Raw genomic sequence first — 72,089 nt, 5'->3', positions numbered from 1 at the left:
CAAAACCGTAAATCTGAAAAATAACAAAAAAACAAAAACCAAAAATCAGATTTGGGTGGGTGTTTGTCGTGGTTGTGTCGAGGAGTGGTGGTGGCGGTTTCTTATGGTGGGTGTTTGTCGTGGTTGTGTCGAGGAGGAAGGAGGATGGACTGGAGGGGGCGGCAAGGAGGAGAGGAGTAGGGAGGCGGCAGAGGAAGTGCGGTAGTGGAGGAGTAGTGGGCGCGGGAGCTGGAGGGGGCGGCAGAGAAAGGAAGAGGAAAAGGGGAGGAAGGAAGGACGGCGGGAGGAGGAGGAAGGAAGGACGGCGGGAGGGAGGAGGGTGGCCGGTGGGGAGGTGTTGCTGCTGATGTCGGCTTTGTCGATGTTTTTTGATTTTTGGTTTTTGGTTTTTTTTAGTTTGTTTTTATTTGGGTTTTTTTTTGTTTTGAGAGGATGAGAGGAAAATGAGAGAGAAAGAGGGATGAGAGAAATGTGAGAGAATGAATAATGAGGGAGTGAGTTGGGAGAATTAGAATGAGGAAGGAGTTATACAAATTAGGAAGGAGTTGTACAGGATTAGTGAGGGAGATTAGTGAGGGAGATTTGTGGCCCTCCATCAAGATGGAATCTCATCCCTCCATCCCTTCCATCCTAAGGTCCTTATAAGGACTTAGGGACTCATAAGATGTAATGGCCTTATGAGAACCCTTATCTCTCTCTCTCTCTCTCTCTCTCTCTATATATATATATATATATATATATATATATATATATATATATATATATATATATATATATTTATTTTGAACAAGTTTCATAAGACAATCAAATTCATCAAAGGTCTCATCTTTTGAATGAAGGAAGATAGGCCATACATACCTTGAGTAGTCATCTACGAGGACAAAGACATACCTGGATCCTCCTCGACTTCTTACCTTCATATGACCACAAAGATCCATGTGTACCAATTCCATATTATGATTTGTACTTACTACTCTTTTCGGTTTGAAAGATGATCTCACTTGTTTGCACCTGGCACACGTGTCACACATCTTTTCTTGGTCGAGCTTGATCTTAGGTAACCCTTCAACCAAATCCCACTTCTTGAGTTTGTTCAAGGTTAGTGAGCTAATGTGGCCGAACCGTTTGTGCCACAAACAGGGATCATCAAGAGTAACTTTCATACACGTAAAAGAGTTAGTAAGCACATCATTTAAATCTACCATATACACATTCCTTTTCCTATGGCCTTCAAGAATAACATTGCTTGTTCCTTCAATTAAACTGCGACATCCATCAGTATGAAAAACAACTTTATTACCTTTGTCGCATAGTTGAGATATGCTAAGCAAATTATGCTTGAGACCATCCACTAGATAGACATCACTGATTGCGTGTGATTTAGAAATTCCAACTTTGCCAACGCCAATCACTTTTCCCTTCTTATTGTCTCCGAGCGTCACCTTTCCTCCGTTGAAAGGTTTGAGTGAAAGAAACAAATTTCTATCTCCTGTCATGTGTCTTGAGCATCCACTGTCAAGATACCATTGATTGTTTTCTTTCACTACTACCTGCAGAAAGGATTAGATATAGTTTTTAGGTACCCAAGCTAAGTGGGTCCCTTATGATTAGTTACTCTATATGCTAAATCCTTTCGTACCCAAACTTGTCTAATGGTCGTTTTTTTTCTAAATCTTGGGTTATTTTGTCTAGGAGGAATTATAGGTTTAGGGATTTTTCTTGATCTAGGGGTTTCTTTAGGTCTAGGAATTTCTCTAGGTCTACCATGACTGTTGTCCTTGTGAATAGGTTTGCTTGGTTTAGGTCGACAAGGAGTTTGTGAAGTGCTAGGTTTCTTGGTGTAGTCAAAGGCCATGTCGTAGAACCAACGGAAGTTATTATTCCTTTCTTCGTTAGGTTCATCTATGGGAAATTCATCATCCTCGACAGTTGTGTCAACAGTTTTAGCATGGTCGATATTTTTTCGTATATCATGTGCCTTTTTGACACAATTGTCTTGGATGTGACCCGTATGACCACAGTAATTGCAAATCAGATATTCAGGAAGATCAGCATATTTATTTCCTTTTTCTAAAATCAAAATCCGAAGGTGTTGATTTGCATTTAGAGTGATCTCTATGGCTGTAGCACTCATGTCCTAACCCCATCTTCATATTGTTGTCAGATTGTTCGGTTAGGAATTTTAAGACTTTTGTGCTACCTTCCCACTTATCATGGACTTTCCTTACATGAATAAGTAAGTCCTTTACGTTCTTAATTTCCTCGAGACATTTCGTGTGATCTAGGTCATTTTCCTTTCTATAATTGTTACGAAAGTCTTGGAACCCTTTGTTAAGAATAAGCACAAAATCTGAATGTTGTTTCTTAACATTGATTATCTCAGTTTTGGATTCTTTCAATTGCTTTGTAAGAGAATCAATTTCTTTCTTTTGTTCTAAAATCACTGCTTCATCAGATGTGATTTTAGTTACAAGAAGTTCCTTGGCTTTTCTAAATTCTAAAGTTATAGCTTCATTAGCTATAACTTTGTCTTGTAGATGCTTAATGTTGAGTTTCAGATATGAGGTTATAGCTTCATTAGCTATAACTTTAGACTCAAGATCCTTTTTCTCAGCGTTTACAGTTTCTAAAGTTGTAGCAACATTAGCTGTAACTTTAGATTTCAGCTTTTTAGCTTTTGCCTTTAGAATTTGATTCTCTTCTGCAATATCAAGAATCTGTTCTTTCAGATCCTTTAGTTCCATATCCTGTTCATGACATTTATCAAGGGAATGTTCGAAGTATTCAATCAAGGTATTTCTAGATAGTTTCTTAACTCCTTTCTTAAGTTCAAGATAACTTACCTCATCATCGTCATCTTCATCTGATTCTCCTAGAAAGCAATAATTTGAGCGAGAGTCCAAGCTATCATTATTATTATTAGAAAATAGGTCAAGACTGACGCTACTTAAACAAATATGAGCAACTTCTTCATCTTCTGACTCCTGATCATCTTCTGTGTCAATATCTCCCCAACATGGCGCCAACATGACTTGCTTAAATTATTTCTTGGTCTTTTCTCTTTGAGCCTTGTCCTTAATTTTCTTCCAAGTGGGACAATCCTTAATCATGTGATCAGATTCTCCACACTTGAAGCAACCTCTATTAGTAAATGACGATTTTGATTATGTTACTTTCTTGTTAAAGGACTTGTTGTTGTTGTTGGAAGTAGACTTTGTTTGCTTGTTTCGAAAGATCCTATTTTTAATACGATGAGCAAACAATACGGTCTCATCCTCTATGTCCGAGCTGACATCCTCGCTTTTCAAGGCCATGTTTTTACCTCTGCTTGGTTCAGCGTCATCTTTATTTAGATTAATTTCATGTGCCATGAGAGCACCAATGAGCTCTTGGTAGGATAAGTTTTCAAGATCTCGCGATTCCTCCATTGCTGTGACTTTGGCACGCCACTTTTTAGTTAGGCTCCTAAGAACCTTTCTTGCAATGTCCTCGGTACTGAACTTTCTTTCAAGTTTTTCAATTCGTTTATTATACTTGAAAATCGTGCAGACATGCTATCCAACGACTCATTAGGCTCCATAATGAATAGCTCATATTTCTGCATTACCAGATCTATACGGTGCTTCCTAACAATGGAAGTACCTTCATAAGCTAGTTCAAGCCCATCCCATATCTCTTTGGCCGTTGAACACGAAGAGAACCGATCGAACTCTGTAGAGGTCATGCCGTTTTGCAATGGACTTATTGCTTTAGAGTTCTTTTCGGCTTTCTTGTAGTCGGCCTCGACATAGTCGTCTTCCTTCTTCTCATAGGTAGTGCCTTCAGCGGATGCAACTAGGATTTTGTGCGGCCCGTTTTGGATAATCCTCCAACACTCCCAATCATGACCTTTCACATAGTGAGTCATCATGTTTTTCCATAACCCATAATTCTTCCCATCAAAGACGGGACACTTGAGGTATTTGGAATCCATTTATCACGTGATAGGCAGCGGAAAATAAGACGATAAAAAATAAAGATAGACAGATCAACCTCTTTGCGGTTAGGCAATCAAGAGCACGAGGCTCTGATACCAATTGAAGAGTCTATCGATCCAAAATACTCAAGGACGGGGGGGGGGGGGGGGGTGAATTGAGGATTTAAAACTTTTACTACTTTTTCGATTGTATGAATATAATTAATTATTTAAAGTTTATTGATTAAACTTTAACTAATTAACTAACGAATGAGTAAGAACGAAATAAACAAAAGAACGAAAGAGAGAGACACCCGGTTTTTGAAGTGGTTCAGTTTCACAAATCGAAACCTACGTCCACTATTCTCGATTAATAAATTTAGAACCTTTCTACAGATTACAAATTTACTAACCCAACTCGTACAACTAACTCTAGTTGTAACTCAATGAGTACCGTTAAATACTCGTGTGACTAACTTACGCTAATAAGAAAGCACTAATGATTCTACTAAAAGTTCACGTTAATGAACGAGTAAGAAATCAATTAAAGCACTATTATCTTATAACGATAACAATAAGAACGAATGCACAAGTTTATAAATAACACGACTTTTTTCGAAAAATATCAAAACGGTTTTTGCTCTAAAAAAACGGTTTTTGCTTTTTGAAAATATATGAAAGTTATGCTCAAAGGTCTTGCTTTTGAATGTAGCAAAGAGTAAAGTATTTATAGCAAATGAGGAAGCATGGCACTCGGTTTTCTCAAAACCCCAGAGGCCGAAATAATAAGATATGGAAATAGAATCATATCTTATTATTTTTATCCATAAAATCTTAGGAAAAGATATAATTTGTTAATAGATTATCTTATCATATATTCACCTAATATTCTTTCCGTAATTCCCTAGATATGCCGAAACAATAAGGCAAAAATCATAACAACTTTCCTTATTTTATTTAAGCAATCTCTTAGAAAAGATATAAAATAAATATAAGATAATCTAATCAAATATATATTTAATATATTTTCCTTAAACCCTAGATAGCCGAAATATAAGATATGTAAACAAATCATATCTTATTATTTCTTTCCTTAAAATCTTTAGGAAATAATAGAGAATAACCAAAAGATAATTTATAAATTATTCTCCTATTATCTTTTCCTTAAATCTTAAGATATGATAAGATTTTTCCATAACAAAAATATCTTATCATAAATAACCATATCAAGCTAAATATAAAAGATATGTTAAGATAATTCTAGAGAATAAAATCTTAACAATAATCAACTTATATCACTAGGTTTACACGAGAGTCCACACTGCTCATATGCCTTATTTTTCGTGAAAACCCTAGCTTGACATTAGGTTAGAATTTAGGGTTTAAGAGTATGCCTTGGTAAAACCCTAATTAGTAATATGGCTCAACTCATAAGTTGATCCAACATGATTACTAATTATAAGTTCAAAGCAAAACCACACTCTAATGAATTATGAGCTTCCTTATTAAATAAATACTTTTGCTAGAACATTTAAAAGAAACAAAAACATTTTTCAAAAATAATTTGAAAACATTTTAGTCATGTATTGTATAAACTTGACATCTCAATGTTATAGTAGAAGAGCTATAACATTGAGCTCTTATATAAATAATGTTATAACTGTGAAGCTATAACTTTAGTAACATAAGAAATCAATTCTCATGTTACCATTACGAGATAATCACCTACGCTATTCTAATCTTCTTAGGAGATCTTCGAGTGTAGGCTACTTCATCATTCAAGCTTGATCAATCTTTAAATGAGCTTCATCTTCTCATGAATGCTTGAACAATTCTTCAATATCTTGTAATATCTTGATCCGTGAATGAGGGCATGATCATGATATATTCTTGTATACTTCCGTCACAATTCTTTAATGCTTGCGATTAGTAAGTCCAATCTAAAAGACTAAACAAACAATTATGCGCAACGAGTATATAAAATATAAAGCACTCTTGACATCATCAAAACATAAACATATATTCTATATGGTTCAACAACAGCAGTACTACCAGCTTTCTGAATGCAATGATATCTAGCAGACAACATTCCTTTGAGGCTCTCTGCATACCATTCTCTACTCTGAATGTCCCAAATGCTCCTCCCCTTAAGAATATAATGTCATGTCCATTTTATGCCTCCTGAACCATGATGCAACTGCCAGATCCATTTTAGGAGCATGGCTCTGTTCCAGGATAGGGTCTCCTTGATTCCAAACCCTCCCTCTCCCCAAGGTCTGAAAACACTCTTCCAACTCTTAAGTTCCATATTGATGTTCAAGAAGAAGTTTTTGCAAAGTCTATTAACTAGATTTACCACACCCTTGGGAAGTAGAAGGCTAGCACACCAAAAATTCTCAAGACCAAACACTACAGAATTAATAAGCTGTATTTTCCCTGCATAAGAGAGCATTTTTGAGGCCCAGTTCTGAGAAGCATTCTGAACTTCACCTATCAAAGGGGTTGACCCCCAAGATAATGGAGAAGCTACCCGTGGGAATCCTTACAGATGTTAAGGAAGCTTATGAGAGAGCTGGGAGAGTTGAGAGGTTGGTGGAGATGACCCGAGAGAGAGGTGCTGAGAAAAGAAAGGCTGAGAGTGAGGGTGGTGGCCAATCTAACTACAAGAAGGGCAACCACACTCAGGCTAGAGCATATTCGTCCGGCTCGGGGTTTAGTGATGGGGCTTCCTATGGGCGTGGCCGTTGGAATAGTAGCAGTAGCTGGGGGATGACATGTTTTAACTGTGGCGGTGTAGGCCACAAGAGACATGAGTGTACCAGTGCGGTGCCGGGAGGTTTTCAGAGACCGGCTCAGGGGAGCTTTTCTCAGGGTCCGGCACAGAGTTATGCGAGCAACAAACTGGCTGGGTCATGGAACAACCGGGGATACCAGAATAACAATGGTGGAGGTAACCACAATGGCGGTAATTCTTATCATAAGCCAGCTATGAACACCAACAACAATCAGGGGTCGGGTGCTAAGCCGACTACCTCAGGTAGTACTGTCCAGGGAGGTGGGCAGAAGACCAGTGGCAAGCTGTTTATGATGGAGAAAAAAGCAGCTGAGGACGACGCTCATGTTATCACTGGTACTTTTCTTGTTAATGGTGTTTATACCTTTGTTTTATTTGATTCGGGGGCGTCACAGTCGTTTGTATCTTCGAGTCATGCTAAAAGGTTGGGTCTGAGAGAGTATGAGTCTGTAAGAGAGGAAGTTTTCATACCTTCGGGTGAGTCTGTATCATGTGGGAGGCTGTATAGAGATGTATCCATGATAGTTGGTCAAGTTGAGCTACCTGTAGACTTGCTAGAGTTTCCGTTAGAGGGCTTTGAGATGATAGTCGGGATGGATTGGTTAGGGAAGTACAAGGCTAAGATAGACTGTCATCAAAAGAAAGTGTCTTTGAGAGGTTCTAAGGGCATTAGTGTGTCTTATCTTGGGTTTGTTGTCAAACCCAAAGTTAAGTTGATTGCAGCCGTGACCTTGAAGTCCTATCCGAGGAAGGGGTGCCCGATGATCTTGTGCCATGTGAGATATGACAGGATGGAGAGTCCGATAGTTGAGCAGATACCAGTTGTGGGGGAGTTTCCAGATGTCTTTCCAGAGGAGATTCCGGGGTTGCCACCAAAGAGGGAGATAGATTTCAGTGTTGAGCTGAAACCGGGGACGGGGCCAATCTCTAAGGCACCGTACCGGATGGGTCCTAAGGAGTTGGAGGAGCTCAAAAAGCAGTTAGATGATCTGATTGAGAGGGGATACATTAGACCTAGTGTATCACCGTGGGGAGCGTCAGTTCTGTTTGTGAAAAAGAAGGACGGGAGCTTGAGGTTGTGCATAGATTACCGGGAGCTGAACAGAGTGACGGTGAAGAAAAAGTATCCTTTGCCAAGGATAGATGACCTGTTTGATTAGTTGAGTGGTGCAGCAGTCTTTTCTAAGATTAATTTGAGGTCGGGGTACCATCAGGTGAAGATTAGAGAGGAGGACATACCAAAGACAGCTTTCACGTCAAGGTATGGCCATTATGAGTATGTGGTGATGCCGTTTGGGTTATCTAATGCACCAGCTGTGTTTATGGACTTGATGAACAGAGTTTTCAGTCAGTTTTTGGACAAGTTTGTGGTAGTTTTCATAGATGACATCTTAGTCTTTTCTAAGACTAAGGAGGAACATGGGGAGCATCTCAGGATTGTGTTGCAGACCTTGAGGGAGCATGAGTTGTATGCCAAGTTGTCCAAGTGTGAGTTCTGGTTAGAGAAAGTAGCCTTTGTGGGGAATGTGATTTCTAAAGAAGGGGTAGCTATGGATCCTGCAAAGATTGAGGCAGTTACCAAGTAGGAAGCACCAAAGAATGTAGCTGAGATCAGGAGCTTCTTGGGTTTAGCTGGGTATTACAGACGGTTCATGAAAGATTTCTCCAAGATTGCTAGACCAATGACGGCTTTGATGAGGAAAGAGAACAGGTTTCGTTGGGATGAGAGTTGTGAGACGGCGTTCCAAACATTAAAGGAGCGTTTGACCACAGCTCTAATCTTAGCATTGCCTGAAGGGAGTGAGAACTTTGAAGTGCATACGGATGCTTCAAAGAATGGTTTGGGATGTGTGTTGATGCAGAATGGTAAAGTGATTGCCTATGCTTCTAGGCAATTGAAGCCTTATGAGGAGAATTACCCTACACGTGATCTGGAGTTGGGTGCAGTTATGTTTGCTCTTAAGATTTGGAGACATTACCTATATGGGGCGACCTTTAAGGTATTTTCAGATCACAAGAGTCTCAAGTACATCTTCACTCAAAAGGAGTTGAACATGAGACAAAGGAGGTGGATGGAGTTGATTGGCGATTATGACATGGATATTATCTACCATGAAGGGAAGGCCAATGTAGTTGTAGATGCTTTGAGCAGGAAGAGTGTACATTCTTTGTGCACAGCTATATCATTGATGAGATTGAGATATGAGGTTGGGAGGTTTGGGATACATATGATCCAGAGAGGGGATGTCATGGGAGATCTGACAGTGCAGCCTGATCTTTATGATGATATTCGCGGTAAACAGGAGTTGGATCCCAAGATGGTGGAGTGGAGAGTTGGAGTAGAGAAAGGGACAGTGTCTAGATTCTCTATTCATACAGTTGGTAGTTTGATGTTTGACGGGAGGTGGTGTGTCCCTAATGATGAGGAGCTGAAAAAGACAATCATGACAGAGGCACATTGTACACCATATTCGGTACATCCGGGTGGTGACAAGCTGTACAAGGATTTAAAGAAGACTTTCTGGTGGCCTGGGATGAAGAAAGAAACAGTTGAGTTTGTGGCCCGTTGTTTGACATGTCAAAGAGTTAAAGGGGAGCAGCGACGACCACAAGGTAAGATTCAGTCTTTAGAGGTACCTGAGTGGAAGTGGGAGTCCATTTCTATGGATTTTATCGTGAGTTTGCCAAAGAGTCAGCAGGGGAACAACATGATATGGGTTATAGTGGATCGACTGACCAGGTCAGCTTATTTTGTGCCAATGAAAGATACATGGACTAAGGCACAATTAGCTATGGCTTATCGGAAGAATGTGCTAAGATTGCATGGGGTGCCTAAAGACATAGTATCTGACAGAGATTCGAGGTTTATCTCAAGGTTTTGGAAAGAGTTGCAGGAATCTTTGGGAACGACATTGAAGATGAGTACAACATTTCATCCTGCGACAGACGGTCAGACTGAGAGGACAATCAAGACTCTTGAGGATATGTTACGAGCTTGTGTGATGGATTTTGGTGGTAGCTGGGAACAGAGGTTAGATTTGATTGACTTTTCTTACAACAACAGCTATCTCACCAGTATTGGCATGGCGCCATTTGAGGCTTTATATGGGAGGAGATGTAGGAGTCTGATCTGTTGGGATGACAGTGCCGAGGCCGTGGTTTTAGGACCAGAGATGGTACATGAGATGGTTGAGCAGATTAAGATGATCAGGGAAAGGATGAGAGCGGCTCAGGATAGACAAAAGAGTTATGCAGATCTACATCGCCGGGATATAGCGTTTCAGGTTGGGGACAAGGTTCTTCTGAAAGTGTCTCCTATGCGTGGGGTCATGAGATTTGGGAAGAAAGGTAAGCTGAGTCAGAAGTTCATAGGACCATATGAGATCTTAGACCGGGTTGGAGAGGTTGCTTATCATTTGGCTTTACCGTCTGCTTTGGATAGGGTACACAATGTGTTTCATGTATCTCAGCTGCGAAAGTATGTGAGTGATCCGTCACATGTGTGAGAGGCAGAGAACATAGAGCTAGATGAGTCATTGTCTTATCTTGAGGTGCCTAAGCAGATTCTGGACCGGAAGGTGAGGAAGACTAGAAATGGTGAGACAGTCTTGCTTAAGATCCTTTGGTCTAATCATGAGGTTGAGGAAGCTACATGGGAGGCAGAGGAGGCCATGAGAGAGCGTTATCCGTTCCTTTTTTTATCAGGTATGTATGGTTACGGGGACGTAACCTTGTTTCTTTTAGGGGGGTAGGAGATGATCGCGAAGAGTTTTTGCATCTTTCTTATGTTGTTTTTGGTATAGAAGTAGTGGTTTGAGTCGGATTGAGTTTAGTTGGTAGTATGTGTCGGAGTTTTTATGTTGTGTTTTGTTTTGGTTTTTGTGTCGGGAGTGTGGTAGTATGTTTTTATTTTGTTGTGGTTTGAACTTCGGGGACGAAGTTCTTTTTAAGGAGGGAAGACTCTAATACTACGGTTTTATGAGTCTTTGGGTACTCTATCGAGTGGGCCTTACTCTGTCGAGTAAGGGTGTTTTGAGTTACGAAACAGTATTCTGCCTGTAGGGTACTCGATCGAGTAGCCTTGGTACTCGATCGAGTAAGTGGCACTCGATTGAGTACGTTAGTTACTCGATCGAGTAAGTCGGTTAACAAGTATTATTTTGACGGGTTTTGTTAATAATGCGGATTAGTATTTATATTACGTCGTCTTCTTCCCTAAACACTTTTATAAACCTAATTCACTCAAAGGAGATTTCAAACTACGTAGTTCTCTTCTTCCGCATTATTGGCAAATCCCGGAGCTTGAGAGGTCGGATTTCATTGTTCTTTGTGTCTTTGTGATCCTTGCGTCAAGGGTAAGTCCTACATACCAATTTTATAGCCTTTGGTTAAGATTGTTTAAACCTTAATTTATGGGATTGGGGGTTTTATGATTTGATTATGTTAGTAGTAATTATATGATGATATGTATAGGAGGAGGGTTCGTAGAGGAGAGATTTTGAGACAGCTGCTAAGATCGTCTGCTGTGTGTTTGTATTCCAGGTAGCGTTTCCCTACTCAGTATTAGTCACATGATGTGGATTGGTGATTTGATTATGATTGTTGACAAGTATAATGTTGGTATTGTGACGGTTGTTGGATTTTATCATTATTGATTGTTGTTGATTGTAACTGTCTGTGATCTTCGGGGTGCGTCCCTGGCTGAGTGGAGTCACTTGCAGGAGTGGCTTCACGCCCATGATTCGCCTTCTGTAGAACCCGCCACAGAAGGGATGTGCACATTAATGGACTTGGGTTTATCGCTCGATGGAGATGAGCGGGGCTTAGGTGGGAACGGCTGCGGTCCCCCACTGGCGGCGAAGAGTAATCTGTTGCGATGGGTGCTCTGGCAGGGCTACACACTTTAGTGTGTAGTCAGTTATGAGGAGTTGATTATGGAGTTTGGGTTGATGTGACAGTTGAGCTGTTTTGTTACTTGTCTTATTGTGATTGTATTGTGTGATTAATACTGACCCCGTCTTTGTTTTGTAAAACTGTGGTGATCCATTCGGGGATGGTGAGCAGTTGTTGAGTAGGTTTGATTAGAGGCATATGGGCTAGCTGGGATGTGTCACCACAAGCTGATTAGAGTCTTCCGCTGTCTTTCTTTAGTAGTTTTGAGACATTTGGTTTAAGAGAACATGTATCGTATTTTTATCAGTTTGGATTTGGAATTTGTTATCACTTAAACTTTATTACTATTTAAATTACGTTTCGTTATTGTCATTTGATTATCATTGCCTCGGCAAACCGAGATGGTGACGTTCTTATACCTGAGTGGTCCTGGTAAGGCACTTGGAGTATGGGGGTGTCACACTCCTGGGTGATTATGCCCTGATCCAGAGGTTGAACTTGAATAGCCCCACCCAGTAGACCAGTGTAGTAATCTTCAAAGGCTTTAGCTACATTTGCCAAGCCTTGTTGAACCTGGCCATTCATGTCTTCTATCTCCCCTATGATTTGTTGAGCTTTTCTTTCAGTGATTTTAGCATGGAAGTATTTTGAGCTACAATCATAAAGCTCAATGTGTTGAATTTTAGCTTTCTGTTGAAGGGAGAGGAACTCAGTAGATTTAAGCTCCCTATAGTTATGAAGTAGTAATTTTTCCTTTTTTATTAGGGCATAGGAAAGAGGAAACCTCTGGAGATCCTCTTGGCAGGTTGTAAGCTCCTCCCAAGCTTTCTGGATTCTTGCTGGTAGCCTACTGAAATTACTCTTATGGAACCCAGTCAGCTGGTGCTTAACAACTTTGCGTTTGGCAAAGAGTTTGAACATATCAGTACCATTAGAGTGTTTGCCCCAACTAACTGCCACTGTATCTGGGTAATCAGGGTGATGAGGTCAGCAGTTTAAAAAACTGAAGCTTTTGACCACCTTAACAACTTCAAATACCTCAACAAGGATAAGAGAATGATCTGAAACCCCTGGAGCTCTATAGCTAACAGAAGTGTTAGTAAAGCATTCCATCCATTTTTGGTTAATAAAAGCTCTATCTAGCTTGGACCAAACTCTTGTGGTAGAATCTTGCTTATTAGACCAAGTAAATTCACACCTCACTCCAACAGCATCCTCCAATCCAGACTGCTGAATACAGGTATTAAATTCCATAATATCATTGAGATCAGGAGGGTGATTACTAATTCTTTCAGTAAGATTGCGTACAACATTAAAATCCCCTAAAGCCATCCATGCCTCAGATGCAGTATTAGAGTTTCTCAGAAAATTCCAAAGATTTTGCCTGAGAAAGCCAGTATTAAATCCATAGACCAGGGCGACAAGGAGCTTGTGCCTGGTAGCATGGTGATGGACTTGACAGTGAATAAATTGAGCCTCAATAACCAAAGGAACCAGAGTGATGATTATGGGGTTCCAGATGCACCAAATTCTTCCATTATAGTGACTACTGTAATTAGTGAGAACTTTGTAAGGGGAAAAGTGACTACTAATATGAAGGGCATGGTTTTCCTTAACCCTGGTTTACAACACACCTATGACATCAATATGATTACTCTTAAGAAAAGCCAATGTCTCATCAATTTTGATAGGGTCATTTAACCCTCTGATATTCCAAGTGGAGATCCTCATTGGAGATGAATATTAGGTGGATCTGTATCCCCTAGTATTTCTCCTTCCTCTAGTTCTATCTCAACCAATTCAGTATGACTTAAGAATTTCATACTGATTTTTTTTATAGGAGTGCAGAGTTGCTCTATAGGCTCCTTATGAACAATTATTTCCACCTCAGGAGGTCCTGAATGCATTACAGGATTGCCATCATGCTCCTTCCCCTTTCTACCAGTCCTTGGAGAGCCTAACTTAGAGTTTCCTGAGCCCTTAGGGTCTGATGAAGAGGGAGCATAAGCTTGATGACATCCTGAAGTACCACCTATCTCTTGACTTCCCTGATGCAGATTAGATCCTGACACCGGAGGTATCCTCCTGAGTATTGTAACAGACCCATGCTGTGGACTCTGAACAAGACCTAGTACCCGGGGTCCTGAGTTCATTACAACATTCAAAGGAGAACCCTCTTGAGTAACAGCAGGAGGCTGTCCATTACTTGAACCAATCAGACCCACTAGATCCTTAGAATGATGCTCTTTTGATGTTGAGGTACCACCTATCCTAACACATCGTAAGTCAGTCAGAGGCACCACAGTGGATCTTTGAACCACCTCTGTAACACCCCCAAACTTCAAGTGCCTTACCAGGACCACTTAAGGCATGAAAGTGCTACCATCTCGGTTACCCGAGGCAATGATACTCAAATAGACAATAGCGAAACGTATTTAAATGATAATAAAGTTTAAGTGATACAAGCCAAACCCAAAAAACTGTTAAAAGGAAAGTACAAGGTTCTCAAAACTGTCAACTACTAAACAACTACAAAAAGTTCGAGACAGCGGAAGACTTCTAAAACTACAACGTGATGACTCATCCCAGCTATCCCATGCTCATCGTCTCATACCTACTCAATAACTGCTCACCACCCCCAAATGGATCACCACAGTTTTTAAAACATTTAAACGGGGTCAGTACTGATTACACAAAAACAATCGCCACAATGAAACAGGAACACAAACAGCTCAAACAGCTCAAACCAATCTCCAGTCTCTATCTCCAATCTCCACACAACTGACTACACACTAAAGTGTGTAGCCCTGCCAGAGTACCCATCACAACAAGTACTCCACCCCGCCAGTGGGGGACCGCAGCCGTACCCACCAAATCCCCGCTCATCAACCACTGAGCGATAAACCCAAGTTTCCTTAATGTGCACATCCCCTCCTGTGGCGGGTTCCACAGAGGGCGAACCAAGGGCGTGAAGCCACTCCCGCAAGTGACTCCACTCAGCCAGGGACGCGCCCCGAATATCACAGACAGTTATACAACAACAATCAACAATATAAACCAACAACCGTCACAATCACCAGCAATATAATTAATCAACAATCACAGTACTACCACCACACACATCATGTAATTAATACCGAGTAGGGAAACCCTACCTGGAAAGCAATCACCAAGATCGTCACAATCAGCTAACCACAATCGTTCTTCAACAAAATCATCTCCTATAAACACACAAACATACAATCACAATCTAACATCAACCATACTCCCCAAAACCCCCAAATTACCCAATTAGGGTTTAACCAACTTTAACAAAACATTATAAAATTTATATGAAAAGCTTACCCTCGACACAAGGATCACAACGGCGTAAAGAACAAGATGATCCAACGGACGTAGCCTTGGGGTTTTGTTAATGATGCGATGAGATGAACTTACGTAACTCCTTTCTCCTCAAATAGGTTTTTAGAATAGTTAAAAAGGTTTAAGAAAAGTGACGGTATCATTATATATTAATCTCGCATCATTAACAAAACCCGTCAAAACTCGGCCCGTAAACTCACTTACTCGATCGAGTAAGTCACTTACTCGATCGTGTGACCCTTACTCGATCGAGTGCCAAGCTTACTCGATCGAGTACCCTACAGGCAGACTACTGTTTTGCGTAAAAAGCTACTTACTCGACAGAGTAAGTCCCACTTGATAGAGTAACCTTAGACACATAAAACCGTAGTATTATAGTCTTCCCTCCTTAAAAAGGAACTTCGTCCCCGAAGTTCAACCCATACATAAAAACAAACATACTAACTCGATCAAGACACAACAACGCAACTAAGAACTCAAAACAAAACCCCAACTTATAAAACATGAACTCTTAACACCAACTCCACCAACTCCATCAACTATTCCTACCTCCACAACATGGCTCACGATATCGTATCAACTACATCATATCTCTCTCGACACTAACTCCATACACTACCAACACAAACGCTGTTAGCTCCGTAACATATCATCCACTAGAAAATCCAATATCAAGATACTCATAACATCAAACGGAATGTTACATTCTACCACCCTTAAAAGGAACTTCGTCCTCGAAGTTTACTCACACTCCTAACACCACCATCCAACTGTTAACATTATCGAACTCATAAACATTATCATCCAACTGTCAACACTGTCGAAATATTTTCACACTCCTAAACATCACACTACTACAAGTACGACCAAGACCTTTAATAAAATCAATCACAACAAAGATCCATCCTTTATGCTACACCAACACTCTACTTCCAATTACACTATAACATGCACAACCATGAAACTTTCTTTTATCGCATCCTACTCCTCTTAAGATTAATGTTACATCCTCGTAACTCACTAATACTAGATCCTTAGCTATATCTTCTCATTATCTTCATCATCATTACCTGTCAAAGATAACCACCTATACCCTCACACCTATAATCATTCCTATTTCCAAGGCTCTCTTACTTAAACAGTTCTCACACCTCAACTCATTCTGCACTTCATCTAACCAATACCACAAAATCCTTATCATAACCAACACTGCAACTCTTCCACATTATCGCAACACGACTTAACTCTCTATCTAAACTGTATAAAACTCCTATCGCCAAAAGCATAACTCACGATCCACACTTGTTGCGCACACTCACACTAGATCCTCAAGTTCTTTTCTTTCATTATGTAGATACCTCATTTCTGCACCTCTCGCAAACCACCCGGTGATGATTGAGCCGCATATTTGGTACGCGGAACGATTTGTGACAGTTCGTAAGTTTATCGTCAAGTGATTGCTCGAACACTGATGTCCACCTCTTAGTTGTCATCTACGTGCCGATACGGTCGTTTTGACAGTAATTAGAGTACATTTGGAGTCCGGACCTAAAACCGTCTTCATTTTCTGATAACAGTTAAATCCCGAGTCAGAATGTTTTGGAATGTTCCGGATATTTCTATTCCATATTTTATAAATATTTCACAATCTTTATTCTTTGGTAAACAATTTCCCGTAATATTCATACAAAATATTAAGGAAAACCAAATTATTCCGTCATTCCATAACTTAAACACGGAAATCTTTTTTCCGCAGGAGGAAACCACTTGGGAACAGACGCAGCAGGTGCTGCGCCTCTTCCAAGAGACGCAGTGGCTGCTACGCCTCTTCCCAGGTCCTTTTCTGCGTATTTCTCGTATCTTTTTCATATCTTTCCGAGATTCACTTCCAAAGTCTCTCCGAAACCCTAATTCCTTCACGTGATTAGTATAAATAGGAGCCTTCGCTCCTCATATTTCTCATGCGAGTGTCCGCCCTTCTCTTCTCCTTTTGCATTCTAGACCTTTGTTCTTACTTTTTGGCGTCTACGTGCTTGAACATTCGACCACGTAAGCTCGGATCCTTCTGAGTACCAGCCTCATTTGCATGACCGACCAATTTGACCAACTCCACCATAATCAACTTAATTAATCTTAATCGTTTTCCTCTTACGAGGGCACTTTCGTCTACATTCGAGTCGAGCATCACTAATCGATAACTTAGTTCATCTCGTTTCGTCAAACATGTAAGTCCGAGGGTGTAAATATCTCTTTTATTTATTGTTCTTTACCTTTTTGTATCATTTAATGTAAGGTTTATACCGAAAATACCTCTTAAAACCGATTTCTAAAACCTCGTTTAAAACCCTCTTTTTCGGATTTCCAGAAGACAAACCGTCGAGAAAGGACGCAGCAACTGCTGCGCCTCTTCGAAGGAGGGCAGTACCTGCTGCGCCTCTTCGTGAGGCTGCCGCAGTTCCTGCTTTCTTCTTCCTTCGTCCTCTGTAACTCACCCTTGGAACAGACGCAGCAACTGCTGTGCCTCTTCCAAAGGGCGCAGTCCTGCTGCGCCTGTTCCAGGATGAGTTCTGTCTCTGAACTTCCGTTGTTGCTTGACCTAGTCTAATTAGCTTACGCATAATTAACTATTACTCATATTATCGCCTACTGATCTGTTCGTTAATTCGTTCGCTAATTCTTTCTTTTTTATTCTTTTTCTCAAATTATCCGTTTTAGAGGTATTTTCGACATAAATCACTAAATCCATTGTAATTATTGTAATTTTCTTTATTGTAATTTTATTGTAATCATATTTCATTGATTCATTTGTATGTCTTCACATGTAATTGAACCTTAAATCCTACTTTGACCCAATTGTATGCTAAATTAATTGTTTACCGACTTAGTATTAATTCTCACATGTTAGGATTAAAACTTGGATGTTGCATTGCATGCATATAATCGACGATATATCAAGTATAGACGATGTCCCTAATCATTAGTAGAGGCCGCTATCGAGGCGGGCGGGATTAGGTGTTCGATCAAAAGAGCTTCCTAATACGTACCCTCACCCCTTACTCCAGATCTCTGTGAACATCCGTGTTCATTGGCATCCACGAGAGTCATTCTAGACATAGAATGCTAAGGGTAACGATTGCTTGGTGTTCATGTCTCTACTTTGTGTCTTGACATGGCACGAGGTATTCGAACGGTTCCAATTTCCCATAAAAATTGGTGGCGATTCCAACAAAATGCAAACGCTTGTTCTCTCTCCCAAGCGCCCCCGTGGGCCCCGTTGTCCACAGTTTGGCGACTCCGCTGGGGATAATACACTTACGTGTAGCCAAGGGTGAAACTTGAACAAGGTTAGGGAATAGTTTGTACAAGATAATTGTCGGTTTTCATAACTCGGTCTTCCTAGACCATTTCATTCGGCCTTCCTAGGCCCAACCCAACCCATTCGACCAATCGTCCCGTCTAAACGGTCCTAATTCTTATTTGGGCCTAAGGATGGATAGCGATTGACGTCATCCATACCATGATGCTTACTCTTGTTTGTATCAAGAGCCTTCACTACTTGAGGAAATGGACTAGGAATCGACCTTACTCTTGTTTGGTACGAGCCTCTCCACAGACTTCGGGTTTGATGGTTCGGTATGGCAACCCACCCTTTAAACCAAAACCCTTTTAAATGCACTCAGCATCCCGTTATAATTCTTGTATAAATGCTTGTACCTTACGTGATCACCATTTCGAAACCACGACGATTTTTGAAAAAAATCAAAACCCTTTTTTAACAAAAATTTCGAAATAGGCCTTTATTTAGCGCAAAACCCAGTCAAAACTCTGTCCGTTTGTCGAGTCAAACTTCGAGACCAAGCCCATTTCAAAACCTCACTTCGAGTCCACTCCTACAACTACACTATAGTTGACTAGGATACACATTTTCAAATCTTTGTATTTCCTTCAAAGCTCACTCAACACAAGTGGCACACACCCACTTCACGAGTCCAAACTTTTCTTCTCTTAGCAAGTGTGTTAGAATGGTCGATCGTGTTTTGATTCGTCGTCGATCTCTTATCCAGTTTTCAAGATGCCTGAAAGCGACGTGAACTTCAACCAACTTCAAGATGGTAATGATCGAATCCTAGCTGCGTTAGTCCAAGTTACCCAAGACCAAGTGTATGATCGCCTTGACACCATCGAGGGCCGGATCTACGCCGTAGAGGGGAGGTTGCCTCCTCAAGAAAGTGAAATAGTAGGTGACTTCGCGGATGAATCCAAGGACGAAAATCCTCCCATGGGAATGACTGTAGCCGAGAAAAGGCTCCAATACTTAGAGGAGCAATTGATGTATCTTAAAGGGGATGACATTTATAGGGAGAATAATCGCAAGTATGAGGCCGTCAATTCCAAATTGCCAACCAACTTCAATATGACGGATATCCCTAAATTCAAGGGGCACGAAAACCCTTTGAACCACATCCGTGCTTTTAAGGATTACATGTCTATCAAAGACATCAAGCCCGAGATGTTCTTAAGGATCTTTCCTTCATCTCTTGACACCATCCCAAAGCAATGGTTCTACTCTTTAGAACACAAGAAGATCGCTACCTGGGAAGACGCCGCAGTCGAGTTTTCTAAGCAATATGCGGATAATGCCGAAATCCAAGTTAACATGCGTTCACCGACTTCCTAAGTAGGTGGAGAAAGACTAGTACCCAACTAGTTGAACGCCCGGATGAGGCTACCCTTGTGGAGAAGTTCGTGGACAATCTCAAACCTATCTATGCCAATCATTTGAGATACCAAAACATCAAGACTTTCAAGGACTTAACCGTACTAGGGACAAGGATTGAAGATGACATCCGTAAAGGGCTCTTGTCCAAAACAGTAGGTCGAGGATACCAAGGCTCAACAAGTCGATCATACGGCTCCACTAGCAAGACCGATGAGGTTAACCTTCTCGAACCATCCAAGAAAAGTACCCCACCAAGGAAATTCACAAATCTTGGGGATACTTACTCCAACGCTCTAAAAAGGTTAATGAAACAAGGCAAACTCCAACCCATAGGACCTACTCCCGAACCCGAAAAGAAATCCAAATTCTGGGACGAGAACTCGTACTGTGAATACCATAGGGGCAAGGGGCATGACACAGAAAAATGCTACAAATTGAAAAATGTGCTTCAAGACATGATTGAAGATGGTCGACTACCAATACCGCCAGGAGGTAAACCCAACAACACTCAGAATCCTCTTGGAGTTCTAGTGATTACAAGTGACGAATCTACCTTAGATTGTTCACATCTCATTTCTCCAGTTGAAGATGAGATCTACGCGATCGAGAGTGATGGATTCTACTCTACTATCTCTCCTACCATTTCCGACTTCATCACATGGGCAAGGAGTGTGGATAGACAAGTTTGGGAATTGGAAAGCGTGGTGACAACTTTACATGACCCCAACGCAACACCTAAGGAGCATATGCCACTAATCTTCTCTCAAAATGCCACTATGCAAGAAATAGTCGCCGTGGTCGATAAACTAGTTGACCAAATCATACGACTAGAAGACGAAATCATGAGAATGAGGGAACTAGCTACAATCAATGGAGTTTGGGCCGATGATGATGAGGACGAGTATCTCATTGAAAACTCCCTAGTCAAAGAAATAGTCCAAAATGGTGAAGACCAAGATGTGGACCACCTAACTCATTCGGGTCGTCCATATCAAAATGCTACTCAAAATGGTCCAACCAACGTTGTCACACCAAATGATAACGAAGATGACTCCACTGATCATTTGCTCAAGCAATTACAGAAGACAAAGGCGGATCTTTCGGTCTGGCAATTTGTAGCAAGCTCATTCCCACATCGCCAAGCTTTACTGCAAGCCTTGGCCAAGCTAAATGTAGCACATAACTCCACACCCGAAGATGTAGTCAACTTGGTCTTCCAAGAATCACCGAAGCTAAGTAATCCTATTACTTTCTCAGACGAAGATTTGCCACCTTTCGGCGCTAGTCACAACTTGACTCTTTACATTACTGTCATTTGTCTAAAGAAGAATGTGCCAATGACCTTGGTTGATGATGGCTCCGCGGTCAACGTCACACCCCTCAAAACGGCATATAAATTAGGTATGAAAGAGTCGGATTGGACCCCTACCAATCAAGGTGTTCGCGCATATGATGGCACACGACGAAAGGTAGTAGGACTCGTTAACCTAACCATAGCCACAGGGCCAATTGAGCGAAAGGTTAACTTCCAAATAGTGGACATTGAAGCTTCCTTCAACATACTCCTAGGAAGACCTTGGATTCACGCTTCCAAAGCGGTGACATCCACCCTTCATCAAAAGATCAAGATCCCACTAAATGGCAAAGTGGTGACGATCACTTCATCACCCATCAAGGCAATAATCAAAAAGAAGTCGAACAATCAAGTCCTCGCAGATCCAGTTTATGAACTTGGGGGCTTCCAAAGCATAAGTGTCATAGAAAGCGAGTTGGCACCCTTATACTATGATCCATACTCCAACTTGGTGGTCAACCACATACTCAAATCCCAGGGATACTTCCCTGGAATACCTTTGAACCCTATCCGAAGAAACACCTTCGCACCATACAAAGAAGGCAACTAAAAAAGGATACCACTTGGACTAGGGTACAAACCCACTAAAGAGGAAGTTCTCGAGATGCTTGCTCAAGTGCAAAACCGTAAGTACGTGGGAGTCCAAATGCGACCCTATCTCCCTACCCTAAACGGATACTTCGTTAAGGAAGGAAGTCTAGAACTCTTTCACGGATTTCTCGAGCCTTGGCATTATCTCAAGAGGAAGCTAGCCGGAATCGAGATCTTTCACGATTGCTACTTCATCCCTCCAGAAACGGTTCCTACCATCAAAACCCGCCAAGCACCTTGCTTAGATGAACAAGCCGTTAGTCTATTGTTTGGAGAAGATCGATTCATTAGAGCCGCGCAGGATGAGATCATTACCATGATACTTCAAGACGATCGCTTCAACCCCACCGCGTTAATCACAGAAACCAACGCGAGCCAGCAGAAAGGATGGAGAAAATAAATCAAGTGGACCAACAATCAAGGAAGACTCTTCAAGCTCACCACTGGAGAAGGAGAGATGTTCAAAGGAGAACCAGAAGACGATGAGTCAGAGTCGAAGTCGGAGTCAGAGTCAGAGTCTAGAGAAGTCGCTAAGGAGTCACCTCCTGTCGTCATCCCCATTCCCTTTGTTTCTCCTAGCTTAGCCTCGAGTAGTAACAGTAGTTCGGGAAATGTCCCAACCACTGTCCCTTTGCCGCCACTGACCACAGATCAGATGGCTTCTTTGTTTCAACTTTTCTCAAACTTTAATATGAATAAATCAGGTTCTGCTTACTCTTTGCGTTATCTTGAGTGCAATTCTGTTTACGATGATACTGAGGATGTCCAAGACCCAGACTCAATTGAAATACCTCCCTACGTAGCCAAAGAAATACTACAGGAAGGGGAAGGGGGACCGGTAATAGAGAACACCGAACCCATCAATGTAGGAACCGAACTAGAACCCCAAGAACTTAGGATATGGACTACCTTGAGCTCCACCGAAAGGGCCGACTTCGTAGACCTCCTACACGAGTTCAAAGACGTCTTCGCTTGGTCCTACAAAGACATGCCAGGGATTAACAGGGATATCGCCGAACATAGAATTCCAATCAAGCCAGGTTTCAAGCCTGTAAAACAGAAGCTTCGCCGAATGAGAACGGAATGGGCTCTCAAGATTAAGGAAGAAGTCGATAAGCAATTCAAAGCCGGGTTCATCAAAGTTTCCGAGTATTCTGACTGGGTAGCCAACATAGTACCCGTACCCAAAAAGGATGGGAGAATCCGTATTTGTGTTGATTTCAGAGATTTAAACAAAGCAAGTCCTAAAGATGACTTCCCTCTACCACACATCGACATATTGGTGGACAATACTGCAGAACACGCATTACTATCCTTCATGGATGGATACGCGGGTTATAACCAAATCAAGATGGCTATAGAAGACATGCATAAGACCGCCTTTGTCACTCAATGGGGAACCTATTGCTATACGGTCATGCCGTTTGGGTTAATCAAAGCCGGAGCTACATATCAACGCACCGCAACTACACTCCTACATGACATGATGCACAAAGAAGTTGAGGTATACGTAGACGACATGATCGTCAAGTCTAAGGATAGAGAGGGGCATATTGCGAGCCTTCGCAAATTTTTCGCAAGGCTACGAAAGTACAACATGAGGCTCAATCCTCAGAAGTGCGCATTCGGAGTAACGTCTAGCAAACTCCTGGGATACGTCGTTAGCCAACGAGGTATAGAAATAGACCCTTCCAAGATCAAGGCTCTGATCGAAATGCCACAACCTCAAACAGATAAAGAAGTCAGAGGATTCCTAGGAAAAGTGCAATATATAAGTCGATTCATATCGAAACTCACCATGATTTGTGAGCCTATCTTTAAAAAGCTCAAGAAAACGGATCACACCATGTGGGATGATGATTGTCAAAAGGCATTTGACCGAATCAAAGAGATATTGGCTAAACCACCAGTGCTCATGCCACCTCAACGAGATGAACCTCTTGGTTTGTATCTCACAGTAACCGAAACAGCCATGGGTGCCATGCTAGCTCAAACTGTAGGAAGCGAAGAAAGGGCTATGTACTACCTTAGTAAGAAGTTCTTGGAGTACGAGTGCAAATACTCACAACTCGAAAAGACATGCCTCGCTCTTGTTTGGGCGACGAAGAAGCTACGCCATTACATGCTTAGCTACTCCGTCAAAATATACTCCAAAATGGATCCAGTCAAATACCTCTTCGAGAAACCCGTCCTCAACGGACGCCTAGCAAGATGGACCTTGATGCTCTCAGAATTCGATCTCAAATATGTGCCTCTGAAAGTAATAAAAGGACGCGCCGTCGCCGAATTCTTTGCAGAGAATCCCATCAATGATGCACAAACGATAGACACTTGGTCATTTCCAGACGAGGATATACTCCAAACTGATGTAGACTCCTGGGACCTTTACTTTGATGGGGCATCAAACTTAAGAGGATTTGGAATAGGAGTGTTGCTCATTTCTTTTGAAGGCGAGCATACACCAATCTCTGTCAAACTCGAGTTCGAGGTGACAAATAACGCTGCAGAATACGAAGCTTGTCTCATTGGACTACAAGCAGCAGTGAGTTTAGGCATTAAAAACCTTCGAGTACATGGGGATTCATCCCTGATCATCAATCAAGTTACGGGATCTTGGAAAATCCGAAGCGAAAGCTTAGCACCATATCAAGCCAGAATAGACCAAGTTGCCCAATTCTTTGATCACGTGACCTATCTACATCTACCTCGGGAAGAAAATCAATTTGCAGACGCTCTTTTAAAACTTGCATCTTTGATTAATATGCCAGATGACATGGTGGAAATGCCTTTGTGCATCGATCGACGGTCAGAGCCAGCTTATGTCCATCAAATCACCGATGAAGAGGAAATCACACAGGAACCCTGGTTCCAAGCAATCCTAAATTTCAAGCTCAACGGTACCTATCCACCAGATATGGACAAAAGGGGACAACGTGCTATACGCCTACTAGCTTCCCAATATGTTCTCATGCAAGGAGAGTTATACAAAATAACACCTCTTGGTGTAATCCTACGTTGCCTTGATCATTCACAGGCACGGAAAGTGATGGAAGAAGTCCACGATGGAGAATGCGGTCCTCACATGAGTGGGCCCATGATGGCAAAGAAAATCACACGTTTGGGGTACTATTGGACCACAATGGAATCCGATTGCATCAAATACGTAAGACATTGCCACAATTGCCAAATATTCGGGAATGTACAACATGTCTCTCCTTCATTACTCTATATAATGACATCTCCTTGGCCTTTTTCTGCCTGGGGAATTGTCATAATCGGGAAGATAACTCCAGCCGGAACAGGAGGTCACTGTTTCATCCTAGTGGCAATCGACTATTTCACCAAATGGGTAGAAGCGGCTTCCAACACTAGTCTCACGGCCAAAAACGTGGCAAAGTTCATACAAAACAATATCATCTGTCGATACGGTTGCCCACATGAGATCATTAGTGATAATGGATCACATTTCCAAGCTGAGACCGAGCAATTGCTAGCCAAGTACAAAATCAGGCATCACCACTCTTCGCCCTATAGACCACAGACTACTGGCGCGGTAGAGGCAGCAAACAAGAACGTTGTCACAATTCTCAAGAAAATGATTGACAACTATCGAGATTGGCCAAGCAAGAAACCCTTTGCTTTGTGGGGATATCGTACATATGTTAGGACGCCCACTGGGGCCACTCCTTTCTATTTGACCTACGGCATGGAAGCTGTACAACCAGTCGAGCTAGAGATACCATCCTTGCGTATTTTACTCGAAAGTCAAATCCCAGAAGCCGATTGGAAGAGGGATAGATATGAAGAACTCATCCTCCTGGATGAACGTAGGCTACGCGCCTTGCATAATGTCCAAACATATCAGGCATGTATCAAACGAGCCTTTAACAAAAGGGTTAGGCCAAGAAACATCAAGGAAGGAGACTTAGTACTCAAATCGGTTAGAGCTCTTTTACCTGTCGATCCACGGGGAAAGTTCAAACCTAATTGGGCCGGACCATTTCTAGTCAAATCCATACTTCCAGGGGGTGCGGTTAGAATCACAGACCTAGATGGGAATGAGTTTTCCAACCCGACAAACATTGACCAACTAAAGCGGTACTATGCCGAGAATATGAACAAAAAATGCGCCTCGCGCTCACGTGTTGCTCTTGTGGCACTAAATAAACGGCCCCTGGCGAAGCTGAAATAAGCTAATGTCACTCTGCTCTTGCATTTTGACAAATTTGTCATCCTCATATCATCGAATAAACTAAACTGCACCTTCAGAGTAAGTAAAAAGCTCATGCTTATTTTCTAAGTTCACTATAAGCTCTTGCTTAGAACAATTATTCTTTTACATTTACTCGAACTACGCACAAGGGTTTGATTTCATTTTCTAAATGAATACGTAGGCAATCCTTCACAGGATACAACCCATTATTTTAAAATGTAAATAGAAGGACATTTGCATTGCATTTGGAATTCAACAAGAATAATAAATAGAAAATCACAACGGTTTCATAACCAATTAACCTTTTTTATTTCATTCATTTTCTAATAATAATACGCTACATAATAAAAATAAAAATAGGCTAGGATTCTAAAAACCCCACCTTTTTATTACAACAATAATAATAATACTAAATAATAAATAAAGACTTGGGCTATTCCTCCATTTTCCCTTTGCCCTTGTCATTCTTGTCATACTTCTTGTCACGACCTCGAGCCGGACGCTCTTGCGCCACTTTGGACGTAATCACCAACGGTCTTTCTCGAGGCCTAGACTTCCCATTCTTGCCAATCACCATCTCCACGACAGGAGAGGTCTTCGGTTTCTTCGAAGGATGAACAACTCGAAACCCGGCTTCTTCCTCTCCCTCGGTCAAATGCTTCTCTTTCTCTTTTTTCCACCTCGCGCACCTTGTAGTCAACGGGCTCGCGCTTCCTCAATCTCTCGCGCTCTTCCGGAGTAGTAGCTTTCCTCCATCGCAGATAAGAATCTGACACCCATAAGGCATTAGCAGAAGAGTTCAAGAACCACATGTTTCGTTGGGCCCATTTAATGGCCCACTCCCTCCGGCTCTTTGTAGTAAGCGCCACGGCAGTCTGCGGGACAGTATCAAGCTTCGGGATCGTCTATTTTAGTCCAACCTGTCTCATCAGCCTTTCCGAGAAGATGCACACCATAAATTCCAAGCCAGGAATGCGAACAGATCGAGTAGGATCCAAAGAAGACACCCCAGTGACAGATTTGAGGTGCCACCATGGTACGATCCACCTAATCAAGGGGCCATCATCACTCTTCAGTTTGTTCTCCCAATAAATACAGACCCGAGTGAAGTCCACCATGTAAAGCCTGGTCCTCATTGCAATCGAACGAGCATGATAAGAAGGAACATGAACTGGGGGCTCGATCAATCGAAGACGCTCCATAAGCCAAACCTACCAAAAGCGGGTATTAAACATCAAAAAAAAAAAAAAATACGAAAAAAAAACGAAAAGACGAAAAAAAAAAACGAAAAAAAAAGAAAAAAAAGAAAAGAGATGTTCTTTTACCTGCAAGATGACGGGACTTCCAAAGTACGGTAGGTCACGATTGGCTTTCCTATTATCCAAGCCCAACAGGATCTCTCCTAGGCATAAACAAGCTGGGCTCCTGCGCAGCTCCATTTGCTCAACAAGGCCCAAAAGACGAGGATCACCTCTCAAGTCTTCATCAACATGCCCTTGGAGGACATACACATGCAACAAGCAAAATCCAAATGCCCTTCGCCTGGCAACATAAGAAATGGTGGGGTCGGTCCTGTTGATAAATTGGTCAATGAAGTCCAACATTCGCACTCCTTTCGAGGTCACTAAACGGTCCACCTCAAGTCTAGTCAATCCAAGCAAGTCTCTAAATTTGCTCTTATACCCTTGCGAAGTAGAAGAAATGGCAGACAAGTGTTCAGGGTCCCACCCACCAATCGCAGCAATTTCTTCAGGAAATGGGCAAATGTCGCCTCCAGGGAAAGCAAAAACATGATAATTCGGGTCCTAGTAATCAAGACAAGCAGCCAAGAATGGTTTGACAACCTTGATGAGCTTTAAACTCAACAATGATCCAAGATTATAGGCGCCCATGTCGTATTTCTCCATGTTGGAAAACTCGTTGGTCCATTCTTTTAGGCGGATTTCTAAAGTATTCATGATGAGTGCTTATTTTGAGAATTTTATGTAATAAGACAAAGAAGAGACGGAAGAATTGTATGAATAAAAGCTCTATCGACGTCTCTATTTATACTAAAATCTGTTTCCAAAAATCTGCCAGAACAGACGCACCTGGGAACAGGCGCAACACCTACTGCGCCTCTTCAAAGGGACGCAGCTCATGCTGCGCCTCTTCCTTAGCTAGGTTTCTGTAATTTTCCTCGTTGGATCTTTCCTAAATTCCTTAATGAATAATTTCCTATTCTTATGGGTTATTATTTTGGTAAAACGTGGAAGTTACCATATTTCGTGTTTCCTAATTCCGCGGTCACGCATTTCGAGGTGACATCGACATTTTCGTCATTTTACCACACTTGTATATTTTCATTTTAGGAAATAATTTTCGTTTTAATGCATTATTTTAGGGAATAATTTTCATTATAATTTAATTCATTTCAAAATTTATATATTTATTTCATTTCTTTTTAATCATTTCATTTCTAACTTATAGGTTTCTATTTTTTTTCTTTTTTTAGGGGTAACCCTCCTTACCGTCCGGTCATGTCCGGCAAAGTTTTTGTATTTTCTCTTGCATTTTTTGCATTCTTTTGAGTCATTCGTTTTGCGCTAATTCTGGCCGTGTGTATGTACAAATGTATGTTCTACGTGATTTCTATGTAAATTTCGGCAGCATGACGGCATAAACCGTCATCTACCAAACCTGTCCAAAGCTAACCTGCAGATACAAGCAACACAACCCAACAGCAAAGGCACTCAGGCCATCATATATACAACAAAAAGAGAAATGTACAACAAACTGGGGGCTCGAGCCCCAAGCAAAGTCCAAAATGTCCAAAATGAAGGTCCAAAATGTACAAATGTGCAAAATACAAACAACAACGAAACAAAACTACTGCTGGTCGCCCTCCAGCTCCGCAACTCATGCCGCAAGAGCAGCAACCTCGGCGTCTCGAACCTCGAGCTCCCTCAACAAGCGAGCTGTCTCCTCCTGAGACTGAGCCATCTCTCGCTCCAGCTCACGGTCCCCCTGTAAACAACAAATTGGCTCATGTCAATCATTTCAAGCAATTACAAGAAAAGTTGGAAAATCAAAATTCAAAAAAAATGAAATAGGCACAAGGTTCATGCCTGGCGACCTCGACCGCCGACAAGTGCCTCGACGGCAGTAGCTCGCAGCCGGTTGGCCACCCTCCATAACGCCACGAACCGAGACGGCGCAACCTGCATTTTTAAAAAGAAGTTCTCAATAATTGAATAAGTTCAATCAAATGTGTTCTTACACAAAAATCATGCAAGTTAGAGGCTCACCCTCCGAATCAGATGCTGCCAATCGTCCAGGCCAGCATCCGTCACAACCACGTCAAAGTCACGTAGCTCGGAGAGCGTCACCCTCCCGGTCGCGTCAGTGTACTCGAGGGTCTCGGGGTACTCTAGGGGCTCGATGCCCACCGCCTCAACCTCCTGCAAAGTCAAAAGTTTCCCATTAATCGATGATCTTTCATCGTAGTTTTAAAATCAAGAATAAAGGAGAGAAAATATACTCACCACAACCGGCCAGTACGCCAACCTCCCGTAGAGGAACGCCGAGTAGTCCTCGTCAGGAACAAGGAGGGCGTCACCACCAACGCCAGCCAAGTCAGCCTCCCTCTCAGCCTCAGAAGGCTCCCTGAACATCGTCCTAGGAGGATCGATGGGAACCGTCAACACGTCCCGAGAGCACGGACGAGCCAAGCGCTCGCCCAAGTACCACACAGGACCCATCGACGTCCTCAACAGCAGCCGGCTCGAGCTTCTAGGTCGAAGGACCTCAGCCACAAAAGGAGGCGCTCCAGCGTACTCCGCCCAAGGCCTGGGCACCCACTGGGGAAAGACAAACAAAGAATCATTCGTATGATCGATTAAAAGCAATGTAGAAGCAAAATGAATATAAGTGAGATGCTCACGTTGTCCAGCTGAAGAGCGTTCACGTCCCGCCGGTAAACACCATGAGAGGAACGCTTGCTCCTCGTCCTGCACATCACCCAATCCCTCACCACGGGATAGGCCTTCTCCAGCGGCTCCGTCCTCTTGGGCGAGAGGCTCAGAAAGTAGGAGTACACCCACGCCTATAAAGCAAGATAGTCAATATCGATCTTTCGTAATTTGATAAGGAAAAGAATTAATTTTAGTCTAAATGAAGGTTCATACCTCCAACAGCAATCCAGGGCCGACAGCACCAGGAGAAGTCCCCTTCTCCATCAACTCCGGACGAACCATGGCCCTCATGAAGCGGATGAGTACCGCAAAACCAGTAGTGACCCAGTCCCAATGCCCTAGGGAGCTCAGGTCAGAAAGGAAGGGAAGGAGCTTCGTCGACAGCCTCTCTCCCTTGTATCCGAGGTAAATCGAAGACAGAAACCACCAAAGCCACAAACGAGCCCTCTGCTCAGCTGTACAGGGAGGAGGAGCCGTCTCCCTCCCGTCAATCGTCACCAACGCCGGGATCTTTCCCGCAAAGTAGTCTCGAACGTAGGAACTAGGCACCAAACCAGGCACTGTAACAGCCTTCGGCGATAAGTTCCAGCCGATCAACCTCCTAGCCTCAGCCGAGTCCACCCTCATGGCAGTCTCCGGCCACTCCACAGCCTCAGATCCATACGGCAGACCAGAGATCATGCCGTAGTCCTCCAGAGTGACTCCCACCTCACCAAAAGGCATGTGAAACGTGGAAGTCGTGTCCCAGAATCGGTCCAAGAAAGCGCGGACCAGGCTAAGGTTAGCCCGCAGCTTCCTCTTCGCAATATCCCTCCAAGCCTGCACCAAGGCACCAAACACTCCACGCTCGATCATGGCGTGCTCCTCCGCTGACAGCCGCTCGTAGCACTCCATCGCTGTCGTGTAACCCGAGAACGACCTGATGTTCCCAGCCTCCTATTGTGATTTGAAACAAAAAGCTATCTTTAGTTTTGAATGAAAGTTGGATAAGATATGAACAAATGAATCGAATGAAAGAAGGTGAGTAGTGAGTTGTGAATTCCTATTTACCAAGCTCTTCACCGTCCTGTAGGACATATGACCCTCCGCAGCCCAAAGCAAGTGCCTGCTGTCCCAGGTCTCAGCCCACGCGGGTGCTCCCCTCAGCTGACGACCTCCTCGTCCGATGTTGGCCCTCCTCGGGGCCTCCTCCTCCTCAACAACCTCTTACTCGTGGACCTCGTCCCCAGTAACCATCACCGCAGCGGTGAAAGCCTGCTCCAAAGCCTCCTCGATAACAGCAGCGTCTATCTCCATGGGATCTCTCCCAGAAGTAGAAGCCTCATCACCTGCAACATTAAAGTAATTTAGGCCGCGTCACGTGACGACAAGCCTTGGTTAATGGATTTTCGAGCCTTCGGAAGCCCTGAAATCGCTCTTTTCTCGCCATCTTTGGCCATATTCTCACAAACCCGATCACTCTTGTGGTAATTAGGGTCAAGTCAAGCCTAAGTTGAAGCCTAGTTCCGGGTTCGAGTCGAAATTTCGGCAGCATTTCGTTATAACGGCGATTATGCCCTAGAAAAGTGTCCTGAAAAAGCCGTCACAAACCAAAATTCCGAGATGGTAGGAAGTTTACCCATCATCCAAGGATCCCAAATATCAAGTTCCATCGCAAATGGGCAATCCTAAGGGTATTTCCGAAGCAATATACGGTTTAGCTGTGAAACCGTCTCAAATTCACTCAAATGCTCAAAACTCAACGAAAATTCGAAACAAATACATAGTTATGTCCCTTATATTACAAATTATCCATTACTAATACCAATTTTACAAGGCAAATCCATTTGGGGGAAAAGCCCCAAATTTTCGAATTAATTGGGTTGAAAACCCTAATTTTTTCGATTCAAATTGAGCAAATATAGAAGATTAATGCAAGAATAAGACACATACCTCGATTAGTCATAATTAATGCAGCCTTTTGGATTAAACTTTGGCGGAAATGGTTAAGATTTGAGAGAGTATTGTGTGATTTATGTTTCGAAACAAATGAAATAATCCCTCTGTTTATCGCGTTTTTACGCAGAAAATACACCTTCGAAACGGACGCGGCAGCCGCTGCGCTCTTTCCAAGAGACGCAGCTCTTGCTGCGCCTCTTCCTGGTGTTCCCTCCATACGAGTTTTCAAAATTTCGTTATGAGTTCGTTATTTGTGGGCCCATCTTTGGTGCGCCTCTTCCTCATTGCCACTTCACATTTTTATCTCTTTTTGGTCCGTTTCACGATTATCTTTAGTTCCGGCCCGCATTTCTAAGCCAACAGCAGACTATCATACGTTATTTACCGCTTCCAAGACTTTGCTTGTCACAACGAGCAGATATTTCTTCACAGGTGTTTCGACACGCTTCATCATATTTCCAACGAGAGTAAACGGATAGACTTTCCCTCTCGAGACATGGAGATTAGTTCCCGATTATGTTCCCCAACGAAAGTTCACGACCGACGGTCACTTCCTCTCGAGACATGGAGATCAACATCAGCCCCTATTTCTTCCGAAGTTTGTTCGAGCTGAACGCGAACAGATTTCTCCCAGCAGTTCCCGCCTGTGTCCTGCTACTCACAATATTTCTTGTTTCCCCTCGGAGTGCGACAAAGGTGTCGTTCTCCAGAAGTTCCCAAGCCGAAGCTTCCTTCCTTAGGTTCGTAAACCCGAAGTTAGGATTTTTAACCCTAGGATCCCAAATCCTTTTAGGTTCATAAGCCTTTAAGTTCCCAAACCGATAGACTTCCTATACCCAAGCTTTAGTTACCTTTAAGTTGAATTTATATTTGGCCTCTTTCCCGTCGATGCTTTCCTTTAGGGCCCCATAACCTAGCACCAATCCTTATATATCTTAGCTCCTACGCTTACCCTTAGCTCATATGCACCTCCGGAAGCATCTCGAGAAGAAGTCTCAGGTATGATCTCTTCTTATGGCTGGCGAGCCTCCTTACGTAGTCTAATGGACTTTAAACGACTCTCCCCGATAGTCGACAAACTCTAAAATGTTCCCGACGACAGGTCCTTGGCTCAGACCCCTTGAGCCGCCTCGCGTCGCCATAGTCGTCAGGTTGTAATCTTCGATTGACCTGATGGCTATACTTTGACTTTCGCCTTGTCCAAGCCTCAGTCAACGTGGGGGCTCTGTAGATACCTCATTTCTGCACCTCTCGCAAACCACCCGGTGATGATTGGGCCGCATGCATGTTTGGTACGCGGAACGATTTGTGACAGTTCGTAAGTTTATCGTCAAGTGATTGCTCAAACACTGATGTCCACCTCTTAGTTGTCATCTACGTGCCGATACGGTCGTTTTGACAGTAATTAGAGTACATTTGGAGTCCGGGCCTAAAACCGTCTTTATTTTCTGATAACCGTTAAATCCTGAGTCAGAATGTTCTGGAATGTTCCGGATATTTCTATTCCATATTTTATAAATATTTCACAATCTTTATTCTTTGGTAAACAATTTCCCGTAATATTCATACAAAATATTAAGGAAAACCAAATTATTCCGTCATTCCATAACTTAAACAAGGAAATCTTTCTTCCGCAGGAGGAAGCCACTTGGGAACAGACGCAGCAGGTGCTGCGCCTCTTCCAAGAGACGCAGTGGCTGCTGCGCCTCTTCCCAGGTCCTTTTCTGCGTATTTCTCGTATCTTTTTCATATCTTTCCGAGATTCACTTCCAAAATCTCTCTGAAACCCTAATTCCTTCACGTGATTAGTATAAATAGGAGCCTTCGCTCCTCATATTTCTCACACGAGTGTCCGCCCTTCTCTTTTCCCTTTGCATTCTAGACCTTTGTTCTTACTTTTTGGCATCTACGTTCTTGAACATTCGACCACGTAAGCTCGGATCCTTCTGAGTACCAGCCTCGTTTGCATGACCGACCAATTTGACCAACTCCACCATAATCAACTTAATTAATCTTAATTGTATTCCTCTTACGAGGGCACTTTCGTCTACATTCGAGTCGAGCATCACTAATCGATAACTTAGTTCATCTCGTTTCGTCAAACATGTAAAAGTCTGAGGGTGTAAATCTCTCTTTTATTTATTGTTCTTTACCTTTTTGTATCATTTAATGTAAGGTTTATGTCGAAAATACCTCTTAAAACCGATTTCTAAAACCTCGTTTAAAACCCTCTTTTTCGGATTTCCAGAAGACAAACCGTCGAGAAAGGACGCAGCAACTGCTGCGCCTCTTTGAAGGAGCGCAGTACCTGCTGCGCCTCTTCGTGAGGCTGCCGCAGTTCCTGCTTTCTTCTTCCTTCGTCCTCTGTAATTCGTTCGTCTTTTGTTTTGTTTCGTTTGTTTTTGCTAATTCTTTGTTACGACATCATCATAATTCCATATGTATATTAATCATCATCGTTAACATGTTTAATTCGTCATAAATCCGACTTAAATCCCTTATAATCTCATATTCGCGAGTTTTCGTCATTAAAATCAACCCGGGTTGTAGAAATTCGATTCTTTCATATTGAGTTTCTGGAATTCGCTCCTTTGATATATTTTCATCTGTCATATTCGTCGTTAATTTGTCATTAATTCGTCATGTTTAGCCTATTTCGTTCACCTATGTCACTAATCAATCATTAATCTTGTAATTAATTCGTTTAATTCCGTCTCATCCATGTTTTATTGCTTTTATGACCATCAATCACATGTAAATAATCTATTAATCACTTCCATCCGAGTAGATATCGTAATCGATCATTAAATTCACCAATTAATATTAACGATTTGCAGTTCCGGCTTCACAGCCAGAACTCACCCTTGGAACGGACGCAGCAACTGCTGCGCCTCTTCCAAAGGGCGCAGTCCTGCTGCGCCTGTTCCAGGATGAGTTCTGTCTCTGAACTTCCGTTGTTGCTTGACCTAGTCTAATTAGCTTACGCATAATTAACTATTACTCGTATTATCGCCTACTGATCTGTTCGTTAATTCGTTCGTTAATTCTTTCTTTTTTATTCTTTTTCTCAAATTATCCGTTTTAGAGGTATTTTCGACATAAATCACTAAATCCATTGTAATTATTGTAATTTTCTTTATTGTAATTTTATTGTAATCATATTTCATTGATTCATTTGTATGTCTTCACATGTAATTGAACCTTAAATCCTACTTTGACCCAATTGTATGCTAAATTAATTGTTTACCGATTTAGTATTAATTCTCACATGTTAGGATTAAAACTTTGATGTTGCATTACATGCATATAATCGACGATATATCAAGTATAGACGATATCCCTAATCATTAGTAGAGGCCGCTATCGAGGCGGTCGGGATTAGGTGTTCGATCAAAAGAGCTTCCTAATACGTACCCTCACCCCTTACTCTAGATCTCTGTGAACATCCGTGTTCATTGGCATCCACGAGAGTCATTCTAGACATAGAATGCTAAGGGTAACGATTGCTTGGTGTTCATGTCTCTACTTTGTATCTTGACATGGCACGAGGTATTCGAACGGTTCCAATTTCCCATAAAAATTGGTGGCGACTCCAACAAAATGGAAACGCTTGTTCTCTCTCCCAAGCGCCCCCGTGGGCCCCGTTGTCCACACATTACCGCAAAACCCCTCCACAACTTAACATGAAACTAATTCCCAATACCCTATACTTCACTGTCTCAATAAAAGATTATGAACTATCTGTAGCTTTCAGATCCGTACAACACATGTTCCACAACTCACTTGCCATTACCATGTCTACCAATGCCTCATCTTAAAATGAGGTCAAAATTACTGTAACAACCTCTCACAACTGTGTCCCATCAACAGAATATCGCTATACCATGCCGGCAACAGAAACATACACAAATCTCTTCCATACCATGCTATACCCTCACACCCAAACTGAAACTGGTAAGAAACATCAATAAACAGAGCAACCGTCAATCTGTCCAAACCGAAACTCACAGGAAATAGCAGCAAGCAAAACAACAATATATGTATAACTGATATGTACTTTCGAAAACTCGTATCGTAATCATCCCGCCTACTCCACCACAACCGGTGACGGCATCGCAACACCGCCACCAACAGCCACACCGCAGCGCGAAAATACCCACATCACAACACGAAGTACCGTGCCGGGATCACCACCCGAGGCACAACAACCACATCGATAAACATCACAACCACATACAATCACAATCTAACATCAACCATACTCCCCAAAACCCCCAAATTACCCAATTAGGGTTTAACCAACTTTAACAAAACATTATAAAATTTATATGAAAAGCTTACCCTCGACACAAGGATCACAACGGCGTAAAGAACAAGATGATCCAACGGACGTAGCCTTGGGGATTTGTTAATGATGCGATGAGATGAACTTACGTAACTCCTTTCTTCTCAAATAGGTTATTAGAATAGTTAAAAAGGTTTAAGAAAAGTGACGGTATCATTATATATTAATCTCGCATCATTAACAAAACCCGTCAAAACTCGGCCCGTAAACTCACTTACTCGATCGAGTAAGTCACTTAGTCGATCGAGTGAACCTTACTCGATCGAGTGCTAAGCTTATTCAATCGAGTTCCCTACAGGCAGACTACTATTTTGCGTAAAAAGCTACTTACTCGACAGAGTAAGTCCCACTTGATAGAGTACCCTTAGACACATAAAACCGTAGTATTACAGTCTTCCCTCCTTAAAAAGGAACTTCGTCCCCGAAGTTCAACCCATACATAAAAACAAACATACTAACTCGATCAAGACACAACAACGCAGCTAAGAACTCAAAACAAAACCCCAACTTATAAAACATGAACTCTTAACACCAACTCCATCAACTATTCCTACCTCCACAACATGGCTCACGATATCGTATCAACTACATCATATCTCTCTCGACACTAACTCCATACACTACCAACACAAACGCTGCTAGCTCCGTAACATATCATCCACTAGAAATCCAATATCAAGATACTCATAACATCAAACGGAATGTTACAACCTCAGAGTATTTTGCTGGCCTGTATAAAGGCTTAGTAAACTTTTTCTGCTGCTGAACAAGTTTTTGAGAAATCTTTTGCCATTTACAAGAATGAATTTCATGACCCAGTTTTCCACATCCCTTACACAGGTAAGGAAGCCACAATCTTTTGTGTAGATTTTTCATGGAAGAGGGTATTGATAACAATTTGATCAGGCATAGGTTTTGAGATATCAACTTCAATAAGGACCCTTGTAAAAGACAGTCTTGCCTTAGTGGTTGTTGGGAGATCAGCAAATAAGGGTTTACCAATCTTACTGCCCATTTTGCTCAAGATAGCATCAGTCCATAGGAAGGGATCAAGGTCTGGGAACAAAACCCAGATAGGCAAACAAGAGATTCTTTCCATTTCCTGAGAGAATGTTGGACTCTATTGTTTAAGAATGAGGGAGTTCTTTCCTAGGGTCCATGGCCCTCCCCTAAAGACAGAATGCATATCCTCAGCTATACCAAATCTAAAGCTAAACCATCCTTTCTTAAAGTATTGGACAGTTGGTAATGGCCCTTGATTCCAAGATTTTGAGACAAAATCCTGCATGTTCTTAAGAGTTGGCCTTGCACCTATCACATTCCCCATAAGAGTGAATTTCCAAAATGAGAGTTCCTCCTGAATGTCATCCATCTGAACAGTAGTCTCGTCAAGATCAGCACTTTCTTGAAAGTAAAACAAGTCCATACCCATTTTGTGATGATTTTTAACAATACTACTCCAATTTCTAGGGTTGACTTGCTGGATTTTCCCCAAATCAATTAAATTTTGATCCTTAGCAGGCGAACCTAGGTTAATGATGGGTTCAATATGAACAATAGTATCAACAGGTGCAGTAATGACAGGAATTTCAGTAGAGATAACATTGTGAGGGACATCATTCACAGTTTCCGAATGATGCTCTGCTTCATGATTAAGAGGGTGTAATTCTACCGATTTATTAGCAGTAGGTCTAACTAAATGAGGTGAATTAGTAGAGCAGGAGATACCCGATGAAGAAGGAAGAAGAGCTTGCACAATTAGGTCGTTAATGGTGGACTTTGTTCTCGCCGACGTCATCTGGGTTTCCATTATTTCTGCAGATTGACCCCCATTGTCCAAGATTTTGGTACCATTAGAATCCCCGAGAAGTGAGGAATATGAATGTTTGCTTCCTTTCGGTGGTCGGCCCCTCCCTCGTGCCATGCCTCGAGTTTTCGTCACAAAAATGGCGTCACTATTGGAGAGAATTTTCTCTGACTAAAACAAGAGAGAGAAGTTGTTATAATGGCTGGCATATGCGTCGCTGTTGGAGAGAATTATTATTATTATTATTATTATTATTATTATTATTATTATTATTATTATTATTATTATTATTATTATTATTATTATTATTATTATTATTATTATTATTATTATTATTATTATTAATATTATTATTATTATTATTATTATTATTATTATTATTATTATTATTATTATTATTATTATTATTATTATTATTATTATTATTATTATTATTATTATTATTATTATTATTATTATTATTATTATTATTATTATTATTATTATTATTATTATTATTATTATTATTATTATTATTATTATTATTATTATTATTATTATTACTATTACTACTATTATTACTATTATTATTATTTTTTATTTTTTTTTAAACCGTAACTTTTATTGAGATCAAATCAATTTTTACAAGAAATTGGTGGGCAACCTAGACACAATCTGGGCTTCCACCCCCTTAGCAATAACAAAGCTAAGTCGAGTAAAAATAAAAGCAGCCGCGCGCGCGCTCCGACATCTTGAGACAGAGAAAATTTATGAATCCATTTGAGCAGTGCAATGGCATCTGCTTCCAACTCCCCCAACGAAGAGAAAGAAAAAGGTAAGAAACCATAACCGATCTTCGAACACAGGCCCTGATACTTGGCATATTTGTGGCGAGCAGCATCAATCACCACCCGTCCGGGTACGAAATCAGACATCCCAGACTGAGTCAAAGGGGAAAACACGGTCAGATCCACACACACATCCTGGCCCCTGTTATTATTATTATTATTATTATTATTGTTATTGTTATTGTTATTGTTATTGTTATTGTTATTGTTATTGTTATTGTTATTGTTATTGTTATTGTTATTGTTATTGTTATTGTCATCATCATCATCATCATCATCATCATCATCATCATCATCATCATCATCAAATAGCTTAGATTATTATTATAAAATATTTGGTGTTCAATATAATGTTCAAAATTATGTGGATCAATGTATTAATGTTTTATACGAGTTATCTAAAATATATGCTAAGGATAGTGGGGAGTTTAGTAGTAGTAGTAGTAGTAGTAGTAGTAACCCTTATTCCGTGCCTCGAAAAAGGGCTCGGTTCGACTTCCAACTTCATTCAGTTTTATTACTGAAATCCTCAACACAATCCTCCACTTCTACTATTGCCACAAAAGACCTTGACGATTATTTATCATATGGGGTTGATAATAATGATGCGGACTTCAACATCCTTCTTTGGTGGAAATGTAACACCTCCATACAACAAGGTGCCTTACCAAGACCACCTAATGCATGAGAATGCTACCATCTCGGTTACCCGAGGCATAGTAATCAAAAGTGACCATCAAGAAACGTACTTTAGTAAATAAATTTAAAGTGTTTACTTCAAAACCAAAACAAAAAGTACGATACAACTGTTCCAAACCAAAATCCAACTAAAGGAAATAAAAATGTCATGACACAACAGCGGAAGACTACTAGCTGACTCGTGGTGACTCATCCCCAGCTAACCCGCGCTCATCCAAGCCATACCTGATAAACACCTGTTCACCATCCCCGAATGGATCACCACAGTTTTCAAAACATTTAAACGGGGTCAGTTACTGCATAAACAAAATAAGATAAAGCAACAAACAGAAACACAATCACAATCCTCCAACACCGTCACATCACCAATCATCTGACTACACACTAAAATGTGTAGCCCTGCCAGAATATCCATCGCAACATATATTCCACACCGCCAGTGGGGGACCGCAGCAGTTCCTTAATGTGCACACCCCTTGTGACGGGAACCACAAGGGGCGAATTAAGGGCGTGAAGCCACACCCGCAAGTGACGCCACTCAGCCGAGGGCGCACCTCGCGAACCACAGACAATCAACAACAACAAATTACAATATCAACAATAGCAAAACCAATTACGATACAATCACATGCTAATCAAATAACAACCATCTTATAATCATTTACACAGTAAGGAAAACCCTACATGGAATGAAATCACCGATCAACAATCACAAGCAACGGATAAAAAACGTTCCTCTACGAAATCACCTCCTATAATCACATAATCATACAATTACAATCTAACATCAATAGTACTCCTAATAATCCCCAATTCACCCAATTAGGGTTTAAACAAAACTAATGAATCGACATAAAAATGGTACAAGGACCTTACCCACAATAAGACGATCTCAACGGTATAAAGAACTCCGAAATCCGGCGACTCTAGCCTTTGGATTTGATAGCAATGCGAGAGAAGAACTTACGTAGTTTGCTTTTCTTTTATTAAAAGGTTTAGAATAAGGTAAAAAGTAAAAAGAATTGACGGAAATACCTTATATAATATTTCATGTTGTAGATACCCGTATCCGTCGATATTGGAATTTATAGAGAGTCCGACAAACACCCGATGATGATAGGACACATGTATTTATTTAGTTGTCATTGTCATTATTTGGGTTCATTTTACGATGTAGAATGAGTGTTGTCGACGGAGTATTTTAATTTAAATGATATTTAAATTAAGGTCTTTTTTTAAGTGATTTCAATTTATTTTATTTTATTTTGAATTTATTTTCTTGAGTTTATTTTATTAAAAATAAAATAAATATTTGATTTGAAAAATCATTTTATGAGTATATTTGATTTGAAAAATCATTTATTTTAATGTGTTAATTGATTTGAAAAATCGATTTAAAAATCGAAAAGAACTCGTTTTTAAACACACATTTTTTGAGCTCGATTTTAGCTCGGTTTTTGAGCCCGTTTTCTCTGCGAGTTGGCACGAATCTCGAGTACACTAACCAACCTAAGCCTCTACCAATCCAACCCAGTTCGAACCCCCTTAACCACGGCCCAAATCCCATCCCAAATCACCCCCAACAGCCCGCATACAAACAGCCTACCCCCTGTTTTGCGTGATGAATCCCGAGCCCAAAACCCGCTCCAAACACCACCAAAACCCGTGCCCATTAACCCTAACCCATACCCTAATGTCCTACCCATATTACCTTACCTTAACCACCAAGAAAACCCCCCAAACGAACCCTAGAAAACCCCTCAAAAGCTGCTGGACAGCAGCTATGCTCAGCCGAGCCCGTCTGCCTCTCCTCCCTTTTAACCTACTTTAACTCCCTATAAATACCCACCCTTCACCATACATTCACTCCTCTAAGTTCTCCATACATTCTACCTTCACTCACAAGCTTTAAACCTCAGAAACGAACCCTAATTGCCTCTCAAAAACCCTTCACAAAACCGACATCCAAACTGAAACAGTTTGTGTGTCCTCTTCGAAAAACAATTCGTTCCTCCATCAAACCTCCATCAAAACTCGAGTTTCTTGTTCCTAATTAACCACATAACATCCATCTACACATTAGACAAAGATTTACGAGCCAAATTGCCCTTGAGAGTACACGAAATCCCTCGAAAAACAGAGTGTTATACACTCTGTTTTCGCGGTTTGTTCCTGTCTGTCAAGTTCTGTTTGTGCTCGTTTTTCGTGCCCAATAACTCAAAAAGAGCAGGGGTTGCTTTAAGATCTCTGTTCTTCTCTCTTTCTAGTTTTCAAAACATCTTTTAAATCGAATTTTTATCGTGAAACGAGGGAGAAATCGCTGTTTGAAAGTTGCTGTCCAGATTCGATAAAAACGCGTGTTTGCTTTGTTTCTTCGTCGACGACGGCCTCTCGAGATAAAATCTACGATCGATTACGACACAAGACGGTGTCAACGATACATGTAGGTTGAGGGTGCATCAAATCCTCCTCTTTCTCCCTTTTATTTCATTTTTTATGTTTGTTCTTTTATAGTTTGTTTTTATTCGTTTATCGTTTTTGTTTATCGATTGTTTAATTAACTATGAAACTAGTTTAGTCCGAGTATGAGTTAAAGTACCACCATGAACACCCGCGTTGACTTGAGATGGGAAAGCAACCGCTACATCAGTCGGTCGTACACCCCCGTCTCATTTACATATCCTCGTGTTCAAGGTAGGGCATTAATAAAACGATTTCTGACTTCGTTCTTCGCTTTTGACCCCTCCTTTGTTTCGTGTGATTCGACCCATCTTAGGATCATTTACATTTTAGTATGACCTCTGATTGTTAACATATAACTCGTTTAGATGACATTAGATTAATTTAATAACCTAATTAGACACTTTAGGGTACATTGACATAGCTTTAAAAATCAACTAACAATTCTGTAAATAATTGAATGCATCTCTCTCTTTCACATGATTTCTCGCTAGTATAAGAGTGCGTGATTAGCACCTTCTTATTAATACTCGATGAGTTAAATTAATTAGCAAACTTGACCTAATTGGATCCCTTTAGGCCGTGTAGAATGCGCGTTTGCAAGGTATCTTTTCAAATCGATCAACGTCGTTTCTAACTTGTTTTCTAGCCCGTTTTCGAACTCGTTTCGCAATCAATCGATCTAACTAATGAACCCGACCTAGGACTTAGGGTTGGACGTGGCTTTAGGCCGTGAGGCTTGGCCGTGTCCTTTGGTTTTTTCTTGTTTCGTTTGTTTTGCAACGTTCGTTCTTTATTTGTTTTGTCGCTTGTAATTTATCGTTTGTTATCGAGTTGTAATTTTCGAGTTAGCTTTCTTTTATCGAGTCAAAACCTCTTTCAAAACCTTAGTCTTGTTTGGTTAGATGGTTGTGCCCCAATGCATATAGGAGCGTAGTAAATCGCATGTTGTTTAAAGCAACATGGCCCGATTTATGCTAATGCATGCTTTGGTGTGTGACCCTATGTCTAATTCGATGAGATTAAGTGGAAGCACGCATTACGAGGAGTGACCCAAGGCCGTGAGTCATGTAGGCCGTGAGTCACCTCTTTGTGCACGTTTTCCTAGGCCGAATGGCCATGTGTCGTGTATGGTGTCGTATATAGCAATTGTATTTAGATCGAGTTGTATCTTTAATTTATTGTTGTGTCGGCATGAAATGCCTGGTTTGTAATAGGTAGATCACACGGCTCCCCCATTCCCCCTTAAGCCTTGTTTGCTTTGTTTTGTATGTTGTTAGATTAATCAACCCACATGCTAAATTACAACTTTGACAAAGTTAGTTTAGTTGCATCTAAAACGATATAGAAATTGTTGTCACATGTTAGGGTTTAAAACGATGTTTGCATATCATATATCGTAGTAGCTATGACCTTGTTTGAACTCCGACACTTGACTTAGTAGAGGCCGTTATTGACGGGCGGGGTTAGGTGTCCTTATGGGCTTCCTAACACGTACCCTCACCCCTTACTCAAGATCTATGGTTTGTGGATCCGTCTAAATACCATTGGATTACGAGAGTCATTCAAATCGAGTGATATAGGGTACAAGTCTTTATCTTTAATCACTCGTAGTCTATTGGCTTTATGCTTTTCGATGAAAGGTGTAAAGTTGACTTGAACGGTTCCAAGTTCCCAAAAAACTTGGTGGCCACTCTAATTTGTCTTAATTCGATTCGAAAGAACCTCGAGTCGATTATGCCTAGTGTGGATCCCGCGGACGCAGTTCCCGAGGGCCTTGTCCACAGTTTGGCGACTCCGCTGGGGAAAAGAGGACTAGTTACACTTTGTTTCTAGGGTCTTTTCCTCCGAGGTGAAACTTGAAAAGAAAGTGTTGGAAAGTAAAACATTACTCATAGTGCTACGATTCATGTATAAACCCTTAAGGACTTGCCCGGGCCGTCCCAGCGTTTCTTCGTGATGCGTGGGGGGCGACGTCCCACTATGCTAGGAAGCTGCACATTGCTCGCTTCCACTTCACCTCGCGTGGTTCTTGATGGTGGGGACGATCTTCTAGGTACTCTACCTTAAGACACCTTGCTCTATAAGACCGCAAAAGGATGGAGGGCATAGACCTTCTTGTAGAAGACTTGCCGAGACTTAGAGATGTCTAGGAGCATACATCCTTATAACATGAGAATGACAATGTGCAAATTGTTTTCCCGAGTCTTTTCGAAATTTTTCCATGTCCTTTTCGAAACCGAACTTTTGAACAACTTACTTTCAAAATTAGCATGGTTTTAAAAACGCGGAATGCTGCCCAAATAGGACTAGAAATTTCGGCCAAAACAAGCTTTTATAGCCGGCATGCTGCCCATTTCAAATCTCATTTTTCAAATCGATCATTCGTTTTTCAAATTCAATCCAAAATGTTTCTCGAACCTCAACCAAGCATGAAATGCGTCGAGTCTTGTCCGGGTCATGGCCGTGTTAGGCCAGGCGTTTTTTCGTTCTAAGAGTCTAGAACATGACCCTGTTGGGTCACCCAAGCTCACCTCTTGGGCTTTGAGTCATGTTGGTCGACCATTTGGTCTAGGATAGTCCACAGAAACGTCCAAGCTAGGCCATTGTGGACGTTTCATACGAACCTATGGGCTATGTTAGTCCAATCACGGGTTTAGTCACACCGAGTCCGGTTTAGAACCGAATTATGATGATTCGGGTCGTGTCGTTTTGTCGAGTCCAAATGAACCAAGGTCTAAATCCAACCGTGAGTCGAACCTTTGGTTAGTCAGTCTCAAGTCGAGTCTTTGTTTGAGTCAAGTTGGGGTCGTGTCCTTAAGTGTGCAGGGGCTCTTACTTTAAATATTGACTCAGTACGGGGTTTTCTTGTAGAAAGGCCGCCAAAAACCCGACGTCAAGCAATGGAAGATGCTGTTAACAAACTCACTGAGGCCGTGAACCTCATGAGGGCCAGAATGGATGCAATCGAATCTAAGCTGGGTGAAGATTCCTCTTCATCCACCCCACCTCTGACTGATCTGGAGAAATGGTTCAAATTCATTGAAGACCGTCTGAAGCTCTCCCAGGGGAAGAACATCCACTATGAAAATGCTAGGGCCTATGCCCCAGTTCAGGATAAGCTGCCCACAAACATGGTACTCACTGATATCCCAAAGTTTAAGGGCACAGAAGATCCAGTCCACCATGTTAAGGCCTATAAGGGGTACTTAGCACTGAAGGGAGTACCTGCTGACATGCTCTCTGAAATTTTCGCTCAATCTCTGGATGAACACCCGAAGGCGTGGTTCTATAATCTGGACCTTAAGAATTTCTCTACCTTTGAAGATATTACGATGGAGTTCTGCAAGCACTATGCTGATAATGTCGAGATTCAAACCAACATAAGAACATTGGAGGTGATGACACAGAAAGACAAAGAAGGCTTTACTGAATTCCTTTCAAGATGGCGCGCTGAAAGCGTGAAATTAGCCAAGAAACCTGACGAAGTTGAAATGGTAGATAAGTTCGTAAAGAATCTACGACCTATTTACCGCAATGCTCTGAAATACCAGAATTTTGGCTCTTTCAAAGAATTGATAAGAATCGGGATAAAGGTAGAAGATGATGTCATAAAGACTGAGGCTGAAAAGCCGAAAGGGTACCAAGGGGCCTCATCGTCTAGGACTAAAGCTTCAGCAACGACCCATTTAGATGAAGGCATCAATTTCTTAGAAGGGCAATCGAAGAAGTCGCAGCGCCAAACACCTAGGGCATTCACCGATATCGGGTGCACTTATACATACGCTCTCCAATGGCTCATAGCCCAAGGAAAACTGAAGCCTATTGGTCCAACTCCGGACCCTCCCACTGAACAATAAGGCAAATGGTACAAACCAAATGCCTATTGTGCTTTCCATCAAGGGAAGGGACACGATACTGAAAGGTGCTATCGACTGAAGCACGAAATTCAAGACATGATTGAGAACGGAACGCTCCCAATCCCAGCCATAAAACCCAATAACATCACCAATCCATTTGGCGATCACGCCAACTTTGTTTCTGTCGAAGACAATGCCGATTACTCCCATCTTATCCGCCCATGTCACTTGAAAGGGGTGTTTATCGGGAAGATATTTGTGGATTGCTTTGAATTCTTGCCAAACCCGAAGAATGAAATTCAAGTCGGGAGTCTTGCTCTAGAATGTACTCCTCTCGTTAACGAAGTTAATAAAAGAGAATTCGATTCACCAACCTTCATCATTGGCGTAGATCCTCAGAGGACTACCTCGGGATGGAGGAAGACCATCAAAGGGATCAAGGACAAGGGCCGAGCATCTAAGTTGACAACTGAACAAGGGAAATCTCAAGACTAGATTTGAGAATCATGAGTCGGATCTGTTTTCTTATCTTAGTTGAGTCGTGTCTAGGACTTTCTTTTCTTGAAGTTGAGTCGTTTGTTCCACGATGACCTAGGGTGTGTCCTAGGAATCGTTTCTTCGAGTCTGTTAAGCATGTGTCATTCCAATAAAAGTTGCAGTTCGTTTCCAAATATGTCTTGTTTCCAATCCTCAATCATTCCGAAACATGATAAAACGCACAACACACTCAAAGGCATCCCTGGGGTAGAAATATGTCCCGTTTCAAAATGTAAGGTACAATAGGATACCGTGTTTGATTCCTTTACCTATTCCATGTCTGGCGGTAGAAAACCTCCATCAGAACCAATGTTTATGATAAGCTTTTAGATGATTCTATGACGAACCCGGACTAGCTCCTTGTTTCCCCTATCAATGACGGAAGGCAAGCCTTTTCCCTATAAAATCATCCCATCTCGAAGAGAGAAGATATCAACCCGTTCTAACAAGGAATTGTTAGTTCCTACCCAAATTAGTTGGCGAAGCCCAGTTTTCAAGGTGTATCCATTTATGACTAAGAGAATGAATAGAAGACCATTTTCAAGAAGAAAAAAAAAGATGAAAAAGAATGAAAAGATGAGAAGAAAAAAAAGGACTAAAAAAAAAAGCAAAAGAAAAAAAATGAAAAAAGATGAAAGAAAAAGAAAAAAGAAAAAAGATGTTGAAGTTATTGCGGAACGCTTTTGGTTGAATGTCGAAGTTACGGAAGCCAGAAGTCAAGTCAAGTACCCATAGTTGAAGTTCAATGGGCGAAGCCCAAAAGCTTAAGTAGTAACCTCTTTACCCTCTAAGTCCTTCCTGAGACAGTTACAAAGGGATAGTCGGGAATTTTGAGAATTATTCCGCTTGTGTTGTTACACCCAGCCTTTAGGGTCCAGACATGGAAATTTGAACCCACATCTTTTTTTCAACCCATTTGCACTCGTGGTTCATCAAACCCGAGACACCCATTCCAACCACATCAGCAGCCATAGCCCTTGGCCTTAGCACCACAAAACAAACCTTCAGAATGATGGTTAATCATTCCAACTTGTTATTACCAAGCTCCACATCCCAAAAGATCCAAGCCTTTTACACCTAACCCCAAACACGGGATTTAACGGTACTTTACAGGCAAGAATGGGATATGACATGATACCTTAGGTGAAACCTTTGAGTGTGTACACACAATCAAAATGCCATGTTTATGCACCATGATCGAACTACGTCGTATTTGATTTCGCTCCACGCGAATACGTAGGCAGTCCTTCGGAATAAGGGATTCAATCCACTCATCATCCAAGTTGTCATCTTGTCGGTTTCTTACGGGTCTTAACCAAGTCCAAATGAAGCCACCTTTGTTTGAGTCGGTCTTAGCACTCGATGTAGGCTAGGATAAGGATATAGGTTCAGATGAGTAGTGTCAAGTCTCGGAATGAGCTTTATCTAACGGTGTAGGCAAAGATGCTGAGTCACATAGATGTGGGTTTGTGTTGGGAGCAGAAAATATGAAAAAACCCGCTGAAAAGAAAGAAGGCGTGGAAGAAAAATAGTAAAAGCCCGCTGAAAAGAAAGAAGGCGGTGGCAAGAAATAATGAAAACTCGCTGAAAAGAAAGGAGGCGAGGAGAAGAGTGACAGAATGTTCCCAACAAGAGTGATGTGTGATGTCTAAGTATTCTCATAAGATCGATCCGTGTTTAGTGTCCGGCGAAGCCAACGTTGTTGCTCTGTGAGTTTAATCCTCCTTGTCAATGCCAAGTGATCTTGATTCCCATGTGCCCTCGGGAGCACGCCCATGACATACGATATCTCCGTCCCAAGTTCGACGACCTTGTGATTCCCTTTTGTCATCTTTTGGCGCCGGAACGGCCAATTTACATTTCTACCCTCAACGAGTCAATATTTGAACTAAAACCCATGCACACTTACGGTTTTATTTTCTTTTTTTGTTTTACGGTAGCGGGCTACGCCCACGTGGTTTACAAGTCATCCGGAGTGTCTGAGTCATATTTCATGCTCACCCATCAAGGTTCGATTTCAAAAAAAAATTCAAAAATTCAAAATTCCAAAAACTTTTTGCGAATTGTGGATAGATTAAGTGGTGGACGCTTTGTGGGTCGATGATCCAATCCTTCATTCAAAATTCAATTTTTTGAAGGGCCGATGGCCCAACATTCCAAACGATGTCGATTTCAAACTTCGGGTCGATGGCCCAATTATTCAAAATTTTCAAATTCAATCTTCGGGTCGATGACCCAATCTTTTAAATGATCCAATTTCAAGGTCGATGATCCAAATATGCTTATGTGATAATTATTGCTCGTACATTTTTTTGTGCTTCAAATATAGCAGGATATGCTTCAACTGGGGGCTCTATTGCAAACTGGGGGCTCTGAAGCCGTTGGCTTCAGAGACCATTATCAAGATGCAAAGGATGACATCCACCAAGAATTCAATTCAATACAAGAATGTGAAATGGAAGAATTCCGTAGCTGAAAGCAAATGATGAAAGCGGCGGCAACCTCCTTGGAAAGTCCCGTCCCATTCGGACAAGTGCCAGCAGATGATAAGTTTTGGGCAAATGTCAACAGATGATGAATTTTGGACAAATGCCAGCAGATGATAAACTTTGGGCATGTGTCGGCGATTCTTAGAACTACGACGCGGTTTGATTCCGTCAGAAACGGATACGTAGGCGCCTAAGGATAAGGCTCAATCCACTATATATGCAATTTATGGGTCGATGACCAACGGTGACAACTTGACACAACAGAAGCAAGAGTCAATCCCCAACGAAGTTTCGGTATGATCTCTTCTTATGGTCAAGTAGCTTATATACGCAAGTCTAATGGACTATAAACGACCCGAAATCCTCGGTCGAGAGGGACCTGGGGTATACTTTGACTTTCGCCTTGTCCAAGCCTCAGTCAAAGTGGGGGCTCTGTAGATACCCGTATCCGTCGATATTGGAATTTATAGAGAGCCCGACAAACACCCGATGATGATAGGACACATGTATTTATTTAGTTGTCATTGTCATTATTTGGGTTCGTTTTACGATGTAGAATGAGTGTTGTCGACGGAGTATTTTAATTTAAATGATATTTAAATTAAGGTCTTTTTTTAAGTGATTTCAATTTATTTTATTTTATTTTGAATTTATTTTCTTGAGTTTATTTTATTAAAAATAAAATAAATATTTGATTTGAAAAATCATTTTATGAGTATATTTGATTTGAAAAATCATTTATTTTAATGTGTTAATTGATTTGAAAAATCGATTTAAAAATCGAAAAGAACTCGTTTTTAAACACACGTTTTTTGAGCTCGATTTTAGCTCGGTTTTTGAGCCCGTTTTCTCTGCGAGTTGGCACGAATCTCGAGTACACTAACCAACCTAAGCCTCTACCCATCCAAACCAGTTCGAACCCCCTTAACCACGGCCCAAATCCCATCCCAAATCACCCCCAACAGCCCGCATACAAACAGCCAAATTGCCCTTGAGAGTACACGAAATCCCTCGAAAAACAGAGTGTTATACACTCTGTTTTCGCGGTTTGTTCCTGTCTGTCCAGTTCTGTTTGTGCTCGTTTTTCGTGCCCAATAACTCAAAACGAGCAGGGGTTGCTTTAAGATCTCTGTTCTTCTCTCTTTCTAGTTTTCAAAACATCTTTTAAATCGAATTTTTATCGTGAAACGAGGGAGAAATCGCTGTTTGAAAGTTGCTGTCCAGATTCGATAAAAACGCGTGTTTGCTTTGTTTCTTCGTCGACGACGGCCTCTCGAGATAAAATCTACGATCGATTACGACACAAGACGGTGTCAACGATACATGTAGGTTGAGGGTGCATCAAATCCTCCTCTTTCTCCCTTTTATTTCATTTTTTATGTTTGTTCTTTTATAGTTTGTTTTTATTCGTTTATCATTTTTGTTTATCGATTGTTTAATTAACTATGAAACTAGTTTAGTCCGAGTATGAGTTAAAGTACCACCATGAACACCCGCGTTGACTTGAGATGGGAAAGAAACCGCTACATCGCCTGGTCGTACACCCCCGTCTCATTTACATATCCTCGTGTTCAAGGTAGGGCATTAATAAAACGATTTCTGACTTCGTTCTTCGCTTTTGACCCCTCCTTTGTTTCGTGTGATTCGACCCATCTTAGGATCATTTACATGTTAGTATGACCTCTGATTGTTAACATATAACACGTTTATATGACATTAGATTAATTTAATAACCTAATTAGACACTTTAGGGTACATTGACATAGCTTTAAAAATCAACTAACAATTCTGTAAATAATTGAATGCATCTCTCTCTTTCACATGATTTCTCGCTAGTATAAGAGTGCGTGATTAGCACCTTCTTATTAACACTCGATGAGTTAAATTAATTAGCAAACTTGACCTAATTGGACCCCTTTAGGCCGTGTAGAATGCGCGTTTGCAAGGTATCTTTTCAAATCGATCAACGTCGTTTCTAACTTGTTTTCTAGCCCGTTTTCGAACTCGTTTCGCAATCAATCGATCTAACTAATGAACCCGACCTAGGACTTAGGGTTGGACGTGGCTTTAGGCCGTGAGGCTTGGCCGTGTCCTTTGGTTTTTTCTTGTTTCGTTTGTTTTGCAACGTTCGTTCTTTATTTGTTTTGTCGCTTGTAATTTATCGTTTGTTATCGAGTTGTAATTTTCGAGTTAGCTTTCTTTTATCGAGTCAAAACCTCTTTCAAAACCTTAGTCTTGTTTGGTTAGATAGTTGTGCCCCAATGCATATAGGAGCGTAGTAAATCGCATGTTGTTTAAAGCAACATGGCCCGATTTATGCTAATGCATGCTTTGGTGTGTGACCCTATGTCTAATTCGATGAGATTAAGTGGAAGCACGCATTACGAGGAGTGACCCAAGGCCGTGAGTCATGTAGGCCGTGAGTCACCCCTTTGTGCACGTTTTCCTAGGCCGAATGGCCATGTGTCGTGTATGGTGTCGTATATAGCAATTGTATTTAGATCGAGTTGTATCTTTAATTTATTGTTGTGTCGGCATGAAATGCCTGGTTTGTAATAGGTAGATCCCACGGCTCCCCCATTCCCCCTTAAGCCTTGTTTGCTTTGTTTTGTATGTTGTTAGATTAATCAACCCACATGCTAAATTACAACTTTGACAAAGTTAGTTTAGTTGCATCTAAAACGACATAGAAATTGTTGTCACATGTTAGGGTTTAAAACGATGTTTGCATATCATATATCGTAGTAGCTATGACCTTGTTTGAACTCCGACACTTGACTTAGTAGAGGCCGTTATTGACGGGCGGGGTTAGGTGTCCTTATGGGCTTCCTAACACGTACCCTCACCCCTTACTCAAGATCTATGGTTTGTGGATCCGTCTAAATACCATTGGATTACGAGAGTCATTCAAATCGAGTGATATAGGGTACAAGTCTTTATCTTTAATCACTCGTAGTCGATTGGCTTTATGCTTTTCGATGAAAGGTGTAAAGTTGACTTGAACGGTTCCAAGTTCCCAAAAAACTTGGTGGCGACTCTAATTTCTCTTAATTCGATTCGAAAGAACCTCGAGTCGATTATGCCTAGTGTGGATCCCGCGGACGCAGTTCCCGAGGGCCTTGTCCACACATGCGTTGCTATCAAAACCCGGCCAAAAACCCGTATAACCTGACTTACTCGATCGAGTAACTAAGGTACTCGATCGAGTACCGCCTACTCGATCGAGTTGCCCTCACTCGATCGAGTATCCATCAGGCAGAACACACTCCAGAATGCAAAAATAACTTACACGACAGAGTAAGCCCTACTCGATAGAGTACCCAACAGCTCATAAATCCGTGGTATTACAGGAAATCCCGTTCCATTCAATTATCAAATATAGCTAAAGACGTGCTTGTTGTTCCCGCTTCTACGGTTGCTTCAGAGTTCGCTTTTAGTGCAGGTGGAAGAGTTTTAGATGAAAAAAGATCGAGTCTAGCTCCCGCTATAGTAAAGATGTGTGTGTGTGTGTATGTGCAAAAACGATCGGGATCATGCCAAGATAAGACATCAAGGGGCAAAGGAGTACGACCTTATTAGAAGAAGACAAGTGTATGACAACCAACGCGTCATCTGGGACGAGCTCTCCATTCTAGGAAGATCCAAGTCATCCAACCACCTCTAATCCATAAATAAGTCAGGTAAGTAAGAACTACGTGGGCTTTGATTCTTCTGAAGAAGACACGTAGGCACCTTAATTATTATAAATTTTTTAAAAATTAATACAAAACTAATATTTTTTATCAAGCCCTTCATTTTTTTTCCATAATTATTTAATTTCCAAAAAATAATGAGTACTCACGCGAGCTCGCCAACCGGGCCCACCACCCGCGGGGCTGGCCCGGGTCAAACCAGCATCCAGCCCGGCCCGACTAAGCCCATCTCTCCCAAAGGCCGATTTAGGGCCTAGTCAGGATAGCCCGGCCTGAACCTGTAGTACTGCTCATTTTTGAGTATAGAATACTCGGTCGAGTAGGATATACTCGACCGAGTGCGTCGTCGGGTGTTTTGAACAAGACTTCTGACTAGGTGGCACTCGGCCGAGTTTAGGGGACACTCAGTTGAGTAGGGTGTACTCGGTTGAGTGTCGTTGGTACTCGACCGAGTGTCCGGTCTGATGTGAGTTAATCGCGCGGTTTGATTAAAATGATTAGAGAAATATAAATTTCATGTTAATCAGTTTCTAAATTATTTTTACAAAACCTAACGACGTTCTAAACTCCTCTAATCATATTCATTATTTCCCAAGCTAAGATCAACCTGTTGTGAGCTTTTGGATCTCGTTTTTCGGGTCGATTACTTCAGTAAGTCTCTAGTATTTCTTAATCAGTTATTGTTGTTATTAAACGTTATGCAAACCCTAATTTGGGTTAGATTGGGGGTAGAGATTTATTAGTGATGGATTGTGATTATTGTTGATTGATTCTCATTGTTTAGATGACGATTTCGTAGAGGAGCCTTACTAGAGCCTTGTTTGTGATTCGTGGATTTGCTAGTCAGGTAGGATTTCCCTACTTGGTTCTTATATATGGTTAATTGTGAGCGGTGAAATGATTTTATGATTATCATTGATATAGTATTGTGGTGATGTTGTGGTTATCGTATTATTGTTGGTATTGCTAGTATTGATTGTGAAACCATTGTCGGGAGATGGTCTTTAGTCCTATACCTCGTCACAAGGGGCTTTAGGTGGCACGGTTACGGTTTACCACTGGTTGGGGTGGGTTACCTGTTGCGTTGGGTAACCTGGCAGGACTACTCACTAGGGGGTGTAATCGTGTCCGGGCCGCGGTTTGGACACTAGTTCTTGGAGTTGTGGATTGATGATTGTTACAGGATTGGATTGTTTTGGATCAATTATTTATCGTGGACTTATGATTGATTGTATAGTTGACTGACCTTGTAATGCTTTCAAAACTGTGGTGAACCATTTGATATTTGCGGCAAATGGGGAGCAGTGGATTGAGTAGGTGTGATATGTTGAGTTTAGCTGTGGGCATGGATGGGACATCGATGATTCATTTAGCTAGCTTCCGCTGTTTTATTTAGACTCTAGCTAATCACTTTATTTCGGAGATGTATTTCAGTTTTAGATTTTGGGTTTTGGCTTTGTATTGATTAAACTTTATTTCTTTTTCAATAAACGTTCTTTTATGGTCTATTTGATATACTTTACCTCGGGCAACCGAGATGGTAACGGTCCTATGTGCTAAGGTATACCTTGGTAAGGAAGGCACTTTGGTAGATGAGGGTGTTACAAAGTGGTATCAGAGCGACGATTTTGGAACCTAATACAATGAATCAATTAACGTAGGGTGTCTAAAAAACATGAACCCGGGTAGGAGTTGTTTGGAGCTACTGCAAAGGTTTGGGGGACCTCCTAAGACCGCACTATGTCCCTTACAACTTCGAGTCGGTCACTACAGGGTGTGTCAAGGGGATCGTTGTGAATATGTGTGTTTGTATGCATGTATAGAGTGGATGTATGTATGCTTATAGAAGGTGAAGTATCATGATGTGGACTATGTAGAAATGGAGTGAAGTATATAATGTGATGTGGTGTAGCATGTTACATGTTTTAGTGTTTATATTTTGGCACTTTCCAGTATATAGGAACATGTGAAGTAGGTTATATGGTGGACTATATGTTGTCGGGAATAAGGTGGGAAGTTGTTTTGCATGACTCGACCGAGTAGAGGGTACTTGACCGAGTATCCTTAATATTCGACCGAGTGAGGGTGTTTGTGATTTTGTAGTAGCTACTGGAGTGTGGTGACAGGACAGTCGTATACCTATCAAAAATAACCAACTGGCTCTAACTAATATAGCTAGGGAAGTCGGGTCGATCTCCACAGGGAGATGGGAAAATGTCAGCTTTGTTTGAGTTCGTCACGGTAACCAATTTCGGGGTTTTAATTGGGTTGTTCTAAACTAATGAGAATGATAAAGAGGAAAAAGCAAGAGAATAAAGATTAAGCAAATAAAGGAGAGACAGCTAAGACAGTCGGTTCACCATGATCATTCAGTCAAGCAATCTAGGTCTCAGATCAATGCAAGTATGGTCTAAGGAGCAGTGAATATCTCCTTCCGGTCTCAATTCGCCCTAAAGCACAAATAGCTTAGCTTCCGCCCTCACTACAGTGCCCTAATGTTTGCTATGAGTCTCACCCTTTCCAACCTTCCGGTCCAGGTCAAGGTTTACTACGATAAAATGCCTAATTGCGTCGACTCAATTAGATAGAAACAATTAATGCAGCGATAAACAACAAAGACTACACAAGCATTGCCCTAATAATTCAATTACTCTTCCTTCATAATCATGGATTCCCTAGTCTTAGAAAGAGGGAATTAGCTACACATCATTATCGAAATAACAACAATAATATATAGATAATAGGAATTGAACATGATAATAATGCTAATAAGGATTGAATAAAGTAATAACGAAAAGCAATAAGAGAAGGAAAGAATCAAAACAATAATTATGATTAAGAAATAAAAGGGAATAATAATACCGATTACAAATTCCGAATCCAAGTTCTAGGGTAGAAAAGTGTAAAGGAAAAGGAAGCAGTGAGAAAGTTCAAGTGTGGTAGAGGAACGCAGTCTACTGTGTGATATATCACATGAAAATCTCTTCCTAAATCTAATCCCAACCTAATTAAAAAACCCATACGAAATTAGGCGGAAAAAACATAATTACAAGGACAAACCACTCGATCGAGTGGAATAAAACCGCTCGATCGAGTAACTATGCAGAAAACCCTTCGATCGAGTAGAAATAAACCACTCGATCGAGTAACTCCTTATAATGCCTTCTCGATCGAGTAGAAATGTTACTCGATCGAGTGATCTTCATGATATAAAGCATTCGATCGACTAGAAAAGTGGTCGATCGAGCTATTTTGGCACGTTATGCACTATGACACCTTCCGAAATCAGCTCACGCGTCTTCAAAGTGATAGATTCCAAGCTCCGATCCCGTGTTCTCCATAAATGCATGCAAATGGGACGAGTTTAGGCTCGATTTATCATATTTTCGGTCCGTACCTGCAATTTACACAAGACGAACCAAAGTAGACTATTCGGGGGTATTTGCAGCTAGATGTGTGGACATGGGCCACGGGGGCGCTTGGAAAACAAGCGTTTGCATTTGTGGAGTCGCCACCAATTTATTGTGGAAAATTGGAAACCGTTCGAATACCTCGTGCCATGTCAAGACACAAAGTAGTGACATGAACACCAAGAACTCGTTACCCTTAGCATTCTATGTCTAGAATGACTCTCGTGGATGCCAATGAACACGGATGTTCACAGAGATCTGGAGTAAGGGGTGAGGGTACGTATTAGGAAGCTCTTTTGATCGAACACCTAATCCCGCTCGCCTCGATAGCGGCCTCTACTAATGATTAGGGAAATTATCTATACTCGATATATCGTCGATTATATGAATGCAATGCAACATCCAAGTTTTAATCCTAACATGTGAGAATTAGCTAAGTCGGTGAACAATTAATTTAGCATACAATTTAGTCAAAGTAGGAATTTATGCTCAATTACATGTGAAATCATACAAATGATACAAGAAATATAACAAAGAAAATAAATAAAATTACAATAATTACAATGGACTTAGTGATTTATGTCGAAAATACCTTTAAAACGGATAATTTGAGAAAACGAATAAACGAAAGAATTAACGAACAAAACAGAAGGTGATAATACGGATAATAGTCAATTATACGTAAGCTAATTAAACTAGGTCAAGCAACAACGGAGTTCGAGAGACAAATCATCTCGAACAGCGCAGAGATCGCGCCCTGGGAAGAGGCGCAGCAGATGCTGCGTCTATTCCAAGGGTGAGTTCTGGCTGTGAAGCCGGAACTGCAAATTGTTAATTTTAATTGGTTAATTTACGGATTGATTATGATATTTACTCGGATGGAAGTGATTAATAGGTTGTTTACATGTGATTAACGGTCATAAAAGCAACAAAACATGAATAAGACGGAATTAGACGAATTAATTACATGAATGAACGATTAATTAGTGACATGGGATAGATTAAGCATGGCGAATTAATGACGAATTAATGACGAATGACAAAAGACAGATGGAAATATATCAAAGATTGAATTCCAGAAACTCCATATGAACGAATCGAATTTCTACAACCCGGATTGAATTTAATGACGAAAACCCGCAAATATGAGATTATAAGGGATTTAAGCCGAATTTGATAATGAATTAAACGTGTGAATGAATGATAAATAAAATACATGAAATTATTAGACTATTGTATCGAAGAATTAATAAGAACAAACGAAAACAAATAAACACGAACGAATTACAGAGGACGAAGGAAGAAGAAAGGAAGCGAGAATCTGCGCGGCCCCTCACGAAGAGGCGCAGCAGGAACTGCGCTCCTTCGAAGAGGCGCAGCAGTTGCTGCGTCCTTTCTCGACGGTTTGTCTGCTGGAAATCCGTAAAAAGGGGTTTTAAAGCACGGTTTTAGAAATCGGTTTTAATTGGTATTTTCGACATAAACCTTACAATTGATGATACAAAAAGGTAAAGAACAATAAATAAAGAAGGATTTACACCCTCAGACTTACATGTTTGACGAAACGAGATGAACTAAGTTATCGATTAGTGATGCTCGACTCGAATGTAACGAAAGTGCCCTCGTAAGAGGAAAACGATTAAGATTAATTAAGTTGATTGATTGTGGAGTTGGTCAAATTGGTCGGTCATGCAAACGAGGCTGGTACTCAGAAGGATCCGAGCTTACGTGGTCGAATGTTCAAGCACGTAGATGCCAAAAAGTAAGAACAAAGGTCTAGAATGCAAAGGGAGAAGAGAAGGGCGGACACTCGCGTGAGAAATATGAGGAACGAAGGCTCCTATTTATACTAATCACACGGAGGAATTATGGTAAGAGTAGGATACGGAAGGAAAGATCCGGAAACAACCGACTTAGGTTAAACACGGAAACTTGGACAAAAAGAAAACCTTGAGGAAAAGGCGCAGCAGGTGCTGCGTCCCTTGAAGAGGCGCAAAGACTTGCTGCGTCCTTTCCTCAGCGGGTTCCTCCTGCGCAAGAAAGCGCGTTAGACAGCCTGTCGTATTTTAGGCATAACTTTCTCTACAAGACTCGGATTAAGGTGATTTCGGTGGCGTTGGAAAGCTAAGAAAGAGATCTAGAACTTTCTGTGAAATAGGCCTGACTCAAAAAAGTCGTTATCAGCTCGTAAAATGGGCCTAAAGGTCGGGTTGTCATTTTAGCCGATTGAAATGCACATTTTGTAATGTAAACTTTTAGTTTAGTCTAATGAAGTGACATGAGACTCAAAATGAGATATAATCATGAAATTTTATGACATCCTAACCTTAGGTAGACAAGCACATTGCTTTGACTCGAGATTTGACGGTTTTAGGAAATGAAGACGGTTTTTGACCCGGACTCCAAATGTACTCTAATTACTGCCAAAACGACCGTAATGACACCAAGATGACGACCATGAGGTAGACACGAGTGTTTGAGCTATCACTTGACGATAAAATTACGAACTGTCACAAATCGTTCCGCGTACCAAACATGCGGCCCAATCATCACCGGGTGGTTTGCGAGAGGTGCAGAAACGAGGTGTCTACAGAGCCCCCACTTTGACTGAGGCTTGGATAAGGCGAAAGTCAAAGTATAGCCATCAGGTCAATCGAAGATGACAACCTGACGACTATGGCGACGCGAGGCGGCTCAAGAGGTCTGAACCAAGGACCTGTCGTCGGGAACATTTTAGAGTCTGTCGACTATCAGGGAGGGTCGTTTAAAGTCCATTAGACTACGTAAGGAAGCTTGCCAGCCATAAGAAGAGACCATACCTGAGACTTCTTCTTCGAGACGTTTCCGGAGTTGCGTAGGAGCTAAGGTTAAGTGTAGGAGCTAAGGTTAAGCGTAGGAGCTAAGGTTAAGCGTAGGAGCTAAGGGTAAGACATAAAAGCTATATAAGGATTGTGCTAGGGTGTGGGACCCTAAAGGAAAGCATCGTCGGGAAGGAGGTCAAATATAATTTCAACCTAAGGGGGTAACCAAGGTTTGGGTGTAGGAACTCTAAGAAAAGGTGATTCTAAAGAGAAAAGGTGATCCTAAAGGAATATGATCCTAAAGGGTAAAAGTATATGAACTTTAGGGAGTTTGGGAACCTAAAGAGCTAGGTGTATGAACCTGGGTATATGAACCTAAAAGGACGGCTGGTATGGGAAATTAAAGGCTTATGAACCTAAGAGGATTTGGGATCCTAGGGTTAAGTTTAGGAACTGTTGGGTTACTAATTCTTGTTTTAAACGCGTGCGTTTAAGCTTTCTGAGGTATGAGAACTCCAAAAGGATTTATGGGTTTATGAACCTAAGGATGTTGGTGTGGGAGCTTAAATGTTTATGAACCTAAAGGAAGCCATTTTAGGGATCTAAGAATCTAGGGGTCACAGGGATTCTGAAGAAACTTCTTAACACTTCCGAAGGCTAACTCTGAAGGCTATCTCTCACTAAAAGAAAGGCCGAAGGACAACTCTCTCTAAAGGACTGAAAGGGGACTTAACTGAAAAGGAGTTATCTGAAGGTTACTGAAAGGATTATCCTGAAGTGTCTGAAGAAATAAAGGATTATCTGGAGGGAGGAAGGCTGAAGGAAGGATTATCCCAAAGGTTATCTAAAGGGTTGTCTGAAAGATATGAAGGTAAGTTTCTGAAAGATCTGAAGGGTTTATCCTGAAAAAGGGTTACTTGAAAGATATGAGGGTTTATCCTGAAAAGGGGTTACCTGAAAAATATGAGGGTTTATCCTGAAAAGGGTTACCTAAAGATATGAAGGATCGCCTGGGGGTATCTTCCTCTCTCTGTGCTCAAGAAAACTCTCACTGGGGAATAAAACGATGATTTTGGGGAATCTGCATATTTCTATCCTCAAGCAAACTCTCGTTGGGTGATTATCGTGGTTGAATCTCCATGTCTCGAGAAGAACAGTGAACTCTTGCTGGGGGATTGTTGAGGTGTGTCGAAACATCGTCAGATAAAATCCGCTCGTTGTTGCAAGCGAAGTCTTGATAAAGTACTGCTTCTGATACTTACCTGCATGGTTTGTAGCCACACAAGAATGCAATCTAATATATGCACGTAAGCAATTATCACATGGACCTCGAATGAGGGAACACATAGGCTTTGCAAAAGTCGTTTCTTTATAAAAGTCGTTTAAAACTTGCTCAAAGAAATTTGTCGTTTGTAATGCGATATGCATATTCAAATAGGCTTTAGACATAGGGCTTGATATGACACAGACCTACTAGGACGCGACGCGAAATGTAGACTTAGGTTTGACTGACGCGACGCTAACTTAGATTTGACGCGACACAGGGATGACTTTGACAGACTTTGTTTAAGTATGCGCAACCCCTAGCCGAGTTTGGGTGACAATGCGTATCAGTTCCAAAGGTATAAGAATTTCAAGAATGATGAAGGCATATAAAGGCAAGGCATGAGCCATGGATCATCTGTCTACTAGGACTTCTTTCACCACCGTTTGCTGCAAAAGAGACCCCTCTTGAGGCACGATGACTTGGAGAATTGATCTAAGACCTTTGTCATTGTCCGGACCGAGTACTAGCTTGGCTTAGAGGAATAAAGGAAGGGTGGTATCTTGGAAGAGAAGCCCCCAGGATAAGAAGATGACTCTGGACTTTGGTAAAAAAAGAGGCTGCGCGACAATAAGGAGCCCCCAGTATAGAGGTGTTGGTTGTGGAAGGGATGTTAATTGAGATTGAAAGTTTGAAATGGGGATGGTTGTGTCCTTGAGGACTGCCTACGTATTTACGTAAAGTGAAATCAAACCAGATCGTAGTTCTGAGATTTGGTTAATTTTGTTTGGGTGTTGTGGTTGTATCCTTCTTGTGTAAGAAAGGATTGCCTACGTATCCACCTGAAGAGGTGAAATCAAACCAGATCGTAGTTCAAGTGTGTGCCTAAGCTATGTTGTTTGTGTAATACTCCGTATTTATAAGTCTTTGGGTACTCTATCGAGTAGGCCTTACTCTGTCGAGTAAGGGTGAGTTGCGTTTTAAAATAGTTTCTGACCTGTTGGGTACTCGATCGAGTAACGTGGGTACTCGATCGAGTAAGGGGGCACTCGATCGAGTACCTTAGCTACTCGATCGAGTAGCCGGTTTACGGGGGTTATTTTCTCGGGTTTTGTTAATAATGCGATTAGAGTATATAATACTTCCGTCATTGTTCCTAAATCACTTTTCAAAACCTAATCTCTGTGAGAGGAGAAAGCAAACTACGTCATTAGCTTTAATCGCATTGTTGGCAAATCCCGGAGCTTGGAAGGTCGGATTTCATCGTTCGTTATATCGTTGAGTTCCTTGCGTCGAGGGTAAGACCTATGTACCGTTTTTATGGTAATTCCTTTAAGTTGTTTAAACCCTAATATGGGGATTTGGGGGTTTTGTGTAGATTGTGATTTGGTAGTGTTTATGTGTTTGTATGATAGGAGGAGGTTTTGTAGAAGAGGCTTTTTGATACAGCTGTTGAGACCGTCTAATAGTTTTGCTTTCCAGGTAGGATTTCCTACTCAGTATTAGTCCCATAATGGGATGATTGTTGATGTGTTGAGATTGATTGTTTGATATAGTAATTGTATTGTGACGGCTGTGATTGTGATTGTACACTGTTGATAGATTCAGACGGTTGTTGATATTGTGATTGTGATTGGTTGCCTATGGTTCTCGAGATGCGTTCTCGGCTGAGTGGAGTCACTTGCGGGAGTGGCTTCACGCCCTAGTTTCGCCCTTCGTGGAACCCGCCACGGAAGGGGATGTGCACATTAATGAACAGGGAAATCGCTCAATATGAAGAGCGGGGATTTGGTGGGTTCGGCTGCGGTCCCCCATCGGCGGGGTGGTCCGTCCAAAGGACGATCGGTGATTGAGATTAATGGGACTGGTGTGATTGTATGTGTGACGGTGTGAGTTGTCTATTTATCGGATTGTTGATATATATATTAATTGTGTGATTAGTACTGACCCCGTTTAAATGTTTTAAAAAAAAAATCGTGGTGATCCATTCGGGGTGGTGAGCGATTGCTTGGCAAGTATATCTTGATACGCGTGGGATCTAGTCAGGGATGGAGTCATCACATATCAGAGTCTTTAGTCTTCCGCTGTGTTTGTTAGGACAGTTCCTTTCAGTTGGTTTATAGTTTGAGAGCAGTTGTATTTTGCTTACAGTTGGTTTTGTTATGTAATCTCTTAACTTGTTTAATAAAGTATGTTTCTTCATTGTCTTATGATTATCATGCCTCGGGTAACCGAGATGGTAGCATCCTTATACCTGAGTGGTCCTGGTAAGGCACTTGGAGTATGGGGGTGTTACAGTTAGGGCCTTAAAGTGAAGGGTCACAAGGGTGTATTCCTTTGGTGACTCGAAGAACTGATTTGAGATAACTCCCTTTGATCATAGACCAAAGAGGTGTAACTAATTTTGTAAAAATTTCCTTGTCATGTGAGCACACTTAGTGGACCCTAAGGATGAATTGGGGTATGTCCCGTTCTGGTAGCAAAGTATTTGAAGACTCCATGTATGGGTCATGGTGAAACTGGATTGGATATTTGGAATGTGGAGCTTGGAGATAAGAGGCTTTGATGAAACAAATCTCTGGAGCTTGATTTTGTGGAGTTAAGGCATGATGGGATTAGGGCTTGTAATGTGGCTTGGAAATAGAGTCTCTTGGCTTGATGTAGCCTGAACACATAAAGGTGGGTTAAATGACGCGGGATCAAGTTTCCATGTCTTGGCCCTAAAGGATAGGTATACTCGACGAGCTTGAGAGGATTCTCAAAATTCCTAACTATCGCCCCGTAACGGTCTCGAGAAGGACTTAGGGTGTGTGATGTGTGAAAGGCTTAGTGGGGTGCTAGCCGACCATCTTGATTGATGTCTTGATTCTACCTAGACTTCAGCAGTATTTCGTATTTGATTTCATACTCGTTCTTGATTCAGACTAAGGTTCTTGGTCTAGAATATATCTCGGATTTTTGCTCAGATTCTTGATTCGGTTTTTGAGGATGACAACTTTGACTTTGGATATTGACATGGCTTGCTTGATTGAGCCTTGTTCTTATTTTGAGTCTTTTGTCTTGGATTATAGGTATAACTGCGTCCTCGGATATTGATCTCGGTTTCTCTTGATTGAGCCTTTATCTTTGATCATGGCTCGTATCGTCTTGGACTTGCTTGCTACCATGGATTTGGGTCAGACTAGCACCTTTGGTGTGAAATGGGTTGGTTTTTAGTAACACGGGTTGTTTATTGTGGGGAATGGGCTTGCCTTACGTCATGGATTGTTAACAAGGGAGATGGTCTGGATTCGTCCTAGAATCTCTTGAGACAGGCTCGTCTAAACTGGGGTTATATTGTGGTTTCTATTGCTAGACATGGAATAGGTAAGGAAAATGAACACGAAGTTTCAGGTCCTCTACAACATAGAACGGAACATCATATAAGTATATTCACATTGACTGTCATGCGTTGTTGTTTGTTTTAAAATGTCTCAAATCAATTCTTGTTGTCACAGGAAAAGGATAAAAGATATGGAGAATATGTGGAGTGAAAAATTGTATTTTTATTGAAATGAATAATAAATGTTTTTAACGTAGACTCAAGAAGACATGTGACTCGTGGGATAGCCCCCAGGTTGTCACTAGAAATGAAAATGGAGAAAGATACTAGAACAAATATGAGATAGAAAGCCTAAGACTCGGACTCGGACCCGGACTTTGACGCGATCTTAGACCTAGACTCGTAATCATCGGCTCATGCTTGAGCATTTTCTCTTCCAGCAATTGGCTGCGGTATCTGTCTTTGAGCATTCACCCATTTGAGCACCCCGTCCTCATCATTAGGAACACTGGAAGGATAACAATCAAGAAGAGTTTCTTGATAAGTGGTATATCCATGAGGATTGCCTAAGCTACCTTGTGGGTTAAAGGTTGAGAGGGACAACCTCCCGCTTTTGATCATAACCTGAATGACGTTTTTTTAATTTGTAACATTTCTCTGTATCATGCCCTTTGCCTCTATGGTATTTGCAGTAAGCATTCTCATCCCAGAACTTGGATTTCTTTTCTGGTTCGGGCGTAGGTCCTATAGGCTTCAACATTCGTTGTTCCATGAGTCTCTGAAAGGCATCGACGTATCTAATACCAATGTTGGTAAATTTCCTAGGAGGCGTGCCCTTCTTTTCGGCAGCCTTTGTAAATGACCTTGGAGAGTTGTTAAGAATAGATCGTTCACTAGTTACTTTCTCCTTAAGACTGTCAAATTGAGGGTTTATCTGGACACTTTTCATCTTAAGAGGTTGGGCATCAAGCTTCTTACCCATTTCAGCAAACTGTTTCTCCATGTTGGAAAGCCGAGAGTTTAGAGTATCAATGGCTCCTTCTATTTTGGAAAATTTATTGTCAAAGGCCCTGGAAAGCATGAGCATTCCATCTTGGATATCTTCGTCTTCGAGGACATTGATTTCTTTGTCATCATGACGATCGAGGAGATGAGAACAATCCAGGAATGATTCTTCATCATGTTTAATGATATTGGACCCAAGAGGGTCGGTCTTCTTGGATTTCTTGGCGGAAGGTGGCACAGGAAGCTTGCGATCCTCGATCATATCCTAAATAATATGCTTTAGACAAAAGCATTCCTCCGTATCGTGTCCCCTACCTTGATGGTACTGACAATATGAATCGCCCTTCCATCTAGGGAATATCTTTTCAGGGTCTGGGGTTGGACCAATTGGATGAAGTTTTCCTAGGGAAACTAGTCTTTGTAGAGCTACTTCATATGTGGTTCCGAGGTCATAGAATTCCCTATGAGCTCGTCCCGGCCTTCCGGGTGGAGTTTCCAAGAGGCTGACTCCCTTGTCTTCATTAGCCTTCTTAGATGAGTGAGTCGTGTTGAAGCTATGGCCTGGCCTTGGGGTATGAGAAGATGGTAAAGGTTTCATCATATCTATCTTGTTTTCCATATTGAGGACACGAGCGCTCAAGTCTTCGATGGTGGCCTGAAGCTTAATGATTGCAGCATTTAGTCCCTTGACGTCGACAGATAAACGTTCTTGAACACTTTCATTGGAAATTGTTGAATTCCTACCGAGAAGAAAATGATGCGCATTACAACTTGATTTGACATGGGATCACGCATACTAAGGCAACAAACAAAGGATATACAACGAGACGCGATGACTAGACTCTTGATTTGTGAATCCAGGAAATGTCGTGAGTGACCTCTCGTGTTTGGACTCACGGTGTTTGACCTTGACCTTTGGACTCGAGTGTTGACTTTGACAGAGTGATCCTTATATGATTGACCTTATTGACGGGATTGATGACACGTGATTCTAATTCGTGTGTTTAAGACAGACTTGACTCGAGGTTCGGGTATGTGTGTCCCGAACGTGTCACTAGGGGAATTCAAGAAACAGATATGGGAATGACTCGATGTGTGAGTCGAGGTGTGGAAATGTTTAGCTCCTAATTGAATTGGGGTAGGGAGTCCAAAATGACGGCGTGACGCCTTAGGACTTGACTTGAATTTTGAAAAGACCCAAAATGTAAAGGAAGACGGGTTTATGACTCGACAGAGTTCCGACTAGGACATAGTCGGTTTGAACTTTGACTCTAACTTAGCCCAATTGAATTTACATATTCGCATTTACATGGATTGAAAATCCTTTGATTTTAAAAAAAAGTTTTTGGTTTTTGGTTTTTGTTTTTTTTTTTTTTTTTTTTTTCAGACCTTTTTTTTCGTTTTTTTTCGTCTTTTTGTTGTTGTTTTTTGTATTTGGTTTTGAAATGGGTTTTAGGCCCGAAGTTTGACTCGACATATGGACAGAGTTTAGGCTTATTTTGCGCTATTTGAAAATATTTATATTTTGAAAAGGATTTTTGATTTTACAAAATTTCGTCATGGTTTCGTTTACAAAATGGTGATCACGTATTTATACAAACATATATACATGCATTATAACGGTATGCTGAGTGCATTTAAAAGGGTTTTGGTTTAAAGGGTGGGTTGCCATACCGGACAATCAAACCCGGGGTCTGTGGAGAGGCTCGTACCAAACAAGAGTAAGGCCGATTCCTAGTCCATTTCCTCAAGTAGTGAAAGTCCTTGATACAAACAAGAGTAAGCACCATGGTATGGATGACGTCAATCGCTATTCATCCTTAGGCCCAAATAAGAATTAGGACCGTTTAGACGGGACGATTGGTCGAATGGGTTGGGTTGGGCCTAGGAAGGCCGAGTGAAACGATCTAGGAAGACCGAGTTATGAAAACCGACAATTGTCTTGTACAAATTATTCCCTAACCTTGTTCAAGTTTCACCCTTGGCTACACGTAAGTGTATTATCTCCAGCGGAGTCGCCAAACTGTGGACATGGGCCACGGGGGCGCTTGGAAAACAAGCGTTTGCATTTGTGGAGTCGCCACCAATTTATTGTGGAAAATTGGAAACCGTTCGAATACCTCGTGCCATGTCAAGACACAAAGTAGTGACATGAACACCAAGAACTCGTTACCCTTAGCATTCTATGTCTAGAATGACTCTCGTGGATGCCAATGAACACGGATGTTCACAGAGATCTGGAGTAAGGGGTGAGGGTACGTATTAGGAAGCTCTTTTGATCGAACACCTAATCCCGCCCGCCTCGATAGCGGCCTCTACTAATGATTAGGGAAATTATCTATACTCGATATATCGTCGATTATATGCATGCAATGCAACATCCAAGTTTTAATCCTAACATGTGAGAATTAGATAAGTCGGTGAACAATTTGTAACAACCCGGATTACAAAACAAAGGAAAAACTTATATAAAATGAATATCAGAGTACAATACTGATAAAAGGGTCAAGGTGGCGGAAACACCTGACCAATCCGGTTCGCTACTAAATCCAAAACCAAACTAATACATTATTCAAAGGTTCTTAAGACATAAAGTAAAGTCCTAGTTTATTATTAAGCTCGCTTCGCACATTCCCCAAGCAAGCATCAACCAAACAGCAACGAACTGAACAACCTGAAAGGGGGTCGACAATCAGTCGGGAGTAACTAGATGCTCTCCCAGTCATGTTTACAACAATTGAATATAATCAACAATCACTAACAAATGAAATGTAAAACCAGTAAACATGCGAGATCATCTATACTCATGAAAGACCCAACAAAGCTTATCATGACTTATCAATCTTAAACGGATGCAAACATGCAAACCTAGACCATATGCAACCACTAGACCATGAACACTTACAAGACCAGTAGCAATAAACGACCCACAAAACCTAAGGTACAAAGCTAGGATTGAAGCATAGCAATCATGGTGACACACAATCTACAGCAACAGATGCCACAAAGCTAGCAATCAAGCATAGCGAATATGGTGACACACAATCCACAGCAACAATAGGCACAAAGCTAGCAACAAAGCATAGCGAATAGAGCGAACGCCCGTTAGAGCGTATAACCACTGCCTCTAACTTGCCAGAGCGTATAACCACTGCCTCTAGCTGACGGAGCGTATAACCACTGCCTCCATCGGTGTGGAGCGTATAACCACTGCCTCCACGATACTATGTATAGCGTATAACCACTGCCTATATGTCTAAGACCTGGCCAGACTCTCGGTAAACCGAACGACACTCGGGACCCAGAGCGTATAACCACTGCCTCTGGCCACCCCCGAACATAGACCAAACCAATCCCGCATCAACGGGTAGCGTTGGTTCATTCCGATAGTATATAACTGATACTACCGTCATCTATTCAAACCAGCAAACAAACCAATGCACAGTATAACTGACTGTACTAACATGCGTGAACACATCACGACTCAACACATAGGATAGTGTAACTGACCATCCTACTTATCATATGAACAAGAGTAACCAAAGATATATGCAACACAAGGACATAACATGTTGAACACAATACAACATATGAAACAAGCATAAGCAACCAATGTTATAGTAACTTCAGTTATAACTTTAACATTAACCATTCAATGTTATAGTAACCCTAACCATAACATAAACTCTGGATGCGAGGTTATAGTAACCTCTACTATAACTTCAACATATACGACTTGAAGTTATACTTACCTCAACTATAACTTTGACACGAAACTCAAAGTTATACTAGTTCCAACCATAACCTTGAGCCATAAATCTCAGGGTATATTAGTTCCAGCTATAACCTTAACTCGTACTTCAATGTTATAGTAGCTTCAGCCATAACTAGAGTAACTACCCAAAGTTGTACTAACTTCAGCTATAACACTTGAATCATCATCAATGTTATACTAGCTTTAGCTATAACTTTGGAGAGAACCCTTGGCCGCCTATCATGCCGCCACTAGGGTTTATTCGTAAACCCTAATTGCGCTCATGACACCCATAATAAACACATAAACAACATACGATGTATAATTAAAGCATTAAAACATATACAAACATGTGAAAACATAATTAACATGATAATAAACAATCATACATGTACTAATCATACAAAACATTCATTAAATCATATTAATTACATCAATTGGCATAAACACAATTAAAAGAAAACACCTAGTTACCTTATTAAGCAAATAAACCCTAGAGATCGTCTTCAACGATATAAACGTCTTCTCCAGGAGCAACTTCCACGCCTTTATGAATCATCACGTGCCAAAGATAACAAATCTAATAAATATACTAGCTATATATATATAAACTATAAAAACTATAAAACTATGCGAAAACATAAAACTTACGAAGAAGATAGATAAATCCAAGAAGTGGGATCGATCTAAGCACGAAGAACGATGAAGAACGAATGAGGAAGAAAGAGGATGGCACGAAACCCTAGGCAGGGTGGCGCGCGGCACAAGGAGGAAGAGAGGAGGAGAGAATTAGGTTTAGGGTTTTGTGAGATTATGAGAAAAGAAGAGCAAGGGTTTGGTTTCCCCTTTTATTTATAGAGAAGCTCATGGGTTTATTCTAGGTTTAGGCCCAAAATTCACCCATCAACACTAAGAATCACGTGAGACCTAAGGAGGAAACGGATCTTCACCGTTTTTCGAGCCCAACGAGCCCAAAAGACGACAAACGGATATTTTCCCGAAAATAAAAATATGAAATATGGGAAAATAAAATTAAGGAATTATATTACGGAAATTAGGGGTGTTACAATCCAACCCCCTAAAAAGAAGTTTCGTCCTCGAAACTTGATAAGAGAACTACCTCACTCGAAAAGATGTGGATGCTTCTCTCGCATAGACGCTTCGGTTTCCCAAGTCTCTTGCTCAAACTTCTGACTCCTCCACAGAACCCGAACCAAAGGTACAACCTTATTCCTTAACCTCTTCTCCTGACGTTCTAAAATGCGAACAGGTCGTTCATCATAAGTCAGGTTAGGCTCAACCTCGATAACATCAGCCTGAAGAACATGAGAAGGATCACTGCGATAACGACGCAACTGCGACACATGGAAAACATCGTGAAACTTCGACAGATTCGGAGGTAAGGCCAACCTATAGGCTACCTCGCCAACCCTCTCGAGCACCTGATACGGTCCAATGTACTTAGGACTAAGCTTGCCCTTAAGCCCAAACCTCTTAACACCTTTCATCGGCGAAACCTTAAGAAAAACCTTGTCGCCAACCTCAAACTCAATCGGCCTACGCCGCGAGTCTGCATACATCTTCTGTCGATCCTGGGCTGCCTTAAGCTTCTCATGGATCAACCTCACTTGCTCAATCGATTCTTGAACCAACTCTGGGCCAAGAACGACAGCCTCACTAGAATCGTCCCAACACAAAGGACTACGACACTTCCTTCCATAAAGTGCCTCAAACGGAGCCATCTGAATACTAGCTTGATAACTGTTGTTGTAGGAGAACTCCACAAGCGGTAAACTCTTCTCCCAACTAACATGAAACTCCAAAGCGCAAGCTCGCAACATATCCTCGAGCGTCTGAATCGTACGCTCAGTCTGACCATCAGTTGCAGCATGAAAAGCCGTACTCATCTTAAGCTCACTGCCCAAAGCCAACTGAAGCTTCTTCCAAAACTAAGAACAAAACCTCGGATCACGGTCGGAGATGATATCCTTAGGAACCCCATGAAGACGAATGATCTCTCGTTGATAAGCATTCGCTAGTTCCTCGAGACTCCAAGTCTCCTTCATCGGAATGAAATGCGCGACCTTAGTTAAACGATCAACCACGACCCAAATCGCATTCATTCCCCTCGACGACCTCGGCAAACCCATAACGAAGTCCATCGAAATCGAATCCCATTTCCATGTGGGAATCTCCAAAGGTTGCAGTAGACCACCAGGTCTCTGATGTTCGAACTTGACCTTCTGACAAACCAAGCAACGGCTCACAAACTCGGCGATCTCTTTCTTCATACCCGGCCACCAAAACTTTAGCTTCAGATCCTTATACATCTTATCACCACCAGGATGAACCGAATAGGGAGTACTATGAGCTTCTTTGAGAATCTTACATTTTAAGACCTCACAGCTAGGCACACACCAACGACCATGGAATCGTAGACCATCATCAGGTCCAACGTCGAAGTCTTTGGCACATCCTTCGCTTATGGCGACTCGAACTCCTTCTAAGTATTCATCCTCTCTTTGCTTAACTCGGATCTCATGGAGGATCTCGGGTTCAGCAACCATCGCACTCAAATCTAAAGTACCAGGAAGAACTACCTCAAGGCTGATCTTCTGGAACTCTCGACTTAAGTCATCGGGTAACACCAACACAGATCTCATAGCATGACACACCTTGCGACTCAAAGCATCGGCAACCACGTTTGCCTTACCCTCATGATACAACAGCTCAATCTTGTAGTCGTTAAGCAACTCCAACCAACGTCTCTGCCTCATGTTAAGATCTTTCTGAGTGAAGATATACTTCAAGCTCTTATGATCCGTATAGAAGTTGCAAGAGACTCCATACAAGTAGTGTCGCCACAGCTTAAGTGCAAACACCACTGCTGCTAACTCAAGATCGTGAGTCAGATAGTTCGTCTCGTGAACTTTCAACTGACGGGAAGCATAAGCCACAACTTTACCCTTCTGCATCAAGACACAACCCAACCCAAACTTTGACGCATCGCAGAAAACATCGAACTCAACGCCATCTTCTGGTAGAGTCAACACAGGAGCGGTAGTCAACCTTTTCTTCAACTCCTGAAAAGCAGCTTCACAGGCCTCAGTCCAAATGAACTTGGATTCCTTCTTCATTAACTGAGTCATCGGTCTCGCAATCTTAGAGAAGTCATGAACAAACCGACGATAATACCCAGCTAGACCAAGGAAACTCCGAACCTCGTTCACATTCTTTGGACTTTCCCAATCGACCACAGCTCGGATCTTCGACGGATCAACCATAACTCCATCGCTAGATATCACATGACCCAAGAAGGTAACTTCCCTTAACCAAAACTCGCACTTTGAGAACTTAGCATACCATTTCTGCTTACGCAGAGTCTCCAAGATAACACGAAGATGACGTTCGTGTTCAGCCTCGTCTCTCGAGTAAATCAGTATGTCGTCTATGAACACCACGACGCACTTATCCAAATACTCGCTGAAAGTGCGGTTCATCTGATCCATGAAAACGGCAGGTGCATTCGTCAACCCAAACGGCATCACCACGAACTCATAGTGGCCATACCTTGAACGAAAAGCAGTCTTAGGAATATCCTCATTCCTAACTGGGATCTGATGGTAACCTGACCTCAGATCGATCTTCGAGAACACACTAGCACCACGGAGTTGATCGAACAAATCTTCGATCCTCGGCAAAGGATACTTATTCTTGATAGTGACCTTGTTCAGCTCACGATAGTCAATGCACAACCGCATACTACCATCTTTCTTCTTGACGAACAAAACAGGAGCACCCCACGGCGAAGCACTCGGTCGGATAAAACCCTTATCGATCATCTCCTCAAGTTGCTTCTTGAGTTCTTGTAACTCAGCTGGTGCCATACGATAAGGAGCTTTCGAAATGGGACCAGTTCCAGGTAGCAACTCAATCGAGAATTCCACATCTCGCTCAGGAGGAATACCAGGTAGATCCTCGGGAAAGACATCGGGAAACTCCCTAACCACAGGGATATCCTCTAACTTCGGCTCAACTGAAAC

This window comes from Silene latifolia, chromosome 7, assembly GCF_048544455.1.
Source record: "Silene latifolia isolate original U9 population chromosome 7, ASM4854445v1, whole genome shotgun sequence".
Lineage (NCBI taxonomy): Eukaryota > Viridiplantae > Streptophyta > Magnoliopsida > Caryophyllales > Caryophyllaceae > Silene > Silene latifolia.
The sequence above is the reverse complement of the archived record's forward strand: the minus strand, read 5'-3'. Positions refer to the sequence as shown.